The following is a 51,284-nucleotide window of genomic DNA, read 5'->3' on the forward strand; positions in this document are numbered from 1 at the left end:
AATGGATCAATAAGGTTACTCACTGGTGTGAGATTCATTCCAGAAATTAAGAGAAACCTGCTTTCCATTGGAGTCTTGTATGCTACAGGGTATTCTTGCATATTATCTGGTGGAATAATGAACATTGTCAAGAATGGCAAGGTTGTCATGATGGCTGAGAGAAGAAATAGCTTGTACTATCTAAAGGCAAGTGTAATATCTGGATCAGTGAACCTAGTGTAGACATTGAATCTGAGAACCTGGCATCTCAGGCTTGGACATCTAGAGGAGACAGGAATTAAAGAGTTGGCTAAGAAGGGCCTGATCAAGCTGGAAGATCCCAGTGACCAGCTGGGATTGTGTGAGCAGTGTGTGCTCGGGAAAAGTAAGAAATTACCCTTTGCAAGGGGCATTCACAGTTCAACAACTCCATTGGACTATGCCCACAGTGACTTGTGGGACCAGCTACACTGACCACATTAGGTGGAGGAAAATATTTCCTGTCCATTATTGATGATTTCTCTATAAAGTTATGTGTATTCATCTTGAAAGAGAAGTTAGAGACTTTTGCAAGATTTAAGGAATGGTGCAGAGAAGTTGAAGTTGAAAATGGTTGTTCACTGAAGTGCTTGAGAACTGATAATGGGTTAGAATTCCTAAGCAATGAGTTTGATTCCTTCTGCAAGGAGAAAGGGATGAGAAGGCACAAGACAGCCCCATGCAATCCCTAGCAAAATGGGGTTCCTGAGAGCATGAACAGAACCATCCTAGAGAGGGTGAGGTGTATGTTGTTTAGCTCTGGAATGTCTAAGAGATTCTGGGGTGAGGCTGTGAGTATGGCTGCAGTCCTCATTAATAGAAGTCCATCTTCAGCAATATCTTTTGATACTCCTGATCAGAGGTGGTATGGAAGAGCTTTGGACTACTCAAATATGAGAATTTTTGGTTGTATGTCTTATGCTCACATCAGGCAAAGCAAGTTAGAACCAAGAGCTTTGAGATGTGTGATGATTGGATACCAGAAGGGGGTAAAGGGCTACAGGCTGTGGTGCATAGAACCAGGAAATCAGAAGACTATTATATATAGAGATGTGCAATTTGAAGAGAGTAGAATGCCATTTCTGGAAAAAGTTCAGGACAATGAGAGGCCAGCTCACCCAAGAAAGGAGCCAGAGCATGAAAAATTAATGGAGATGGAGATTTTAGAACCTGAGGAATCAGATCAGGTGGAGGCTTCTGGAGTTGACAGAGATGCTGAGGCTGAACAACAATCATAGGCTCATAATGAGCAAGAGGAGCCAAGCACTGGTGCTATGGATCCTGGGGAGTCTCAACAAGTTCCAAGTGACTATGTCCTAGCTAGAGACAGGGTCAGAAGAGTCCCTAAGCCATCAATCAGATACAGTGATGCAGAATACTTGCTCTATGCACTTTGTATTGCAGAGAATATTGAGTATGTAGAACCTGCAAACTTCAAAGAGGCTATGAAATCAAAAGAGAGCAAGCAATGGATGGAAGCTATGATAGAAGAGATACAGTCTTTACTCAAGAACAAGACCTGGGTGCTTGTGAATAGATCATCCACGTAGAGGCCAGTGAGCTGTAAATGGATATACAAGAAAAAGGTGGAGGCTGGGAACAAGATCAGATTTAAAGCAAGACTTGTGGCTAGAGGCTTCACACAGGAGGAGGGAATAGACTATAATGAGATGTTTTCTCTAGTGGTGAAGCATGCCTCAATTAGAATTTTACTAGCCATAGTTACACAAAGAAACTGGCTTCCGGATCAACTTGATGTGAAGACAGCCTTTCTTCATGGAGATCTTGAAGAGACTATATATATGGATCAACCAGAGGGATTTGTGATACATGGCAGTGAGGATAAAGTAAGTCTACTGAAAAAGAGCCTCTACGGTTTGAAACAAACAAGCAGGCAATGGCATATCAAATTTGATGAGCATATGCAGAAAATGGGATTTGTAAATTCCAAGTATGATAGCTGTGTTTACTTTAAATCTGATTCTGAGGGGCCAGCAGTGTATCTACTGTTGTATGTAGATGACATATTACTTGCCGGACCAGATAGGCAAGAGTTGGATAGAGTGAAACGATTGCTAAAGGAGGGCTTGGGGATCAAGGACCTGGGGAGTGCTAGGAAAATACTGGGCATGAACATATTTAGAGATAGAGATAAGGAAGCTTTGTGGCTGTCTCAGGAAGATTATATCAAGAAGGTTATACGAAAGTACTAGGTTGAAAGAAGCAAGGCAACAACAGTCCCAATATCTCAGCAGATAAAGTTGTCAAAGGAGCAGTGCCTCTGAAATCAACAAGAAGAAAAAGAGATGAGCCGAATACCTTACTCTAACATAGTGGGAAGTGTGATGTACATGATGATATGCACGAGGCCTGATATTTCTCATGCAATGAGTGTAGTCAGCAGATACATGTCATGTCCAGGAAAAGAGCATTGGTTAGCTTTGAATGGAATTCTCAAGTATATCTAGGGAAGCACTTATCTGGGAATTATGTTCAAGATATAGAATGAAGATAATGGAGATGGTCTTATTGGTTTTTGCGACTCAGATTACGCATCTAATCTCGACAATAGGCGCTCACAACCCGGATACATTTTTACCTTATTTGGCTCTGCAGTGAGCTGGAAGTCCAATCTTCAATCTGTAGTAGTTTTGTCAACAACGGAGGCCGACTATATAGCATTGACTAAGGCCGTGAAGGAGAGTTTCTGGCTCAAAGGAATGATTGGTGATTTTGGAGTGAAGCAAGAAAGTGTTGCTATCAAATGCGACAGTAATAGTGCAATTTGTCTTGCGAAGCATCTAACTTTTCATGAGCGCATCAAACACATCGATGTAAGGTTATATTTCATTCGAGATGAGATTGACAAAGGTGTCGTAAGAGTTTAGAAGGTGAGCACCGAGCACAATGCAACTGATGTTCTTACAAAAGCCTTGCCAAAGTCTAAGTTTCGACATTGCTTAGATTTGGCTGGGGTGGTTCAGAATTTGTAAGTGTAAGAAGAAAGGTGGAGCTAGATGTATGGGATTCTTGGATCGCTCAAGGTGGAGGATTTGTTAGTGTATTGAGCTGATCAAGATCAAGACTCTTTTTTGGAGAAAGCACTTCCAGAAACTAGCTGTTGGACTCAAACCGGAAGTGACCGTTGGATTGGCGGTTATAACAGAATTTGGGAAGAGGCTAGCGGTTGAGCTGAATTGATCGAGCTTAACTTCATTTGAGAAGCAACGATTCTTCCATTCATTCAAGAACAACAAAATTCAAGAGAGATCGAGTAAAAAAGAGAGATTTTCAGCTGTGCATTTGTGCTCTCGCAGCAGGCTGACCTCGAGCGAGTTGAGAGTGTTTTCACTTGTAAATCTCCGAGGGAATAGAGCGTTCTTGTGAATATTTCATTGAGTGATCAATAAACACATACACTAGTTTTCTGCTCGTGGACGTAGGCCTATAGCCGAACCACGTAATCGCTGTGTTTTCTTCTCTTACTGTTTATCATTTAATCGTGCAATTGGTGTTCCACAACTACTCGGTTCATATTCACAATATTACTCATACAGACAAAGAATGAGGGAGAAATTTAGCATTTAGTTATAAAATAATGACTTTAAATTATCACTCATTGATAAAAAAAAGAGTAAAATATGAAAGGATGTATAACTATAAAAGACAAGAAACCTTAGATACTACTCCTATTACAGAAATTACAAAATAAGGAAATTATTTTCTCATGACAAAAATACATAAATTATTATGACACGCTTTAAATCTAATATTTTAGCGATTGTACAAAGCTCTTATCCCTGCAATATCATCTGCATGCAAGTTCTTGATTTGTCCGGTTCCGATCATAGAGTACATGATTGCCGCTTCTTCTAAACTATGATCAAGCCCTAAAAGGTGTCCGATTTCATGAAGCGCAACAGTTTCCAGGTGTAAAGCACCCGCAACTGCCCCAACGGACCATCTATCATCTTCGTCGTAATGGAACTTTCCAACTGGTGGTGCAAATGCATGAGCTATGGTGTTGCCCTCAAAAGGGAATCCATCTCCGTGATCACCTCTAAAGAACCCTATTTCCAAATCAGCATTTTGATTGGTTTGGACTCGTGCAAAGGTGAAGTGGGTGGAAGACCCCCACTTTTGGAAGGCACTTGCCACAGGGTTTATAGCATATGTGGGAACGTTGGACAAGAATCTATAAGTGAGATGGGTTTTAGTAGATGGCCATTTAGGTCTTCCTGGAAAGAAACTGTAGTGGGATACTGTGTGGATGTTGCTCGATCTAGACGACTTGTGTTTCTTGCCACGAGGTTGCATGTAGTTAGTGCCGTTAACGATATCGGGTACCCCACATCGTGGGGTTATCATTTTTGATATCGTTGCATCGTCTACAATACCTGAGGGTTTGATGTGGTAGTTTTCTTGATAGGTTTTGAGGGCTGATTCTAGAATATCATCGAAATCATCATCAGTGGCATGGGTTTTGTTTTGGTATTTGAGATAGCCAAATTGCTCGAGATAGGCTTTAAGCTTGTGGATCTCTTTTGTGGTGTTTCCCTTGTGACAACCTTTTAATTTCTTGAAGAAATCTAAAGAGGATGTTTTTTTGTCACTTGGGGTGCTCCTCTTGGCATGGCCAGTTGGAGCAAGTAGTATGAAAATGAGGAAAATAAAGGAGATGGGCTGAAAAATCTTGGAAGGCATGAATGAGCAATGGAAAAAAAAAGTAAAGAGTATATAATTTGTTTTGTGATACATGTTAATGGTATCTATTGTGCATATTTATAGCCAGTGCTTGGCAGAGGAAAATAATATAAATAGAAGAAGTCATGGTGTCAAAAAAAATAGAAGAAGTCAAGAATAATTTAATTTTTGGGTTTGCTTTGTCCTAATTGACTGACTTTGACTTGGAATATTGGGTGTAGAATTAATTGATAAATAAAGACCAGGTCATCAATAACAAACTATTCTAATCCTTGTAAACTATTGTTGCAGGTTTCAAATCATAAATGGATTAAACACAGGTAATATTAAATGTTGATCGAGAGAAAGATTGACTCCATACGTTGGAATAATATACAAGTCGTTCGACTGCGTAATTGCTAGGAAATTGCACTTGTCATAAACATATTCTATAAAACATATGTTTAGTAGGCATTGGCGGACACAGTAAGGGAGGGGGAAGGGCTTAAGCCCCTCCCAAGAAATATTTTTTTGTGCTTTTTTCTACTTTGAAAATTTTCAAAATTTTCAAGTACTCTTATCAGCCCTCATCAAATTAATGCCGATAAAGAATAAATCTCTAAAAGTTGAATGATAGGAAGGGTTGAACTTTTAAAATGGCTATTGTATGTGTTCATGAGGAAGGAGACGCAACTTTATGAACTTTAGTTAAATAAAAATGGCTGATATAGCTTTTGGGGGAGAAGATGACTCAATTCCTAAAGTAAATAGTAATAAATACTAGGAGTAATATTTCTAAATAGTGCTATTTTAGTTTTAGAAATAAGAACCTTGCGTGTCTCACAATTTTAAATTGGTTCATACTTCTATAATTAAGTTTAGTGATTAATTAAACTTTTTATTCTTTTTCTTTTCAATTCAATTGTGTAAATTTTATAAGAATTTTTAACATTTACTTTATTGGATGGTATAAAAATTAAAAATGAAAATTGAAAAAAATGTCATGGATTGAATGTGCAGTTTATTTCGTATAGGATTTTGTAATTAATTGAAAAATAATTGATCTTTACCTGATCTAAGTTTAAATGTCATGGTTAGAGTTTATAATTTTATAATTAGAGTTTGAGGTGTTTTAATTGAAATTTTAATATTTTGTTTAATATGTATATATTTTTCTCACATATAAATGCTATACATTACTATAAAAATATTCCCCTTCCTCCGTGATATATAACTTTAAATTTTTTTATTATATTTATGTTTGAGTATTAAGAATTGCAGAAAAATATGAGTGGAAAAAATTAAAGAAATTTGTGTAATACTCCTACTTTATATATTAATTTTACATAAAATTTGAGTGATGAAAGTTAATGAAATGTAGAGCCGAATTACCAAAAGTATAAGATGATATAGATGTAATTATTCTTCGATAACTAATATAAGAAAATGTACTACTATAAGATAATTATTCACGGACAAGAAAGTATATGCGTAGTTTACGGCGTGTCCAAGATAATATAAGTGAATGAAAAAGGGAAGAATAAACATATTTTTACTTTATCGACGAGTAAATTGTAATCACATAAATCACACATTCACCCTCCCAATTCACAAAAAAAAGAAGAGAAGGAGCGAAAGTTATAATCAAGGACAAACATTATGAATGAATCAATCTACCAAGTTCCCCTTTATATATACTCCCTTCATGCCATAAAAATATGGGCTTATGATATGACACGAGAATTAAGATAAAATTGGTAAAGTAAGAGAGAATTGAGAAAATGTAGTAAAATTAGTGTTAGTGGATAGTGAGACCCTCAATATATAAGGGGTAATAAATTGGGATAACTTTCCATAAATGGAAATGCCCATATTTTTATGGGACGAAAGAAAATAAAAAGTGCAAATATTTTTATGGGACGGATGGAGTATATATGATGGATTCATTTTCGAAAATGGTGTATTTATAAGAGTAGAAGAATTCAAAAAAAAAAAAAAAAATTACCTATTGTGCGAGGAAGAACCAAGATGAACTATAAGACCATTAAAAGGCCGTGAAAGGTGAAACTTCAACGAAGTCAAAACTGGCCAAAAACCTGCGGTTTTGAACCAGAACCGGCTAATCCCTTGCCGGACCGGTTACGTTCCATCATTTATTGAATCAGAACCGCCAGTTTTTGAACTGTGGGCATCACTACGTAGAAGCCTCACCAAATTCCAGTGCTGAAGTTTCATCATTATGTAGCAAGTAATTGTCATTATTTGCAGTATATTATGCAGTATGAGAGGTATTGTGTTTATGGGTGAATTAACTCAGTGAAGATTCAAAGTGTGCATTTGTTGATTAAAAACTTACATTATTGAAGTTTTGGGATGCATTATTTGCCAAGTATTTTGCATTATACCTATATGCATTATTTGCCCGATGTTGTGCATTATATAGCAAATAAGTGTCATTATTTGCAATATATTATGCATTACGAGAATTGTTGTTTATTAGTTTGTCAAAAAATTTACATTATTTATGTTCTGTGTTGCATTATTTGCAAGTATTGTGCATGATTTGCCTGCGTGTTGGGTGGTGTGGGAAAATTATTGAATGGAATATAAATATGTGCATTATTTGATTTATGTTGAGCATTATGTATCAAGTTGTTGTCATTATTTGCAGTATAGTATGCATTATGAAGAGTATTGTGTATATGAGTGAATTAACTCAGTGAAGCTTCAAAGTGCTCATTATTTTAATGAATAAGTGCATGTTGTCATTAGTATTATGTATTACAAAGCTCATATCATGCTTTATTCTGCTTTTAATAATAAATTTCTGATGTTTTATGTGGTGACAATGCCATGGAGGAACAACGTAGTAACAATGGAGACGGAGGTGTACGTCATGCGCCATATATATATATATATATATATATATATATATATAGAGTTGTGATCACATGATAACCCACAATTTGTGTGATAATCCTATAAACAAATCTGGACCACACATATTTTCTAATCTTGTGGCTGAGATTCAAACTTATATTTACTTCATAAAAAAGGCGCAGAGGGTAAATATGTCATTTCCCTCATTTAATTTCCGAATTTCGCTCAATTTCCGGATAGAATAATACTCTGAGTTGATAAAATGATAGTTTGTCGGATAGAATGATACTCTGAGTTGATAAAATGATAGTTTTGTCGGATAGAATGATGCTCTGAGTTGATAAAATGATAGTTTTGCCAGATAGAATGATACTCTGAGTTGATAAATGATAATTTTGCCGGATAGAATGATACTCTGAGTTGATAAAATGATAGTTTTGCCGGATAGAATGATACTCTATATAATGATACTCTGAGTTTGTAGCAGTGATATCATCATTTAGATACAGTGCATCTGGCTCTCGTGCTAGTGGTCTTCGTGCCCCTCTAAAAGATATAAAGAACAACTTCAAGAGAAGGTGAAAAGCTCTCATTCATGTCTGTCATTGATCATTGAATTTTAATTGACCTTTTATTATCTTTTTCTGATTTGTTTCAGGGCTAGTTAGAGATCTGAGATGCATGTTCATTGCTGCTGCTTCTTGCTTCCATTCATACAAATGTCAAGAAATCCAGAAGTCCATGATATTTTGTTCAATATCTATGAATTCCTACCTCAAGCATAGTGGTAACCTTAGTTAGGCGTGCCCTCATCATCATCCAGATATTGCAACTTTATTTTTGGGTTGATCGGTGGCCTTGATCGGAGCTGTGCCAGTGCGTGGCCTTGATCGGTGGCGACATGGCGGCTGAAGAGGCGGAGGCGGTGGTGGCGCTGATGGACTCGGACGGGGACGGGTTGTTTGGTTTGGAGGATTTCGTGAAGATAGTGGAGGGAGCGGGAGAGGAAGAGAGGCAGAGCGATTTGATAGGTCAAATTTTGATATATCCTAAATGACAATTTTGCCCTTAATATATCCGAAATATGATAGTTTTATTTGATAAAATGATAGTTTTGTTAGAATAAATCTAGACCACATATTTTAAAAATGTGTGGTAGAGATTTAGTTATAGGGTTATCACACAAATTGGTGTTATCATTATAATGCACCCCTATATATATATAGAGAGAGAGAGGGGGGTTGTGATCAATGTCGAACTCTTCTTAAAGACCGAACTAGAGATCAAATATTGTTCATCCATTTTCTTAACCTTGTGGTTAAGATTAATTTACCATTATTTCATTATTTTATCCCAAAAAAACATGCTGAAGGGTATTTGGGAAATCAATATATTATGAAACATAAAATACGTGTTTCTTCCCTTCTCTCAATTCTTTAATCGCCGATCTCTCATTCAATCTTCATCGATCTCCTTCTTGCAATCTCCTTCATCTTTATCGATCTCCTTCTCGTAATCTCCCTCAATCTTCATTGATCTCCATCATCGGACAATTGTGTTGCCTCAATCGGATATTGAATTACAGCAGAAATCATACTACGCTGGAAGAATATATCAGTAAATTAATACAGCTGATGTTAGCCTTTACACATAAGTATGGATCCAGGAAAAAGATCAAGCATGAAAAAAAAATGAAAAAACAGCAGCAATAATAATCAAACATCAGATTAAATCCTTCAGTCAGTTATCACCGGTGGCGGATCTAGGAGGGGGTGGTCGCCCCCTCCGTGCGACTATTTTTCCCTTATCGGGATGTAATTTTACCATGTCCGCCCCCTCCGTTTGCCTCCGGCGTCGCCCCGAATAACCAAAAAAATAGCCATGTCCGCACTAAACCAAGCTAATATTATATATTCCGCCCCCTCCATTTCCGGATCCTGGATCCGCCACTGGTTATCACTCACCGGAAACTCATCCCCAGAACCACGTGCTTGTGCTTCGACGATTCAATTCGAGAAGGGGAGAAGAAAAAAATCGAAATCAGAAATGGCATTCGCAGCAGAGGAAGAAGAAGCAGAGCGTGGAGACCAAACACACGACCTCGAAGGCGGAGACGGATTTGAAAAGAACCTCATCTATAAACCAGAGGTGCAGATTGAACCTCTTCTTCCACCACAATGCGGCGGAGCTCCTCAACTTCCACCGCCACGAACTGCCGCCGCCGCCGCCGGAGGAGGTGCTTCTCTCGCTCTCGCTCTCGCTCTCGCTCCGGCTGCTGCTGCTCCCCTTCTTGTTCAGCCTCTTGAAGAACAGCGAGAAACTGGAAGATTTCTCCATGAATCGGTGCCTCCGCTGATCTGATTGAGAACGGGAAACGGCGGTTGGTTACGATGAGTTTTGGGTTTTTGAGAATTCTGAGAAAATTGTACTGTTATTTTGTGTAAGAAAAAGTATAAAAGTCATTGTTATTTAGATTTGTATGTTTACTTCATTCAACTAGACTATTACTTCATTCACCCAGATTATTACTACTTCATTATTTAACTATCTATTTTACTTTATTTGACATGCATGATAATGTGAATTGATGGAATGCTGATTTGTATTGTGGTTTGGCAAGGGTTATTGTGTGTACGTGAGCACAAGGAACGAGGGTTGCCTTAAGTGGATATTGAATTGTTTAAGCAAACGAGGTGGGCTTTCGAACTGAGTATTTTTAAGACTTTCTCTTTAAAGTATGTTTACAGTTTTTATGAAAAGTATTTATATGTGCTTTCTAATTAAGATATGATGTTAAGTGCGAGCTTGCTATTTAATGTGAAGTATTATGATAAGTGTTATTTGCTTGGTGTTATTATATGACGTTAGGTGTTGCTTTACGAGTGCTTATGAAGTGTAGCTTTTGTTGAGTTTGAAAGTTATGTGTTCGGCTTTTGATAATAGGAAAATGAGTTTTTGTTTCAAAAATGTGTTATGAAAAAAATAAAGTTTAAAAGGTTATGTCAAGCCATATTTTGTTTTGGAACTATGCCTATCTGACTGCAACGATGAATGGAATGGATTGATGGGTGACCGTGGGAGGTAACCACTTCACCAGCACTTGAATGGAATGGATTGATGGGTGACCGTGGGAGGTAACCACTTCCCCGGCACTTGAATGGAATGGATTGATGGGAGACCGTGGGAGGTAACCACTTCCCTGGCACTTGAAAGGAATGGATTGATGGGAGACCGTGGGAGGTAACCACTTCCCCGGCACTTGAATGGAATGGATTGATGGGTGACCGTGGGAGGTAACCACTTCCCCGGCACTTGAATGGAATGGATTGATGGGTGACCGTGGGAGGTAACCACTTCCCCGGCACTTGAATGTTAAGATATGATGAATGATGAAAGGAACGATGAATGATGAATGAATTGATGAATGAACAAGAGATAGTGAAATCGGGTTTGTCAGATACGGCATATGTTCCAAGAAAATAGATCGAAAGATCGCTTTTGAAAAAGGAAAAGAAAAATGTTTAGTGTTCTCGGACTTTTCCTAAACCCCCGAGTTCACTCAAAGAGTGGCTTGACAAAATCAGTTGTTATGAAAATAGATTTCGGCACGTGTCCACTGAGTACACCAAGTACTCAGCCCTGCATATGTTTTAAAAATGTGCAGGTTGAGCAGTGATGACGGCGGTGATGTTGAGCATAGACGATGAAGATCCTTCGATAGAATAGTACTCGGATGCGACGTGTCTCCATACACGACGTTATCTACTCTTGACTCTTCCGCTGCAGTGCAAAAGTCGAGTTTGCACTCTTTGTATCGTGCACTCTGATATATACTATGTGAGTTATTTCAGTTCAAGCTTCAGTTGTGCCACAGTTTCCCCTTTCTTGCATGCTTCTTTCATCCTCCCCTAGTCGCGATCAACCGTGTTTTCTATCCTTAGAAAATGCGATCGTGACAAATATCAACGCCTAATACAAATTCTGTCACTGGGGAATGTCAACAATGTCAACACCTAAAGTTTGTATAGTTTGTATTATAAAGGATTTGTAGATTATCATGAATATATATATATATATATATATATATATCTAGAGTCCCATTATTCACAAATCCACTCTTAAAGACCGAACCACCGAACCATACCAAATTAGGGGTTTTTGATCTAGTTTTTTATGGATGAGAGGCACAAATTTATCATTTATTTTCGCCTTCATCACGAGCCTATTTTAATTCATCCGAAGGTAAATAAGTCATACAAACATGTTACAAAGATTTAACTTCATTCCAGTAGGTTTTTACTTCATTCAAGTAGGTTTTTACTTCATTCCAGTATGATTATTATTTCATTCCAGTACGTAAATGCGGTTTCGCCGTCGCGTGCCGTTCTTTCTCTCTACAATATCTATCACCACCGCCACAACGCTGATATGGTGTAATAAACACATGGAACGATGCAATAAATTATTGGAATGAAGTATGTGAAGTCCTACTGGAATGAAGTAAAAACCTTATCCAATGAAGTAATAACGTTTCTGAATGAAGTAATAAACGCACTTGAATAAATTGCATTTTTTTAATGTAAATAAAGTAAAAACTCAGGTCAATGAATTCAAATGAAACATATGTTGAATCATTTCAAAACCCACTGGAAGAAAGTAAAAACATGTTGTAGTTTCAAGGTATTACGTACGGAATGAAGTAATAAACCTATACAATGAAGTAAAATGGGCTTGTAATGAAGACCGAAAAATTTACACAGCAGCACATCTTATCAAAAAAACTAGATCTAATGGCCCAGATTTGGTCTCTAGTTCGGTCTTTAAAATTGGTTCGACATTGATCACAACCCTATATATATATATATATATATATATATATATAGGGTCTTGTTAGGTTGAGATTTTTTAGCTTAATTGAGAATTGAGATGCATTTTCAGCCACTCATTTTGAAATGTCAACTACAAGTAGATTATATCAACTAAGGGTATTATCGTCATTTCATTTCAATAGCCAGAATATCAAATGTCAACAACTCGTATTAAAATGTCAACAACTAAAAAAAAAATTATTTTTTTATTTTTTTAAAAAAATTTTAAAAAAATTTTTAAATTTTTTTTTAATTTTTTTAATTTTCACTCGATGTCAACTACGATGTGTAGCCTGCACATCAAATGTCAATAGCCCTGCACATCAAATGTCAACAGCTTATAGTTGACATTATATGTGTATAGGTGATATGAATCATATATGTAGTTGACATTATATATGTGCAGTTGACATGAATTGTATATGTAGTTGACATTATATGTGTGTAGTTGACATGAATTGTATATGTAGTTGACAAAAAAAATAAAAATAATAAAAAAATAAAAAATCAAAAATTTTTTTTAATTTTTTTAAAAAAAATAAAAAAATATTTATTAAATAAAATGTATGATGAAATTACCATTCTGCCCTTTCCCAATTAATTAATGTAAAAATATTTTCCATGTGGTAAATTCTGGACCACTCATTTAATAAAAATGAGTGGCTAATAATGCATCTCAATTCTCAATTAGGCTAAAAAATCTCAATTGATCACAACCCTCTATATATATATCCAATATCGTTAGGGTGTCCACTATAAGGCGCCCACGCCCAATAGCCCCGCCCCAATTTTTTGTTCATAGCCCCAGTTTTTTGTCCATAGCCCCAAAATTCTATTTCCGCCACTATAGTGGACACCTCCAATAGCCCCCAAATTCCAAATACAAAATACTATTTTTTCAATAGCCGCGGGCTCGCCCCGAACACGGCTATCCCGCGTCCGCCGCCCCCATCGCCCCAAAAAGTTGTCCGCCCACCTTCCCCACTATAGCCGCCCGCCCACCGCCGCCCACCCGCCCTAGACGCGGCTATAGCCGCGTCCACCCCCATAGTGGACGCTCTTATAGCATCACAATAGCATATTCCAATAATACGAAAGAACCAATATCTGGATTCTACAATATAAAAAGTGAATATTTAATGCAATAATAAATTCTCTCACCTTCAAAACTAATTACCTGGCTCAATTGTCATCATTACCCCTCGATACCAGGAAGAAATTTTCAACACTGGAAAATGGGCAACTTCTCTAGCATAAATTTATCTCCATACTCTAAAAGTCTAAAGTAACATAATTGTGCAAAATTTGCTCATTAGAGGGCTATAAAATATAGTAATTGTTTTACTTCTAAATTTCCTTTGTATTGCCTAAAACAGAAAACACCGTCTGGTTTCATTCAAGAATTCAGAATGAACATAACATAATGATCACTATTGACAAAACAAAAGGACTATTGTCGGGCTTTGCATTCAAAACACACTTGTCCAATAAAAATTACCCGAATATGGATGAAATGTCTTTTTCGAAATTAATAATATGTGGGACGGACAAATAAATAATCTTCACTCTAGTAGATGAAAGACATTTCTTTGTCCAAATCTACGATGACAAAATCGCAATCAAGATTTAACACAACTATAATGTATGAAAATAATTGACTTTATATTTTTACTTATTTATGGTCAACTTCGAGTTAAATTTTCAATACCTTGATTGCTAATAGAAATTGCCTAGAACAACAGTGAGTCTTCTTCAATACCTTTTTTATAACTTGAGAAATCAACTTTTTCAAATGGTACGTGACATGCATGATACTAAATACTTCATCGGGTAACTTCTTTGTAAATAAAAGTAGCTTCTATTTTTATAGGACGGAGTATATATATGATGTCATACAAAATTACTTTAAAATTTAAATTGGGTATAAAATCAAAATATTTTTTAATAAATTCCAACAATATTCGAGTTCTTTGATTTTTATTCTGTGCATATTAATTTCAATATCACAATTTTGTACACATCGGTATATTAATTGGAATGGAATTAAATTAGTGGGCCGATTTTTTGTTTTGAAGAAAATAAATAATCATGACGGTGGGCCTTAAATGGGCCAGATCAATATTTAAATTGTAGAAACCCACCCTATGTCTATTTCAATTTCAGATACTTTGGGCCTTAAAGTGTGTAGAATACTGTCCAACTAGAGTTTAGCTCATTCAAATATCTGAATTTTGAGCTCGATTTAAGATTCGATTGAAGGCAATACTTGTTCGACTAAATATTCATGAACAAGCTCTCAAGCCCAGAGCACCTTCAAACTCAAGGTTTCCTCGATAGAATTATCGAGCTCCAATCAAATCAAGCTCCGAACGCCTTTTTATCGAGCAGAACCTCAATAACTTGCAAGTAACTATTTTCATTATAGCCCTTATAAGAGTTTAGGGGGCGTTTGGTAGCTATGTTATAAGTTACAAGCTTTTTTCTAGCTTTAAATGTGTGTTTATAACTTATATCAACTTTAGTTATAGCCCTGTTATTTTTATGACATGTCTTGGAATCTATGTTTCACCTTGATTATTAACCCATAATGGGTTAGCTAACAGTTTTGGAAGTTGAACCAAGATAGTGGAACAAAATTATTAACTTGTCCTCTATCTTTCCAATTCTCATTTTGTGCATATATATTATTGAGGTTATTTCAGTCTACATAAAATTTAGCACAATAATGAAAAATACCAATTAAAAATATAACTAGCATAAACTATGAAACATATTGCACACTCAATGGCTCAACTTCTTCCACGAATACCTTTTTCCTTCCTATTCAAACATATTACTTTACTACCTTTTCTTCTCCATTGATTTTATTCAACAAGTTTAACTAATCAATAAATTAAAATGAATATGTGCATATATGTTGCAATTTTTCACATGATACTCCGATTTATCGTTTAAAGTTGACCATGGAATTATTTCTGAGTATGTGTATTGGATTAATGCACTTTCTCTCTTAAATTATTTCAAATATAATTTTTATATAACTCTTAATTTGATATTTTTGTGTCATTGGCTTGGTCCTCAAAAGTTCTTTTCTTTAATTTGAAAATTTGGTAATGAATCAAGAATTAGAAGTCTTGTAGGCATTGTTGATAATGAGGATTGGCAATTTGGCATTGCTGTCCCAAGATAAGTTTCCATGTTAGATTCTTCCAACTTTTTCCTATCAAGATGTGCTTGCTTTACCAAAAGTATTTTTTGAGTTATATACTTTTATACTAAAAGAAAATGCCATTTATCCAAATGTATTTTTCAGACTTGGATCGATCATTAGATGGGTTTCTTCCTTCACTTAAAGTAGTGTTTAGTGTTTTCCCTATTTCAAGGTATATTGTCCTGTGTTCAAAGTCAAACAAGTCAAATTCGTTTAACTTAAACAAAAATCTAAAAAATTAATACTACTATATGTTAATTTTTTAGTTTGTTTGAGAAAATGTGTAGGTCAATATTTCTTATAGCATAATGCTTATAGGCTATAGTTAAGGTTGCATGTTATACAAACATAAGACGTTGATGGGCTCTTTATTATTGCTCGTCAATCATGTATAGGCTATGTGCTGGATCAAGATCTAAATAATAGCATAGGCCTCTTACTTCTCACCATTATTATTATAATATCCCATTTTAATAATAGTATGCAAAAGTTATTAATCCAACAACCCTTTTTATTCGGTCAACTATTTTTTTTTTAAATAGTATCCACCGATCCCCTATTCAATATTTCATATTTCCATTTTGGGATGCAGTCTATTAAATGTCTCAATTAAATTTTTAATATTTTTGATAAATATAGATCTTACATTTTACATATTTATAAAATTAATACATAAAAAAACAGGATTAACATTTTACTTATTTTTTTCATTCATTTTTTTATATTTCTTAAAATTTATGTCTAATCAAAATGAATTCAGCAAAAATGGTTTTACCTACGCATACACAAATAAAGTAAATGGTTAATTTTGACTCATTGTACATTTGTTTGTAGTGATTATTAAAAATATTTCAGTAGACAATTTTCATTTAGTACCCTTCATTTAGCATTTGAGAATAAAATATATTAAAAGAAATTTCCGACAAATACTGGTATTTCTATATATGTATGAGGTGTAATATAAAATACATGTTCTTTAGGTAGCATCTCAGAAACATGGACTGGGTATTTTATTTATAAAAATGAAATAATAGGTACTCAATTCATCCCGCGATGGTTTAGTCGTTTTCTTTTCTCAGTTATTCCAATGTAGTTATATCATTTCAATTTTGGACAAAATTTTATTCTCTATCCTAGTTTATTCTTTCTTTTTGTTACTTACTTTATTCTATTTCTAACTTATATCTAAATTCACCCACAATTCATCACTAAAATTCATTCATTCACTGCATTGTTCATGTGTCTCACACCATTTTTTTTTACCTTATTCCTTACTTTAAAAGCAACAACCACATCTCAACATATCTTTCCTTAAAATTTTCTATTTATTTTTTATTTTTAGAAAATCTAATTATATTCATTTTTAATTTTAAGTGTGAGTAAATTATTATTCTAATTAAATTCTCATCTGCTGGTGTTGTAAATGCCATAAACACTGATCATATAACATTTCTGAGTTCACGCATCAAATAGACCATTTCGCCTATAATAATATCTCCACAAATGTACTGAAATAAAACAACCTGAATGTCAATTCACAAAGGAGACAGCATGATTGAATGTAGTACTTTCCCCTCATTATATTATGTGCAATCATAAATGGCTCATTACAGAGTATTTTGGTTTTCAGTTAGCAAGTTTTGGTGAACCATTATTGTCCCCTCCCTCCTGATTCTTTATTGTTCTTCCCACATGGTCCCTTCTGCCCTCTTAAATCTCACTTCGATCTCCATTTCTTATTACACAATTCTCCCTTCAAACCACAACACAATGAGGGCCCGAAACCTCGATCTGCTCAATCTATGGGCTCTCGCATTGGCTCTCCTTATTCGGGCCGGATCTTTCGGGCTCAACACCGACGGCGTCCTCCTTCTCTCCTTCAAATACAGCATCACCGCCGATCCATTCCTCGCTCTGCAAGGCTGGAGTGCCGATGACGAGACGCCGTGCTCGTGGAACGGCGTCTCCTGCGGCACTCCGGGCTCCGGGGAGTCCTATTTCCGGGTCACGGGCCTCTCCCTTCCGGATTCAGGCCTCCGCGGCTCCCTCCCCGCCACAATTGGCATGATCCAACACCTCCAAAATCTCAATCTCTCCAACAATTCCATCAATGGATCCATCCCTTCCACTCTCTTCTCCGCCCCCGAGCTTCAGTTCTTCGATTTGTCCAACAATCTTCTCTCCGGCTCCCTCCCGGAGCTCGTCGGGAAGCTTCAGAATCTCCGGCTTCTGAACCTTTCCGACAACGCTCTCGTAGGGAACCTGCCGTTAAATCTGACGGCGCCTCCGAATTTAACAGCTGTTTCTCTGAAGAATAACTACTTCTTCGGCCCGATTCCGGCGAAATTCGATTCAATTCAAGTGTTAGATCTGTCTTCCAACTTGATCAACGGAACTCTACCGCCAGATTTCGGCGGCAGCCATATTTCCTACTTCAACGCTTCCTACAACAGACTCTCCGGCGAAATCCCGCAGCAATTCGCCTCCCTAATTCCGGCCAATGCGACGGTGGATCTCTCTCACAACAACTTATCCGGTCCGATTCCGGCGTCTGATCTCTTCTTCCACCAAGCCACAGATTCACTCTCCGGCAACCCTAACTTATGCGGCCAGCCACTGCAAAACACGTGTCTCGCTCCGTCTACGTCTCCGCCTCCCGCCGGAGAGGGAGTTCCGCCTTCCAATTCTCCTCCGGCGATCGCAGCCATTCCGAAAACAATAGCATCCAATCCATCAACCGGAGACCCCTCTCACGAGGATCGTTCTGGTCTCACGACCAGAACGATCCTCGCGATAGTCATCGGAGACGTCGCCGGAATCGCAATCCTCGCAATAATCTTCCTCTACATCTTCAAAAGAAAAAAAATTGCCAAACACACAACCAAACCAGAAGAACAGACCGCGAATGAGTTCGACTGGGCGTCATCGGAGTCCACCTCAGCAAAACACAACTGTCTCGGAAAATGGACTTTCTCGAAAAAGCCACGTCACCACAACAATGCCGATGCCGATGACGATGACAGCGAATCAACCTCGAACTCCACAGAGTCCGGGAAGCAATTCGAGGATAACAACAACAACAACGAGGACATCGGGGCGTTGGTAACCGTAGACGGCGAGAAGGAGCTGGAGGTGGAAACGCTGCTGAAGGCGTCGGCGTACATCCTCGGCGCGTCGGGCTCAAGCATCATGTACAAGGCCGTGCTCGAGGACGGCACCACACTCGCTGTCAGGCGCGTGGGCGAAAACGGCGTCGAGCGGTTTAAAGATTTCGAGACTCAAATTCGGGTGATTGCGAAATTGGTGCACCCGAATTTGGTCCGGATCCGGGGCTTCTATTGGGGCCCCGACGAGAAGCTTGTGATCTATGATTTCCTGCCTAATGGTAGCCTCGCCAATGCCCGTTACAGTAAGTCACCCTTAATTTTACACTTGAGTAAAAATAAATCATTTTTTTTTTCTTATTATAGCATATGCATTGTCACAATCAAGATTCTATTATTTGGATTGATTCCATTTATCATCATTAGCTATAACGGTCCCGATGTGCTTGATTTGTCCCATTTCTTTCACAGTCGGATAGATTCCATCCCGTTTTTTATTTAGTGTCAATTTTAACTTTTTATGTTTTTGTATAGTTTTGTAATTTCTCAATAGGATTGATTGTTATCGAACAGGTACATTAACTTATCTTATTAGTATATCAAAATAATTTCAATTTCTATAACAAATTATTGAAATAATGGATCTGACAGTGGATCCAATAGGACTTAATAAATGTTGTAACGTAGCGTGCGAATTCATCCATTTTTCTCTTGGTGGAAAGTCAAAATCTCTGCTAACATACGCTGCTGGAAGACTGGGAGTTTAAACGGTGGAGCAGTTATAACTAGTGCAACCAACTTTTCTTCTGAAGTGAATAATTGCAATAGTGAGCAGGGTAACAATGTATGTGCATTGGGTATTAATATTAAAGTGTTGTCATGTCATCTCCAATGGAAAGTGACAAGCCCTTTTCGTTGCTAACATGCGCTTTTTGGTTGTGTGTGTGGACTTTCAGAAAAAGCTGGATGCTCGCCTTGTCCTCTACCATGGGAAATGCGGCTCAGGATAGCCAAAGGCGTGGCACGTGGGCTATCCTACATCCACGAGAAGAAGCACGTACACGGAAATCTAAAGCCCAGCAACATTCTACTGGGCCCAGACATGGAGCCCAAGATCGGAGACATGGGCCTCGAGAGGCTTCTCACGGGTGACAACGCCGGCTCGAGGGCCGGCGGGTCGGCCCGGAATTTCGGGAGCAAGAGGTCAACCGCCTCTCGCGAGAGCTTCCAAGAACTGGCTACGCCCAGCCCTACCTCGAGCGCGATAGGACTTTCGCCCTACCACGCGCCCGAGTCCCTGCGGAGCATCAAGCCGCATCCGAAGTGGGACGTGTTCTCGTTCGGCGTGGTGCTGCTAGAATTGTTGACCGGGAAAGTCATCGTATCCGATGAGACGGGACCCGGATTGGCCATCTTGTCTTCCACGTCAGCGGACAACGAGAAGGGGAAAATTTTGAGGGCGGCTGACGTGGCGATCCGGGCTGAGCTGGAGGGGAAGGAGGATGCCTTGTTGGTGTTGCTAAGATTAGGGTATAGTTGCATTTCTCCTATGCCACAAAAGAGACCTCAAATGAAAGAGGCTCTTCAAATACTTGAGAGGTTTCCAATTTGTTCATTTTCTTGATCATGACAAGTGGTGATAAATGGACCCTAATTTCTGTAGAGATTTTTGTATGAATGATTCTGACAAAACATGTTTATTTTTTGTCCCTGCATCACAAACACACAAGTTTGTCTTATAGCATTAATTAATACCCTGAACAGCTCCAAACTCCCTAGAGATAATTTGTATTTTATATTTAGTTTTTAAAGAGTTTATAAAGTAAGAGATCATGAAAAGATTGTTTCAACTGCCACGCGCTAGCTTATAATGAATTTATATAGTTTAATGTTGTCAATTATATGACTAACCAATTAATCAAATGAATTTTTCATTTACAGTGCTTCTGTGCATGCATTTTCGTCTTTAAATAAAATTTGAGGATAAACAATATTATCTCCCAAGTGGCCTAGTCCCTTCCATATCTTGTGAAGGGAAAACGTATTAGAAATATCACCCACTAAAAGAGAAAATTTATGTCGGAGAAAAGTAAAGTAGTGACAAAATACAAATTAATTATGAATATATGACTTGGATTCATATATTGCGTCTGCATTTGTTTGACCTATAGTTCTGAATTACACTGTCACACTAGTCTCTTATTGTTGATAAGGGAAATTAACAATACGTGTATTGCTTTTTATGTTATAGTGTTGGGGCATATCTGCAAGACTAAAAGGATTAGAAGGATCAATTTGTAATTTTCTAGTTTGATCAAGGCATAAGCTACGGTGGAGCTGCAGCTTGATCAAAAGGAGAAGAGACCAACTTGATCAAGGAATAAGTAGAGCTTGATCAAGGAGAAAGGAAACTAGCCATTTGATGTTAGTTCATAACGGTTGTAACCAATCAAGTAAGGGAAGCTCTTGTTCACTTGCTTAGTTTCTGATGTATAAAAATAGTTTCTCTCTCTTATTTTAATAGCATGAATAGAGAGAGAGAAGTTAGTCATTCAGTTGATTTGAGCTCTTCCATTGTTGAATAAAATCTCTGATCATTTTCTTCCTGATTCATTCTTCTAAGCTTTACTCATTATCAATCTCTTGTGTAATTTGGATTTGTAACTGATTCGATTGAATTGATTGAATCCAAGATTCGGTCGTGTTGAAAGGTATATCACAAATTGGCGCCGCCTGTGGGAAACGAGAAAGGGCGACGCGATCGACGATGTCTACGGCGAAGTTTAACGTAGAGTGGTTCACCGGCGAAAATGACTTCGGTCTTTGGTGATTGAAAATGAGAGCTGTGTTGATGCAGCAAGGAGTCTGGGACTATGTGAAATCCAGGGAGTCTCGGGAGAAAGATCCGGTGAAGTTAAAAGAAATAGAGTACACAGCTCCATCTTGTTGTGCTTGAGCGATAGAGTCTTGAGGGAAGTTCAAAAGGAGGAGGATGTCGCGGGCGTTTGGGGGAAATTAGAAAAGATCTACATGGAGAAATCAATTTCCAATCGGCTCCACCTCAAGCAAAGACTGTTCAACTTCAAAATCTCTGATTCAAGAAATCTCGCAGATCAACTGGAGGAATTTTGAAAGTGCATTGATGATCTTGAAAGCGTGGACGACGCTATCAAGGACGAGGACAAAGCCTTGATGCTCTTGAATGCCCTACCTCAAAGTTTCAAGCAATTCAAAGACTCCATACTTCTGGGTAAGGATTCGAAGGTGACATTGGAGGAAGTATACTCTGCCTTGAAGTTGAAGGTTGCACAAAAATCCTCTAGAAAAGTTCTTGATCAAGCGGCCGAGAGCCTTAACATCAAGGCAACTGGGAAGAAGCAGTAGAAGTTCAAGAAACTTGGCTTCGACAAGTGGAAAGCAAAACCTCAAAAGGACTCAGAACAAAAGGAGTCAAGGAGCTGTCACTGGTGCAAGAAACCAGGACACATTAAAAAGAACTGTTATGCCTGGAAAAGGAATCAAGCAGAGGCAGATAAAGAAGAGGTGACTGTAGCTTTGACAGAGGAGGTTGAAGAGGCAAGGGCCTTGAATGTTGTCAAGAATGGCCCCATCTTAAAATTGTGGATTATGGATTCAGGTTGTAGCTTCCACATGTCATCATGCCTTGAATGGTTTTCTGATATAAAAGAGTCAGATGGATCAGTCTTGTTGGGAGACGATCATGTCTGTGAGGTGAAGGGCGTAGGGAATATATGCCTCAAAATGGATGATGGATGCTTGAGAATGCTCACTGAAGTCAGATACATTCCATCCATCAAGAGAAATCTAATCTCACTTGGTTTGCTTGAGAAGAAGGGATATAGGCTGACTTTGTTTGGTGGTGATAAAGAATGGCCAAGTAATGAAGAAAGCCATCAGAAATAATGTACTATACTATCTCCAAGCAGAAGCCATAAATGGATCTGCAAATTCTGCACAACAATCCATCAAGCAGCTTGCCAAGATGGGTATGATTGAAGTCTCTAATGCTGAGATAAACAAAGATGTTGGATCCTGCGAGGATTGCATTTTAGGCTAGAGCAAGAAAATGCCATATGGAGTGGGTAAACATACATCAACAGAACCCCTCCAATATGTGCATAGTGACATATGGGGCCAACACCTGTCAGTAGCATTGGAGGAGGCAGGTATTTTCTATCATTTGTTGATGATTTTTCAACATAGTTGTGGATTATTGTCATGAAAGAAAAATCAGAGACATTTAGAAGATTCCAGGAATGGTGTGTAGAGGTTGAGTTAGAAACTGGAAGATCATTGAGATGCCTCAGAACTGACAACGGATTAGAGTTTCTATCCTCTGAATTTGATGAATTCTGTAAAAGTAGAGGAATCAAAAGGCATAGGACAGTTCCTCACAAACCACAACAAAATGGGGTTGCTGAGAGGGCAAATAGGACAATCCTTGAAAGAGTGAGATGTATGTTGATATCCTCTGGGATGTCATAGCCATTCTGGGCTGAGGCAGCTTCCACAACAGCTGTTCTCATAAACAAGTGCTCTTCTTCTGCCATTGACAATGAGACACCTGATAGCAGATGGTATGGTTCCAGTGGGGACTACTCAAGGCTCAGACCTTTTGGATGTAGAGCCTATGCGCATATGAAGCAAGGGAAGCTAGAGCCAAGAGCCCTCAGATGTGTGATGCCAGGGTATCAAAAGGGGGTTAAAGGATACAGACTGTGGTATTATGAAGAAGGAAATAAAAAGGTGATCATCAGTAGGGATGTGGTTTTCAGGGAATCAGAAATGTCTTTTGCTAATAAAGAGGTTCAGAAGGTTCACTTTGAGGTGGAGGGAAAATATGACTGAGGGACAGAATCGTTCAGAGGGGATCACTGATCAAGAACCTGCTGATGATGCTAACAGCACCGATCCTCCACAGAGAATGATAGCCAGAGATAGATCCAGAAGGAACATTAAGCTCCCATCCAGATTCAATGATTTTGATGTGATGCATTATGCTCTGGCTGTAGCTGAAGAAATGGAGTTTCATGGGCCATCAACTTATAAGGAATCTATCAGGAGTCCAGAGAAGGACAGGTGGCTACTGGCCATGCAAGAAGAAATAGACAGTCTGTATAAAAATCAGACATGGGTTCTAGTGCTAAGGCCAAATGATCAAAAGATAGTGGGTTGTAAGTGGATTTTCAAGAAGAAAATCGAAGCATTCAACAACAATCAGATTAGATTCAAAGCTAGATTAGTAGCTAAAGGCTACACTCAGAATGAGGGAGTGGATTATAATGAAATATTCCCCCCAATTGTAAAACACAGTTCTATCAGACTTTTACTTGCTATTGTTGCACACAGAGGCTGGGAATTGCAACAACTAGATGTCAAAACAACATTTTTTCATAGAGAGCTGGAGGAAAAGATCTACATGGAGCAGCCACCTAGATTTATCAAACCAGGGGATGAAGGGAAAGTGTTCTTGTTAAAGAGAAGCCTCTATGGTCTTAAGCAGAGTTCAAGACAGTGGTATTTGAGATTCAATGAATTCATACAGAAGATAGGATTTGAAAAATCACTCTATAATCACTGTGTCTTCATTAAAAGAAAGAATGGGATTGTTGTGGCTTATCTACTCTTATATGTAGATGACATGCTAATTTCTGCTGAGCACAAGGAAGAGGTGGAGAGTGTGAAGTCTGATTTGAGGACTGAATTTGAAATGAATGATCTGGGAGATGCAAAGAAGATCCTTGGCATGGAGATTATAAGAGATAGAGGAAAGAAAAGAATATGGCTGACACAGAAAGATTACATAAATAGTGTCCTTGAAAAGTTTCAAATGAGCTCAAGCAAGCCAATGTTTGTTCCTCTGAGTCAACAGTTCAAGCTCAGTGCCAATCAGAGTCCTCAAAATGAAGATCAGAGAGAAGAAATGGATAAGATTCCTTATGCAAATATAGTGGGAAGCATCATGTACACCATGGTGTGTACAAGGCCTTATATCAGTCATATTATAAGTGTTGCAAGTAGGTACATGGCAGACCCTGGTCTAGAACATTGGCATTCTTTGAAATTGATATTAAGATATCTAAATGGTACTCAAGGATATGAAATTCTATTTGATGGAAATGAAAAAAGGGTGGAGCAGCATCTGATGGGGTTTTGTGATTCTGACTTTGCGACTATTGTTGACACAAGGAAATCACAATCTGGATATGTGTTTTGTTTGTATGGGTCTGCAGTGAGCTGGAAGTCAAGCCTCCAGTCAGTAGTGGCACTCTCAACAACCGAAGCCGAGTATATATCCTTAACCGAAGCAGTGAATGAAAGTCTATGGTTGAGAGGAATATGCTCTGATTTTGGAGTTGCCCAGGATGCACTAACTGTGTTATGTGACTCAAACAATGCAATATGTCTGTCAAAACATCAAACCTTCCATGAAAGAAGTAAGCATGTGGATGTCAAGCTACATTTTATAAGAGATGAAGTGGATAAGGGTTTTGTGAAGATTGAAAAGGTTGCAACAGAAGAGAATGCATTTGATATGCTCACAAAAATTCTGCCTGGATCAAAGGTGAAATATTGCATGGAATTGGTGAATCTGATTCAGCTATGATGGAGGAAAGGAAACAAGGATGATCGGGAACTTGTCTAGATATGTCTCAAGGTGGAGATTTGTTATAGTGTTGGGGCATATCTGCAAGACTAAAAGGATTAGAAGGATCAATTTGTAATTTTCTAGTTTGATCAAGGCATAAGCTACGGTGGAGCTGCAGCTTGATCAAAAGGAGAAGAGACCAACTTGATCAAAGAATAAGTAGAGCTTGATCAAGGAGAAAGGAAACTAGTCGTTTGATGTTAGTTCATAACGGTTGTAACCAATCAAGAAAGGGAAGCTCTTGTTCACTTGCTTAGTTTCTGATGTATAAAAATAGTTTCTCTCCCTTATTTGAATAGCATGAATCGAGAGAGAGAAGTTAGTCATTCAGTTGATTTGAGCTCTTCCATTGTTGAATAAAATCTCTGATCATTTTCTTCCTGATTCATTCTTCTAAGTTTTACTCATTATCAACCTCTTGTGTAATTTGGATTTGTAATTGATTCAATTGAATTGATTGAATCCAAGATTCGGTCATGTTGAAAGGTATATCACATTTTATTTAATATTAAAACGATTAATGACCTCACACATTAAATACAAAGATGGAATGGATAGATTCTAGGGATCTTAGATTCTTAATTTAGGGCATGCACAACACATTCGGATTCTGGATTAACAGAGTTGTTGGACGAAAGCGAGGTGTTGTTGCATCAAATGCAGGAGCGGAAGCAGAAAATAATATTGATAGGGGTTATGCTTCGTAAATTTTGTTTTAAAGTATTTTTGGACAATTTGGATGATTGATAGAGGCTTTACATACTAATTTATGTTAAATTTGGACAAATATGACACTGCGCACACACACGGCACTACACACATGGCATCATCAGACGGTCTTTGCAGCTACATTGCTGGCCGCAAGTTTCAATTATCTGATAATTACATGCAAAATATTTATTCCGCTTATAAAAAAAATATTTTCTTTTTATTTTTGGTATGCTCATCAAAATTAATTACTACATTTCTATTTGATGCAAATATTTACACCATTTTTTCTTTTTCTCTATTATACTACACCTACACCAACACCAATTACACATACTGGATTTTCCATAAACGGGACTATGAGTAGATAGTGGGAGTATAGTATATAGATATAACTTTTAAATTATGAATCAAAATCGATCAATGACCTCATAAAGTTTCTTTCAAAAATTACATGTTTATTCACGAAATTATCTAGACTAGAACGCATTTAGACACACATCATATCTGAACAAAGGATCCTAGGCATACACCTACAATCATATGGATGCATTTTACTACTGCATATCTTCTTTTTTTAGATGAATGCTTGTTACTCTCGTCACTCCACCAGATGATTTGAACCTCGAATCTTTCAGTCTATTATCATTACTCCAGGTTTGAATACAGTGTGGACAATATTAATTCTAACAAATTCTAGAGGACATATCACAAAGAAACAGAGGGGAGCAATTTTAGAAATTCCAATATGAGAATTTCGATATCTATATAATATTTTAACTCTTATGATCTGATTATTCTTCTATATTAGTATTTATGTAGTGCTGATGGACTTGGCTGGGGATTAAAAGGAGATTTGGATAAGTCTTATCATTTATCTCTTTGGATCGATAACCATACCCATCTCACTACTACTCCATATAAATAAGCGAAACATGATTAGACCACAATCCTGAACCGAATAAAAAATTTTGAATTTTAAAACTCCCACCTTTGGAGTTTTTGGAAATGATCATTGGGATATTTTCTCTTTCAAACCTCAAGTAAGAGAATTAGTTAGAAAATCAGTTAGAAAATTTAAGGTTGCAAGCATTCATCTAGATATCTGATCTGTATGAGCATGCTTAGAATTGCTATATCAGAACAATTTGTCTGTCAATTTACATTATAATAGTATAATTTTTTCTACATTGAACTATATGAACTTTTGGAAATCATTCTATGTATTCTCCGATAAAGAATCTTCAATGCATCCCCAACAAACTAAACACGAGTTAGAGAAATGCAGCCAATTTGCCTAATAAAACCTTTAAGAGTGAATGTTTTTTACCTTTTTTATTTGAACGTTTATTTGTATACTAACATCACTAATCAAAATAACAACAATTTCACTATTATAAAGTAAATCTTAGCTCCGTCACAATATGACACGTGCATACATGGTAATAATCCCTCCTCCATAACTGCGTTTTTAACGGACTACATTTCGTTTCTAGTAAACCACAGACAACAATTCCCATCCATCAAAAACTCAAATCAATTTTCTCCCCCAAAAAAACCACCACATTCCCCCTCCCCACCGCGGCGGTGCGTGTTATGGGCGTGGCATCCTAACACAATCCGGAAATGGGGCAAGCCACCTCCACCCACGGCCACATCCTAGGCGACCCGTCGGCCCCTCAAGATCAAGACTTCTCCTCCGCCATCCCCGACGGATGCCTCGCCTTGATCTTCCAACGCCTCTCCCCCGCCGACAGAACCAACTGCCTCCTCGTCTGTCGCCGCTGGTTCGTGGTGGAGGGCCAGAACCGCCGCCGCCTCGCCCTCAACGCCTCCTCCCGCGTCACCGCCCTCCTCCCCTCCCTCCTCACCCGCTTTGACTCCCTCACCTCCCTCTCCCTCCACTGCACCCGCACCTCCACCAGCATCAACGACCACGCCCTCATCCTCGTCTCCCAGCGCTGCCTCAACCTCTCCCTCCTCAACCTCCGCCGATGCCGCGAGGTCTCCCCCGTCGGCATCCTCGCCCTCGCCCAAAACTGCAAATCTTTAAATAAATTCTCATGCACCTCGTGCACGTTCGGAGATAAGGGCATGTCCGCACTCCTCAACAACTCCTCCTCTCTCGAGGAACTCTCCGTCAAGCGATTGCGCGGAATCAAAGACGGAGAGGGCTATGAACTCAACCCCGGCGTCGCGGGCCCCCGCCTTAGATCACTCAAGCTTAAGAAGCTTTACAACGGGCAATGCTTCTCCCGCTTAGTCACCGAATCAAAGAACCTCACAAATCTAAAGATATCAAGCTGTTTGGGGAATTGGGACGGAATAATCCGCGCTGCCATGAGTAAAAACAACGTATTCAAACAGATTCACCTGGAGAAAATCCAGGTGAGCGACGTCGCGCTATTCGCAATCTCCAAATGCTCAAGTCTAGAGGAATTCAAATTAGCAAACGCTCCGGATTTCTCCAACGAGGGAATCTCCGCTATTGTAAACAAATGCAAGCTCTTACGGAAGCTCCACATCGACGGTTGCCGGAGCAACCACATCGGCGATTCATCAATGATGGCGATAGCGGAGAGCAGTGCCAACCTAGTGAAGCTTGTTCTTGTCGGCGTGTGCCTTACCTCGGAGAGCTTAACCGCCATCGCCTCGAGCTGTGAAAAGCTCGAGACGCTGGCGCTGTGCGGGAGCAGGACGGTCGGGGATCACGAGATATCGTGCGTAGCATCAAGGTGCATGGCGTTGAGGAAGCTGTGTATAAAGAGGTGTTCGGTGACGGATGCGGGGATCGAGGCGGTGGCTAACGGGTGCCCGAATTTGGTGAGGATTAAGGTGGAGAAGTGTAGAGGGGTGTCGAGGGGAGTGGTGGAGATGCTGAGGGAGAGGAGGGGATCGTTGGTTGTGGATTTGTGTGTGGATGAGGCTGAGGCTAAGATGGTTCGTGCCAAGGTTTTTTCGATCCTTTTCGCCTTCACATTTTATGCGATTCTGTTGTTGAGAAATTATCTCTTGTGAAGGGGTTATGTATTCTTCATCTTGGGGGTGGATTGACTTGCTAAATATTGATTTGTAACTTTGGATATTCTCCAACTATGCTACTATATTGTGGTCGATATCTAGAAGGAAATGAGTTTTGTGAACAAAACCTTACCATTACTCTTGTTTTATCACCATTTTAAAGTTAAGGGATGGGTAGATCGTGAATGGTATGTTTTTTGTCTTTGTTCACGAGTTACCTAATGTCATTGGATAGACTGTAAGAATGATAGACTTAGCATAATTTCTTATAGTGTATTTGATACTATTGTTTATCCAGTATGCTTTTGGGTGCAAGGAACCTTATTCATTAACTGAGATCTTATTTATTACGAGTGCATGTAACCTACAACCTATTTGTGGATTGTTGTTCGAAGCGGGCAAGAACATAAACTTTTGTTGCTCATAGATACACTGTCCTTGATTGAATCTACTTCGCTTTTCAACTTAGCACTTTTTATTTTGCTTGCTTTATGGATGTAAAACTTAACTCCTATTTAAAGGCTTTATAAGAGGGGAGGGTTATTCATTTATTTATAGAGGAGTCAGAATCACCAATTTGTGGGACTACTGGTTTCAATACGCCCCCATAATGTGTTGGCCAGAATGATTATCGGACTTCTACACTTACAACAAAGAAAAACATCTTTGATACCATGTTAGAAACGAGTCACTAACCCTTTTAAAAGGGCCTATAAGGGAGAAAGTTATCCACTCATTTATAGAGGAGTTATGATCCTCAATTTATCGAGTGGGACAAGAAGGGTTTTCAATAGGCCTCCATGGGCCGAAATGATCATCGGATTTCTACATTTGCAACAAAGACACTCTTGGGCCCGATATCATGTTATACCATATTGGAAATGGGTCACTCATATACGTGTGTTAGTTGGCCAAAATGGAAAGGTAATGCTTGAATATAATGAGTAATTGGTGCAAGGACTGAGTCGTTCATTATAGCAGAATGAATAAAACAAGAGATTAAAGGGAAGAATCAAGAATGAAGAACATAAAAGAATTAAAGAGGAGAGAGGAAAGAGTTGATTTGTATACTAAAATTCAAACATCTGTAAAAAATATTTTTAAAATATGAAGACCGCAAGTATGCAAATGAGAAAGTATTAAAACTATACTTGCAGTTGTTTCAATCGAAAAATAAAAGCTACAGAGTACTCTATTTTCTAAACATTGCATTCGTCACTATTAATTATTTTACTTTGATCCGATTCAGATTTTAGAAAATGTAAATCAAAATCAATAGAATGTGAATTATGCTTCTACATACTCTCTCTGTCCGCGAAGAGGAGTCCTATTTTTCTATTTTAATCCGCCCGCGAATAGGAGTCCCGGTTCACTTTTACCATAAATGGTAATAGAGCCACACCTTCCACTAACTCATTCCACTCACATTTCATTTAAAATAAGAGCATCCACTATGATGTCCATCCACCGTCCCTTAAACTACTATTTGAGGGTCCCACTATACTTTTTTACTCCATCCCTTAACTAAGGGACGGAACCTGCAACGCTCTGTCCCTTAACCGTCCCTTAAATTACTATTCATCCAATTTCATTTTTTATTTTTATTTCCAGCCCAATTCAATTTAAAAACACACTGCATTAAAAAACACCCACATAAAATAAAAATACAACTAAAAAGTTAATAAAATAAAAAAACACACAATTAAAATCCTAAAAAATTAAACGTTGCATAATTTAAAATATAAATTTAAAGAAAATAAAAAAACTACTCCGCCGGCGAATCATCCCTCGAAGGCGGTCGAGGTGGAGGGGGAGTCGGAAGGCCAAGTTGTGCTGCCATATGCACAATTCCGTTCCACTAGGCCGCGTATTGGGAGGGAGAGAAGCGGGAAGTGTCGGCCATTGTGGCGGTCATGTACACCGCCATAAGGGTGTCCGAGCCTCCCCCGAGCCCGATCCCGAGCGCGCTTGGCTTGATTCGCCTCAGCCCTTCCTCGCTCTAGCCGCCTTCGCCGCCTTCGTCCCTTGCGGCCGACGGCGCCCACGGCTGGATCCCCAGTCATCGTCGACCGTACCCACAAACTCCTCCGGTGCACCCTCTTGTCCGCCGCTGCCCTCATCGGTGTCACCAGACGAGTATTGGCCACTCGTCTTGTGCTTCGTGCGCTTTGAGGTTGAGTCTAAGCTGGAGCGGACACCGCCGGCCCACCTTTCCTTGACAGCCTGCCAAACATCAACATATTTGAATTGTTTGTCGGTGTCCTGGTTGTAGACGCACAAAGCCGCCCTCAGAATGTCGGCTCCCGTGGCGCCGCTTCGGTCGAGTAGATGTCGCAGAATTTTTTGACCTGTCTGTCGACTCGGTCAAAGTGAGAGCGGAGCATTTTAAATATGCGCTTGCGGGAGCCTTTCGGCTTGATCTGGTGGTAGAGCTCGCAGACCTTTTCCCAAAAACACTTCCGGAGTTGTTGCTTCCCGACGATGGGATCGTACGAGACGGTAACCCAGGCGTTGTACACCGCCAGCGTTTTGAGGTTGCTGTACGGATGCCGGCCTAGATCCTCTTCCTCCTCCTCCTTCTCCTCCTCGCCCGCCTGGGGTTCCGATCTGGAGCTTCCACCGCCTCGGCCTACTCCCGGCGTGGGATCAACGGGAAAATCCTCCTGAATCTGGGATAATCCCTACGAATAGCACGGGGCGGAGGGACAGATATATGCATCCACGTCAAAATTGGGTGGTTGGTACCCCCCGACGTCGACGAATCGGAACCACCGAGTGTGTTGATCATGGTCTCCCAATGGCCGAACGCGTTGAGATCACACCCGCCGGAGCCTCCACCGTCGGAGTTGTCGTCGCCGAACATCTTGTGATGTGTTGTTAGATGAAAATTGGAGAGCAAATTGAGATGATTTAGGAAGAATAGATGTGTAGTTGTGTGTGAAATATGGATGAATTAGGAGTATTTATAAAGTAAAAATATTAACTAGAAAAAAAAAGAAAAAACGGTAATATTACCGTTAGAAATTTTTTTATTTTTTTTAAATTCGATTTTTTTAAAAAAAGATTTATTGTGTCAGCACATGACGACGCCCACTCGCGGGCCGACGAGTGGGCGTCACGCACGACACAGTGGCGCTCCACGTCGCCAGGGCGCGTGGCGAGACACCCCGTTGCTTGTCTCGCAGGCACGGGACGCGCTGGCGACGGGCGCGGGACGGAACGGCTCCTCGCAACGAGTCGCGCGCCGGATCCGTCTCTCTGCGACGGCCGCGCGCCGCGTAGTGGATGCTCTAATATAAACAAGTGAGACTCTTATTCCACTAACTTTTTTCCACACACTTTTTTTAACATTTTTTAAAACTCGTAGCGCTAATAAATGAGACTCCTAATAGCAGACGGAATGAGTATATATTAATTTATAATAAAATAAAAATAAAGAAGTAGTGAATTGTGTGATCCATTTAGTATATTATAAAATAATAAAAATACATAAATAAAATAGGAGTAGTTATTCATCAGAAAATAAATATAAGTATTCACATGGAATAACACTTATTCAGAAGTTGATTAATCTGTTCCAGTAATATTTCGACTAATATGAATGGTGAAGAAAATTGAAAAAGAGAATTTGAAGGCTGTAGAGACGAAGTCAGTTGATTTTAGTAGACGCATACGTTTGGGGAATTTGTCAACGCCAAGTCGGCGTCGTCCCATAGACGGTTTACAACAAGTTGAATTGTTCCTCAGTTCTAAAATTCCAAGTCCAGCCGCAAATTTAGAACATTTTTCCAATATTATTTATTAAAATAGACATAAAGAAATAATAAAATTCTTCCTTTATATTTTAATTTATTTTGTTTAAGTAATAATCCGATTCCATTCATCCAGATTTTATTGATATTTTAATAGGTTTTATAAATCTTTTTAATTAAGTTAAAGATTATTTGCTTTGTTGATAGCATATTTTCATGGATAGCGCAATTACATGAAATTGGATTTTCAAATGTACCAATCGTCTTGGCCGTGGCACCGACGCGCCGCCCACCACGAAGCCCCCACAACCACGCTTTTGACGGGTCAAATATGATTTTCCCATTAATATCCTGAACTGAACCCCTCAATTTTTTAGTTGAATCAGCCACAAATAATTTCCAAATTGAATTCTCCCAAAAACCACCTCTCCACCACCTAATTCGATTCTCACCATCCGGCGGCGCGTGTCATCAACGAGCCATCGTGAAAATGGGCCAAACCACCTCCTCCTACGGCTATTCCTCCGGTGGCTCGGCCTATATTGCCGATCTCAGCCTCTCCCCTCACCATCACCGCAACTCCTCCCCGCCTCCTCCCGACGCTGATTCCTCGAATCAGGAACCGGACTACACGTCCGAGATCCCCGATGAATGCCTGGCCCTAATCTTCCAATGCCTGAGCTCCGGCGACCGGAAGAGGAGCTCTCTCGTCTGCCGCCGATGGCTCGCCGTGGACGGCCAGAGCCGCCACCGCCTCTCCCTCAACGCCTCCGCCGATTCCGCGCCATTCCTTCCCTCGATATTCACCCGCTTTGATTCAGTCACCAAACTCGCCCTCCGTTGCGACCGCAAATCCACCAGCATTAACGACGCCGCGTTGGCGTTGATCTCTCAACGATGCCATAGCCTCACACGCATCAAGCTCCGCGGATGCCGCGAAATCTCCGATCTAGGTATGTTGGCTTTGGCTCAAAATTGCAAAAATCTGCGTAAATTCTCCTGTAGCTCGTGTTCGTTCGGTGCTAAGGGTATGAACGCGCTGTTGAATAATTGCTCTTCGCTTGAAGAGCTCTCTGTTAGTCGATTACGAGGAATCGACAACGGCTTCCCCGCCGAGTCGATTGGGCCCGGGATTGCCAGTTCTAGGCTTAGGTCAATCACGCTTAAGGAGCTCTATAACGGCCAATGTTTCTCGCCTTTGGTAATTGAATCGAAGAATTTGAAAAGTTTGAAGATTATTAGGTGTTTGGGGGATTGGGATAGATTGCTTGAGGCGGTGGCAGGGAGGAAGAATTGTTTAACGGAGGTTCATTTGGAGAGGCTGCAGGTGAACGACGCCGGATTGATGGCCATCTCTAAGTGCCCTGATTTGGAGAATTTTCACCTGGTTAAGACCCCTGATTGCTCCAATGATGGGATCTCTGCCATTGCTGAGAACTGTAAGCTTTTGAGGAAGCTCCATATTGATGGTTGGAGAACTAATAGGATAGGTGATGAGGGATTGATTGCTATTGCCAAGAATAGCAAGAATCTCGTGGAGTTGGTGCTTATTGGGGTGAATCCAACGACGGCGAGTTTGACAGCAGTGGCCTCAAATTGCCTCAACTTGGAGAGATTAGCTCTTTGCGGGAGTGATACCATTGGAGATGCTGAGATTTCGTGCGTTGCTGCTAAATGCAATTCGTTGAGGAAACTCTGCATAAAGGGTTGTCGTATTACAGATTCTGGGATTGAGGCATTTGCTACTGGCTGCCCAAATCTGGTGAAGATCAAGGTCAAGAAGTGTAGAGGAGTGTCGAGTGTGATTGTGGATCAGCTCAGGGCGAGGAGGGAGTCGTTGGCTGTGAATTTAGACGTGGACGAGGTTGAGCTTCCGAGAATAGATTGGAACACAAGCAATGCAGGTCTACCGGAGGCGGAGTATAGAGGGGAGTTGGCACAAGTAACTACTTATGACCATGGACACGGATCAACGAGTAATGGAGCCCGATCATCCAATAAGTCGAGGTTCAGCCTCTTGGCTGGAAGAACTATTGCTGCCTGTGCTTTCCAGAGGTTAGTAAACGGTAATGGTAGTTCAAATGATAGCACATGATTGAGTTGTGTAGTGGTATAACATTGCAGAGTTTTGTATCTGTGTAAACCTGCTACTCTATTGTATGGTGACTTGATATCCTTTTTTCTGTAGAAATTTCCAATGAATTCAATGTCTTCTGCCTTGCTTTTAAATATACCATGTATTTTCCTGATCTTTCTCTGGTAATTGTGGGTATTCTTTGGTTAAAAATAAATTGACAGATTTTTCCTGATATTTTACAGTTCTCTAGTGCTATTTTCTTCTCTCATTTAACAAGCTGTGTCCTATACCTACGGAAACTATTTTGGGTGTGTTTGAGTATTTACTATTTAATGTATTTAGTTACAGTACGTTTTAATTATTGTGGTTTAAAATACTACTTAATACTCCCTCCGTCTCATGTTACTTGCACTATTGTTTTTCGGCTCGTCACAAACTCCTTAGGCCATCCACAACGCTGTCTCTTAAACCGTCTCTTAACTACTATTTGGGCACTATTTGAGGGCCCCACTGTCCTTTTTGCCTCCATCTCTTAACTAAGAGACGGAACCTGCAACGCTCCGTCTCTTAACCGTCTCTATACCGTCTCTTAATTACTATTCATTCAATTTAATTTATAATTTTTTTTAAAACCCAATTCAATTTAAACAAACACACTTTATTAAAATTAAAACAAAATAAAAAACACACAAAATAAAAAAACACACAAAATAAAAAAACACACAAAATAAAAAAAATTAATCGGAAGGGCTAATCATCCTCCGGAGGCGGTCGAGGTTGAGGGGGAGTCGGAAGGCCAAGTTGTGCTGCCATATGCACAATTCCGTTCCACCAGGCCGCGTATTGGGAGTGCGAGAAGCGGGAAGTGTCCGCCATTGTGGCGGTCATGTACGCCACCATAAGTGTGTCCAATGTGTTGATCATGTTCTCCCAATCGCCGAATGAGTTGAGATCCCACCCGCCGGAGCCGGAGCCGCCATAGTTTCCCTCGCCGTCGCCGGACATCTTGAGTTGGGTTATGAAAATTTCAGCGAAAATTTGAGAGAAAATTTAGATGATAGGAAGAATAGATGTGTAGTTGTGCGTAAATGAGGATGGGTTTAGGAGTATTTATAGAGTAAAAAATTTAATAAAAAACAAAAAAAATATAAAAAAAAAAAAACGGTAATAATACCGTTACAAAATTTTTTTTTATTTAAATTCGAATTTTTTTTAAAAAAAATATTTATTGCGTCAGCACGTGACGACGCCCACTCGCGGGCCGGCGAGTGGGCGTCACGCACGACGCCGGGCTGCGCCACGTCGCCTAGGCTCGTGGCAAGACAGCTCGTCTCCTGGCTCGGCGAGTCGAGACGCGCGACGAGACGCGGGACGAGACGGGACGAGATGGAGGCTGCAACGCGTCTCGCCGGGGTCTCGTCTCGCTGAGACGAGACGCGAGACGCCGGCGAGTCCCGTTGTGGATGGTCTTACACTATTTAGAGTTTAAGTTAGAATTAATGCAATTAATTAATATGTTAGATTAAGTTAAGAGTTCCTTTATTATGTGATGTCTCATTACACTTAAAATTCTAATTTAATTATACTAAAAAATCAATCACAAATTTACAGCCTAAAATGAAAAATGCAAGTAACATAGGACGGAAGGAGTAGTATATGGGTGGCTGGTGGTAGGCCGATTCCTACCGAAATAGGTTGACCGTCTTATTTAATTCTATTATTCACGCTTCTTTTAGTTAATTTATTGTCTTATAAGCATCCCATAATTTTTTCACGAAATAGGATGGGAGATTGGAAAAAATATGAAACGAAGATAAACGAAGAATTTAGAATAAGAAAGAAAAGCAAATTTAGTTCTAACATACCAGTTTAAACTTTTATTAGTAATAAGCATTAAAGCATATATGAAATCCAATTAATACTAGTATAATTATTCGATTTTATCATTATACCTGTAGACTAGACTAGTATCACACTCGTGACCAAGATATTTTTAAATATTGATGTGAGACAAATTAATTAAATGAAAGGAAAAAAAATATAATTATACAAAAATTATAAATAAAAAATGTAGATAATGTAAATACTTATTAATATTGAAATATAAAAAATATATTACAATTATTCACAAATTATAATATTTCAATATGAATGCCACAAACAATCGTACATGTGACAACCAATAATATATGTTCCTTCATTAAAAATTTTAAGGCCACTAAGAGCATCCACAATGGTGAGGAGATCGGGCAAAATCGTCCTCGGGCGTCCTCGTCCAACCATTGCAGGCGCCCGAGTGGGACGACCGAAATATCGGTGGTCTGGGTCGGTCGCCCGATGCATCGGGCGATGCATCGGGCACCCATTGCAGGGGCGTGCCCGATCTTGATGCGTTTTCAATTTTAATTTTTCTTTAATTCTTTAAAACATTATAAATACTCCATCCCCATTCACTTTTCACTCACTTTCACACAATACTCCCTACTCTACTCTCTTTCTCTTCTCTTTTCTCACTTTCACACTTTCAAGAAATGGATCCGAGTCAATTCCTAAACCCGTATAGTGTCAACGACGATATGCCGATGTTTGGAGGCGCGGCGGCAGCGCCCATTGGCCCGACCACGAAGACTATCGGGTCAAGACTCCTGGATCTGTAGGGTCCACTTTCGTTTCTGATTCTAAGTTCGATCTGTTCTTCAACACCGACACCTACCGGCTTGAGGACATGGAGTCGAGTTGTGGGAAACCTCCTGCTCCTGAGCCGCCGAGGAGGAAGAAGAAGATGGCGCGGAAGGAAAAGACGTCAGCCGTCCCAGTCCCACTCCCATCCAACTATCCCAACGACGAGTACGCCGTGGAGCGTACTGACTACACCATGAAGGAGTACATGAAGGTGGCTCAGGGTTGGGTCGATATATCGGAGGATTCGATAAACTTCAAAAACCAGACGTCTCAGGGCACCATGGAGGAGTACACCATGGAGGAGTACATGGAGGTGGCTCAGGGCAGGATGTGGGATCAGATTGAAGGCGAGTTGGGCGTACAAGCAGAGCAAGGATCAGCTCCGCAAGTGTTGGGATCAGATCAAGCTCCATGTCAACTACTTCAAGGATATTTACACGAATTTCAGGGACGAAAGGGCCAGCAGTGAGAGCATGGAGGATGTCATCCAGAAGTCGATGGCCACATACCAGTCGAAGTACGAGCAGTTCAAGTTCTACAACATTTGGCTAATCTTGAAGGACAAGTCGAAGTTCGACAGAGGGATACCGGCCGCATCCTCAGCTGCAAAGCGGACGAAGAACACCGCCACTGGCAATTACACAAGCAGCGGCCCATCGCCTGTGGATCTCAACACTGAGTCGGAAGGGAGTTCCGGCACGCCTACGTCTACTTTTAGACGTCCCATTGGCAACAAGCCTGCCAAAGCCCAGGCCAAAGGGAAGACGGCTGCGTCTGGATCAGCTCCCCCGCAGGCTGCGCCTCTTACGTCTACTCAGCTCGTGCCCTCAGTGCTCCATGAGTTCGATGGCTTTCGCGAGGTGTGCGAGTATAGGTTTATACTTGGCGCACAAAACAGCCTTCATCAGGAAACCGATATGGAAAAACGACAGAGAATTGAGAAGATAGTCAAGAATTTGAGCAAGAAGTTAGATTTAGATGACTAGTTAGGTTTTTATTAATTTAGTAATTTAGTTTAGTAATGTAGTTTTTTTATTTAAGTATGATGTAGTTTTTTTTAAAATTAAGTAATGTAGTTGTTTTTTTTATTTGTGGTGTTTAATATAATATATTTTGGTATTTTAGTAATTAAAAACAAAAATAAAAAATAATAATATTAAAAATTAAATGCAAATTGAGTTTAATTGATAGGGCGAAACCATTGCAGAAAGAAGGGGCGGACTAAAAAATGCTGATGTGGCAACCACTAGGGCTCCCACAAGGGCGCCCATTAGGACATCCATTGTGGATCCTTTAAAATCCTTTAAGTAAAAATTAAAAATAAAGAAATATATAAAGAAAAAAACAATAGCACGCACGACTACAACAAATGCACGAACGCCCCATTCTCTCCATAATTCTCTCTCCCTCCCTTCCATTGAACAGAAAAGAGATAAGAGTGTGTGTGAGTTGGTCAAGCGGTAGAGAGGTAAATAATGTCTGAGGCTAAATGTTTAAGGTTCAAATCCTCTGTGGCGTGACCTTTAAATTTATGTTCATTTAACAAAAAAAAGAGAGATAAGAGTGATAAACCACCGTGTTTCGTTATCCAAGCCCCTTGGCCTAGCGGTAAAGGGTGCTGGATACCGCGTCCATCCCGGAGGTCTCGAGTTCGAACCCTGGGTGGCGTAATTTGTCTTTCCTCCTTGTTATAGGAGTTGATTTGTAATTTCCTCCTTCATATATATGATATAAATATATGAAGTTAATTTAAAAAAAAAAAAAAAAAACTTCCGTGTTTCGTTTTGGCTTCTTCTGCTAGTCTTCCAAGGCACCATCTTCTCGGATCAAATATCCATTCTCCCCGATCTCAAGCTCTCGGAGAGTTGGTGGAAAAAGATAATGGAATTTGGATCTCACTTTTATATATTAGTTTTATAATAAATTGTGAGTGGAAGAGAATTAGTAAAATGTTAGATTTATTATTATTTATGGAATATTCTAACTGAAACTTTTATATGGGACATATTAAAATGGACAATTGGGAATGTTAAAAGTGTGAAGAAGGAAATAGGTCATTAAAGTATATTTTTGACAAATAAGATCAAAATCTTCCCATATTAAAATGGACAATTGGGAATGTTAAAAGTGTGAAGAAGGAAATAGGTCATTAAAGTATATTTTTGACAAATAAGATCAAAATCTGGTGTAGTGAATTGCTAATAGTCTAATGTATAATGATTTTTGGTTTCTTTTTTTTTTTTCTTAATGCTATACGTTTTCATTTTTTGTTCTCATTCATGCTACACTTCTGGAATTAAAAAAAAAAAAGGTTTCCATTTAGGACCCTATTAGCCAAACTATGTCGATAAGCAAATTTTTGTATTCAAAATTATTGTACTTACGAATTTACTAATCTGTTTTCGTATTCAAAATATAAAAAGTAAACGGTTTATTTATTCCCAATTTGATGTGTACTAGACCAAACCAGACCAATTAAAAACACTAGACAATGGAACCCATCGCCGACGGTTCATCCACCACCGCGGCCTCATCCGCCATCTCGCAGTGGAAATTCGCGGTTTCGCAGCGGTTCCAGCACTTCCTAGATAAGTCAACACCGTACTTGCTCTACCGTTGGATCGCGTTCCTCTGCATCGCATTGATCTATGGAGTCCGGGTGTACCTAGTCCAGGGATTCTACGTTGTTTCCTACGCCCTCGGCATCTACCTCCTCAATTTGTTCATCGGATTCCTCTCGCCGCAGGACGACCCCGAATTCGACGCCACGCTCCCTATTCGGAACTCCGAAGAGTTCCGCCCCTTCGTCCGCCGCCTCCCCGAATTCAAATTCTGGTTTGTCGCTTTTCTTTCTGTTCTTCAATTACATCAGAAATCGGCGTTTTTGTACTGCTAGTTGAAGATTTTATTTTATTTTATAGTAAGTAATTAATTTCGTATTGCTAATGTGATCGTTTGAGGTTGCTTACCGACACTTTATGCCCTAATTTTTATTCAATTAAGTAAAGAGGATCTGCGAGTGCTAAATGGTTGTAGCTGTGGTTTTGTGTTTGAAATTTAATGCAAATTGTTATACTGTCAAGATTTTTTCTGTTGCTTTAAACTCTTAACTCTAATTTTCAACTTAGGAGTAATAATTATTGGGGAAGGATGGTGCAAAAGTTAATATTGTGGATTTTGAAGTTAGCTAATTTACCTGAATCTGAATGTTGTGATAATGTTGTAGTTAGCATGGCAGGCTAGAGAAAATTGGTAATTGAATAATTTGTAAACGAATGTTGATCGACTGCCACTGTATGAAACAAGCTAATTCTGAGTATGTGGTGCCAATCAACTTGTTTGAGTCATTTTTTTATGTTAAACTTAAATCCATGGCACGATCAGGAACAATCGATGGTTGTAAATGGATCACAAGGTTAGCCATTAGGTTTTACGAAAGAATAAACTTTGGGGATGAATACTTCGGTGAGGCTGAGCTTGTTGTGTTTTAAATATGTTCTTGCTTGTTTCTGGCTCCTTCAAGGCCTGATTTAAAGCCTAATCTGTTCACTTTTAGTCTTCATTGTGAGATTATATGGTAGCCTTTTGTTTTATTTCTAGGTATTCAATCACCAAGGCATTCTGCATTGCTTTCGTGCTAACATTCTTCAGCGTGTTTGATGTACCTGTGTTTTGGCCAATACTTCTCTTCTACTGGGTTATGCTGTGCGCACTAATGCTAAGGAGACAGATACTTCATATGATGAAGTATAAATATGTTCCATTTTCTACCGGGAAGCAGGTAATTCTGTGATTTTCCTTGCAGTTCAAATGTCGTTGTTGCTTGAGATGCCTTTTATCCTCAGAATAAGATTTATCCATTGTTACTTTCAGAAATATGGCGGAAAGAGGGACTCCTCTCCCGAGAGAGAAAGCTTGAATACTTAGTTGGAAATTCACGGGTAAGTATGATAATATCCTGCAAAATTTTTGTTAAATATTCGCTGTTATAATTTCGGGCGCTTCCACCGGCCAATTGAAGTGTTCTTTGCTATGCTGCAGAGGAGAATTCGTATGCCGCCGGAATGCAGATGCATGATCTGACTATGAAAGTTGAAATGATATAACCAGCAACGAGCTTGTTTTGTTATTTATTTTTATTTATAAATTTTATATGTTGTGTAGACTAGTGAAGAAAATTTTAACTCATAGTGTTGGAGCTATGCATAACTTCACTTCTTATACGTAGTACTGTATATCCAGCTACTTGAGATGAACCATAACACCATCGCTTTAAAATGCTGTGGGATTCATTTAGTATTATCATGCATTTTTCTTAGTATTTTACATTTTGAATTAGTTCAATGCTTGCAGAAGAATTGAGTGGAGAAATATCCATGCTTCAAAAGCATTATTTTGATTTCACTTCGATTTCAGACAGCAAGATCTTGTGTTTGTACCACCATTTCTTGATGTAAGATTCAGAAGAGAAAGAACAAAGAGAGTTTGATTTAGAAAAGCTACTTTGGAAGTAGAAAACAGGGCAACACATGAAACTGAAAACACATATCTACAGATAAATCTCTCCAACAAAGAAAAGGGAATAGTGAAATCCCAGATAACAACATCCAACAATTGAAAAGCAGAAACTAATAAAAGAGTGCTCCTGATGATTTTGGAAAGGGCCAAACCCAATCACTGAGAGGCATAGCCATTGCTTGTCTTGGTTGGATAAGAAGCAATCATAGCTATCCCACACTTCCCAGATGCATCACCCACATTGCGTTCGAGCCTGAAGTAGCCATCTTCCCCCCAATTCGTCCCCCACGAATTTCTCACGATCCAATAGTCCACCCCCCTCTCCCTTCCGTACCCCACCACCACCACGCCGTGATCCAGCTCCGTCCCACAGCCCCCAGTGAAAACACCCTGCAAACACAACTCACTTATGTCAAACCATCCAATGCCTCAAAATCCATAATAATACGAAGTTGTAACTTACCGAGGAATAGAGTTGGAGGGCCCTTCCAGAGGCCTCAATGCCCACGCTAACGGGTTGATGAGCCACGGCCTTCTGCAGGGCCTTCTCGTCCTGGGGCACGTCCTCATACCCGTCTATGGTCACAACCTTAGCGTTCCTCTACAAAGATTTGTAAGAAATGACTATGTAAACAACTTATGTATGTGAAGGGAGTGGAACTTTTTTTAAAATGGGAATGCTTATATCAGTTCGTTGATACAGTAATATCAGTTGGCATCACAAAACATATAAGTTGCTCTGAATATTGAGTCAGGAACTGATATTCATGAATCAGCAAACTCATATCTATATCTGATATATTAAGAAGAGTTCTGAAATGAACCATCTCGTGTAAGTGAATATGTGAAGTGGGAATGAACCAACCCTGTTGAGATCGCATTGGCCATCGGCACCTCTGTAAGGATAATCCTCTTCAGTGTCCATGCCGCCGTTGGATAGGATGAACTGGAAGGCGTAGTCCATGAGGCCCCCGTTGCAGCCGGAGTTTTGTGTTCTGTCGCAGTCCACCAGCTCCTGCTCGGACAGAGTTATCATCTCCCCTGTCACAATCTTGTTTATAGCTTCCACCGCAGCCACAGTCGAGAAAGCCCAACAGCTCCCTGTTCCACAACACAAACCCCCAAATCAAGATAACAATCAACATAGTTATTAAAGAGAAGGAAAACACTTACCACAAGTGCCCTGATTTTTTATGGGAGCAACAGCGCCTGTCTTTCTCCAGTCAACAGACTCCGGGAGGCGATCGCCTGCGCGGGAGAGGTAGCGTGGGGAGGCGTTCTTGGACCTGGCGAAGCGGCGGTGAGCGTCGATCTTGGTGCCGAGGTACATGGACTTGTACTCGTCGTGAGAGAGATCGGCAAACTGGTTGAGTCCCACCTTGTAGCTTCGGTTCAAGGCATTGTGTTCGTTGATGTAGTTGTAGTTGTCCATGAAGATGTCGAACCTTTTTTCCTTCTCTCCGATGGCGTTGTAGGCTTTACCATGCCGCGCTAGCCACTCCTCGTAGAGGCCTTTCAGCTGTTGGTCGTTGGGTGTTGCGGTGGCGGCCACGCTGAAGATGAGAAGGGCGGCGATGAGCATCGGCATGGCTGAGAAAGGGAGAGAGCTCTCAAGGTATGTTTGTTGTTGTTGTTGCTTAGGTTTGAAGAAGGATGGATATGCGCTGTGGTTTTTATAGGCATAAAACTTGATAATAGTAAAATTTTGCTTTGGTCTTTTGCAAGGAATCGGACTAGATTCATTTTGTTACTTAGTTCCACGGCAAGCTTGCTTTTTTCTTTCACACACACTTAGAGTTGCATGGACTAATCCGTCATTTGACTCGAATGCACGAAGTACTCCCTCTATCCCACTAGAAATGAAACGTTTTCCTTTCTAATTTGTCTCATTATAAATGAAACGTTTCTAAAAATAGAAACAATACTCTTTCTACTTTTTCTTCTTTCTTACTTTACTCTTTCTTCATTAACTCACAAAACAACACTACATAAAACCTCATGTCAAAAAGCAAATGTTGCATATTTAATGGAACGGATGGAGTATTAGTTTAATAGTAATGCGTCATTTGATTCGAACGCTCAACGTATTAGTCTAGTAGTAATGCGTCATTTGATTCGAACATTTGACGTATTAATTTAATAGTATGATTTTACTAATAGTGATATGGATTTTATTTTTTGTTATATGGTAAATAAATTTTGTTACTCTTTTTATTAATACATTCCATTCTATTTCTCTATTTACTTTGTGTTAAGCAATAGCTTTTAAAATCTCGTGTTACCCAATACTCCCTCCGTCCCACAAAAATTGTCTCACTTTGACCGGGTACGGGTTTTAAGAAATGTAATGATAATTTAGTTGAAAAAGTTAGTGGAATGTGGGTCCTACTTTTTATATATTAGTTTTATAATAAAATGCGAATAGGAATGAATTAGTAGAATATGGGGTCCACTACCAAAAATAGTAAAAAATAAAATAGGATAAATTTTATGGGACGGATCGAAATAGAAAAATTGGACAATCTTTGTGAGACGGTGGAAGTAATTGTAACTGGATTGAAATGAGTTAAATATAGTCCAACTAGGAGTACAAGATAATATACTTATCATGTGATGCTCGGAAATTGCTATATACTGTACTTGTTTAAAATAATAAATATCAATTAAAATTAAAATACGTATTACACATGATTAACTAATTGTGAATGATTCACTCGTAAATCATAAAGTTTAATTAATTAGATCATTTTATCTTAATTAGTCCAGCAATACACGTTTGCGGAGATATCGTACGGTTTTACACGTTTTGTTACAGCAATCTATTTTTTTATCATTATTTACCCATACATGGATTCACAATATGATATGATATCACATCACATGTACTAATATACTCTCTTTGTCTTCTGTCTTCAAAGAATATGAACAATGGATTCAGCACAAATTTTAACAAATAAGGGAAAAAGTAAGTAATAAGAGTGAACTACATAAATGGTACATGATCTTTTACTTTTACACATAAATGATACCAGATCTTTATTTTATATCGTTTTTGATACCCCGTAACAAAAATAACCATAGGTACGAAACATGTGATTTTTTTGGTAGGGGATATTTTTGAAATTTTGAATCAAATGGTACTTGAATCAAATGGTACCAAACATGTTACTTTTTTTTCTTCCTTTCTTATTTCTTTTTTTCTTCTTTATTTTCTTCTTCTTTCTTTTTTCTTCATTATCTTCTTTCTTTTTAGTATTTTATCTTCCTTTCTTCTTTCTTTTTCTTCATATTCTTCTTTCTTTTTAGTGTTTTATACATACATTTAATTGCATTTTAATATAAACCAAGAACAAACACCTAATTAAATTAATTATTTAAAGTAATTAAATCAATTGAATATTTTTTATTAAGTTATATAATACTCATTTTAGGGTTGAAACATATAACTAAAAATATTTAACATTTTATATCATTATGAATAAAATTTAAAATTTTACATTTTTATTAAGACTATATTCATTAGTTATTAATTTAATATAAGTAATAATAATAATAGCAATAATAATTATTATTATTATCTAATATTATATTATTCTTAATTTAAATAATTATACAATAATTATTTATTGATTACTACTCATTTTCAGTATTACAATAATAATATTATTATAATAATTAAATATAATTATAAATATAATTAAATATATTGAATGATATTAAAAAATAAATTAATTATTACGAGTAATTTATAACTTCGGAATAATAATATAAATATTGATTATTAATAATAGTATAAAGGGTGAGGAGAATGAGATAAGATATTATAATACTCCCTCCGTCCCTGATTAATTGTCGCTTTTTTCCATTTCGGCCCGTCCTTCAATAATTGTCACACTTCATTTTTACCATAAATGATAAGTAGGTCTCACATTCCAGTAACTCACTTCACTCACATTTTATTATAAAAACCAATATAAAAAAGTGAATCTCACATTCCACTAGCTTTTTCAACCAATTTTTCTTTACATTTCTTAAAACTCGTGCCCGGTCAAAGAGTGACAATTAATCGGGGACGGAGGGAGTATCACTTTTGGTACTAGTTTTGTGTATGCCCAAAATATCCTTTATGAAACAAATGACAAAATGTATTTGTTTAGAGGGCATTTTGGGGTGAAATTCTCATCCGGTACCAAAAATGTGATTTATAGGTACCAAAAACGATATAAAATAAAGATCAGATACCATTTATGTGCGAAAGTGAAAGATCATGTACCATTTATGTAGTTCACTAAAGTAATAAAGAGAGAGAGAATGAGTAGTGCATATAATGTTAGTGGAGAGTGAGTTCCACATTATTGTAATGGTATAAGTAGTTAGTGGTAATCGTATAAGTTGTAAATAAAATGATGTGGTTAGGCCATCCACAACGCTGTTCCTATACCGTTCCTAACCGTTCCTTAAACCACTATTTGAGGGCCCCACTGTACTTTTTTACTCCATTCCTTAACTAAGGAACGGAACCTGCAACCCTCGTTCCTTAACCGTTCCTTAACCGTTCCTTAAATTACTATTCATTCAATTTCATTTTTTTTTTAATTTCAACTCAATTCAATTAAAAAAACAAACACATTTTATTAAAAAACACACAACATTAAAACAAAGTTACAACTTAAACTTAAAAAAATAAAAAGCACACAATTAAAATCATAAAAAAATAAAAGTACACAATTTTAATAATTTCATCCGCCAAAGTTTGCCCAAATGTGCTCAATTAGATCATGTTGGAGTTGGGTGTGGGCGCTAGAGTCGCGTGTCCTTGCACGAATAGATAACCGTTCTTGTATAGACGGATGCGCTCCACTTCGAGGCGGACTACTTGCGGTTGAGCTTCCGGGGGATTCGGGGTCGAACCAATTTCCCGCCTCGGGTCCTTCGTCTTGGACAATCATGTTGTGCAAGATTATGCACGTATACATGATGTCGACCATGTTCTCCATGAACCACGTACGAGCCGGGGCTTTGATGATGTTGAAGCGCGCTTGGAGAACCCCGAACGCCCTCTCCACATCCTTGCGAGCAGCCTCCTGCTTCTGCGCAAAAAGAGTCTGCTTTGGGTTCGCAGACCCACTGCACGTCTTCACGAAGGTAGGCCACTTCGGGTAGATGCCATCGGCGAGATAGTACCCCATTTTATAAAGCCGATTGTTGGCGACGAAGTTGATGGCCGGCGGTTTACCATCCAAAACTTCGGTCAAGAGGTCGGACTGGTTGAGCACGTTTACGTCGTTGTTCGACCCGGGGACCCCGAAGTACGCGTGCCAGATCCAAAGGCGGTAGTCGGCAACAGCCTCGAGTATAACGGTTGGGTGGGTACCTTTGTGGCCGCTCGTGTAGGACCCCTTCCACGCCACCGGGCAATTCTTCCATTGCCAGTGCATGCAATCGACGCTGCCGAGCATCCCTGGGAATCCGTGCACTGTTTCGTGAAGGTCGAGAAGGAACTGACAATCGGCCGTGCTTGGCCTCCGGAGAAATTCGTCGGTGAAGGCTGCCCGGACGCCTTTGCAGAATTTGAGCAAGCACATTCGCCCAGTGCTATCTCCGATGTGGAGGTATTCGTCGAACATGTCGGCCGTTTGTCCAGTCGCAAGCTGGCGGATTGCTGCAGTACATTTCTGCAGCGTCGTGTGGCTGGGACGTCCGACCGCGTCGAACCCTTCCTGGAAGAACTCTTCCCGGGCTGCCAAAGTATTCGCGATGTGGAGAAATAACGGTTTCCCCATGCGGAAACGGCGACGGAAGTACGTATCTCCCCAAACCGGGTTATCGCAGAAGTAGTCGCGTACTAACCTTGCGGCGGCTTCCTCCCGGTTACGATGGATGTACGTACGGGAGCGACGTTGGGGCGGAGCGGCTTCTTCCGCCTCCCGTCGTCGATCTTCTTCAAGTGATTGTTCCAATATTTGACGCATTTGTTCATAAGGATCCATTAATTTGATTAAATTTGGGAGAAGGAAAATAGAGTTGATTTGAGATGAAAATTGGGGTGGAAATAGAGAGAAATAGATGTGTGTTTGTGATTGAAATGAGTATGAAATAGGAGTATTTATAGAGTAAATAAATAAATAAATAAATAAAACAAACGGCTATAAAATTAACGGTCTCATTACCGTTAATAAAAAAAAATTTATTTTTTTTTTATTAAATTCGAATTTTTTTTTAAAAAAATGAATTATTGCGTCATCGGGACGAAGCCCACTCGCGGGGCAGCGAGTGGGCTTCACGCGTCGAATGGGAGTCCGCCACGTCGCCTCGGCGCGTGGCGGAACGTTTCGTTCCGCGTTCCGGAGGAACGAAACGCGGCACGGCATGGGAACGGTGGCGGCACGGAATGGCGACGGAACGCACGCTGCAACGCGTGCCGCCGCGAAACCGTTCCTCCGGAACGGCATAGGAACGGCGACGGCACCGCGTTGCGGATGCTCTTAGGTAACATGTTGTTTGAAATTTTCAAAATTAAACAGTTTATACTTTTTAGGAACGGATGAAAAAAGAAATAGTTTATACTATCTGAGGACAGAGGGAGTATATATTTACATGATAGTAATCTATTTAGATGATTGAAAGCGTTGAATGCATCATATATAAGTATATATGAGGTTGAGGCCAATTAAGCTCATAAGATTTTTACAAAATGAATTAGGAGTACTAATTATTAATAAAATTTGAGTACTCTAATTAAATAATCGAATTAAGATAGATGCACTATATACGGAGTAGTGCTAAATGGCCATAATGTGGCTGGCCATAAAAATAAAATATTGTTACCTTTAATGCTTATTTACTTGAATTTAGTTCATCTTAAAAGTAACAATTATCTAAGACTAATTTACCCTTTGTCCGAAATAATACACATAAAAGATTAAGTCGTCAAATCATCTTAGAACTTTGAATATGTAGCTCATTTTCGTTTCTTATGTTAGATATCCACTCAGTTTTTTTAAACTTTAATTTATTATTTTATATTTTATAATTTAATTGTTTAATATCTATAACTACTTTTAAATCAGAATATATGAATATCTTTATGATTTTATTAATTTATTAATTGTTTGGTATGTATATTGATCAAAATATCCTATTATGGCCAGCCATAATGTGGCCACGTAGCATTTCCCTTCTAATTAAGTCTAATTTTTGTCTACTTGAGATAGCTAATCTGTACCAACTTCACTCTGTAAGCACTGAAATCTAGAGTTAAAATCAATCTTATCAGCCATTTCTGTAAACTGAAATACTAACAACATATCAACCATACAATTGGCTAGATTTCATTACTCATCAATAGTCATTTCCCAATTGGCTCTGACTGACAAATCTAAAAATAGAAAGTTATGGGAACCGGTAAAACCATTCAATATTGAATCTGGACCCATTTTCAGACCATATTGGGAAATCAACCAAATCTGGCGGCTCGGATTCTCAAACTGGTAAACCGCTATATTCAATTCTTACCGGTAGTATTTTGCCTACAATCTAGGATGCAAGATTTGTGGAGCCCCATTTTATCAAATCTCAATCCGCCACGTTGGATTATTGCTCCAACATTTGAACATTTTTCATTTTTTTATATCTTCAGTATTTCATTGAACCAAGTGCCACCGCTTGAATCACCAACGGATTAGACCACCGAAACTCTTACCCAATAAGATTTTGGTAAATCGTTTAAAAGGAAAAAAAAATCTAGAATTTTCCATATGTTAATGTCATACAATGATAGTAACGTGGCCTGACTATGCAGTTCAAACAGAGGTTGTTGATTTTTTTTTCTTCAAAAAAACTACCTCTCCTTCTCTCTCAACTTAAAAAAAAAAAGATGCAACTATAAGAAGATTCCTAATCATAACCAAGATGGAGTCTAAGCATAATAATCTAAAGTTAATTAAATTTGAAAAAAATTTAGTAGTATGTGATGGAGTACGTACTAAACAAGCCCAACAGCGGTAAAGCCCATCAGCCTAAAGCCCAAGAAAGAGTATCAGTTCGGCATGACTAAAGAGTATCAGTCCGGCATGACTAAAGAGTTCAGTTCGGCACAACCAAAGAGTTCGGCCCCAGCCTACAGCTCGGTAAAAGCCAACCAATCAAACTCTGCTCTCAGGTCGGCATCAAGCTCTACTCTCAGATCGGCAAAAGCTGTTCGGCTATAATTCAGCAGTTCGGTCTCAGTATTCGACCGAACTAGGAGATAAAGGACTCATGCAGGATTTCCACCTCCACTACACCCACGATCTATTTAGTGGTGTCAAGCAGTCATTAACTCATGCAGGATAGTGGACCCATGCAAGATCGCCACGATCTCCACGACATCCACTACCTAGTAAATGGCTGCATGCCACGATCTTGGTTCAATGTATAAATAGAACCTAGATCAGATAGATAGGGTTAGGTTCTGAGACTCTCTCGCTTTCTAGAGATCAAATACAAAATAGCAAGTCTGTATTGTAAGCTGTAGAAAACAGATCAAGCAATACAACTCTGCCCTCTTTTCTTCCCGTGGACGTAGATTTACCTCAGTAAATCGAACCACGTAAATTCTCTGTGTCGTGATCTGCATTTTCCTGCATTCACTAACATCAAATTTTCGCGGATCCATCACTGGCGCCGTCTGTGGGAAACAGAGAACCAAATTTGTGATAAAGCGAATTTTTGACCCTTTTTCCACCCCAAAAAAATGCATACCAGATCACACACTACCCGTAATACCGCTCGTGATAACCGTGAGGAAGCTAGTCCAGCTCGCAGGTCTGAAAAACGGCCTCGGGAGACATCTACCTCCGGTTCTCACGAAGAAGGAACAAGCCACTCCAGGAGTCATCGCACCGAGTCTTCCCAGCAGCCCGATTTAAATGAAGCTGTCAAGCTGTTCTTGGCCGAGAAGCAGGAGGAGTTCTTAACCTTCCTGCAGAAGAGCCAACAGCCGGAGAAGACAACGGCGGATCCTCCCTCCTCATCCAGACATGAAAGTCACTACCGCAGTAGTGACGTGTCTTCCAGGAGAAAGAATCCTCAACCCCGACATGTTCCTGTTC

General features: G+C 39.2%; 6 protein-coding genes across 6 annotated transcripts; 4 read left to right on the forward strand and 2 right to left on the reverse strand.

The window, feature by feature from the left end:
- Positions 1-3,617: 3,617 nt before the first annotated feature.
- On the reverse strand, positions 3,618-4,764 carry LOC121783854 (metalloendoproteinase 3-MMP-like). The gene has a single exon (XM_042182029.1). It carries the CDS (start codon positions 4,720-4,722, stop codon positions 3,793-3,795), a length of 930 nt encoding a protein of 309 aa, XP_042037963.1. The 5' UTR covers positions 4,723-4,764; the 3' UTR covers positions 3,618-3,792.
- Positions 4,765-17,245: 12,481 nt separating this feature from the next.
- LOC121783829 (probable LRR receptor-like serine/threonine-protein kinase At4g37250) lies at positions 17,246-20,469 on the forward strand. The gene is made up of 2 exons (XM_042182005.1): positions 17,246-19,069; positions 19,721-20,469. Exons 1-2 carry the CDS (start codon positions 17,353-17,355, stop codon positions 20,386-20,388), a joined length of 2,385 nt encoding a protein of 794 aa, XP_042037939.1. The 5' UTR covers positions 17,246-17,352; the 3' UTR covers positions 20,389-20,469.
- A 7,209-nt stretch (positions 20,470-27,678) lies between these two features.
- Positions 27,679-29,324, forward strand: LOC121784048 (F-box protein At1g47056-like). The gene has a single exon (XM_042182232.1). It carries the CDS (start codon positions 27,769-27,771, stop codon positions 29,158-29,160), a length of 1,392 nt encoding a protein of 463 aa, XP_042038166.1. The 5' UTR covers positions 27,679-27,768; the 3' UTR covers positions 29,161-29,324.
- A 3,955-nt stretch (positions 29,325-33,279) lies between these two features.
- Positions 33,280-35,241, forward strand: LOC121785240 (F-box protein SKIP2-like). The gene has a single exon (XM_042183623.1). It carries the CDS (start codon positions 33,406-33,408, stop codon positions 35,008-35,010), a length of 1,605 nt encoding a protein of 534 aa, XP_042039557.1. The 5' UTR covers positions 33,280-33,405; the 3' UTR covers positions 35,011-35,241.
- A 4,875-nt stretch (positions 35,242-40,116) lies between these two features.
- LOC121783353 (protein RER1A-like) lies at positions 40,117-41,976 on the forward strand. Its single transcript, XM_042181398.1, has 4 exons — positions 40,117-40,509; positions 41,275-41,455; positions 41,548-41,615; positions 41,716-41,976. The coding sequence occupies exons 1-3, from the start codon at positions 40,166-40,168 to the stop codon at positions 41,599-41,601; spliced, it is 579 nt and encodes a 192-aa protein (XP_042037332.1). The 5' UTR covers positions 40,117-40,165; the 3' UTR covers positions 41,602-41,615; positions 41,716-41,976.
- Positions 41,977-42,141: 165 nt separating this feature from the next.
- Positions 42,142-43,850, reverse strand: LOC121783424 (zingipain-2-like). The gene is made up of 4 exons (XM_042181491.1): positions 43,366-43,850; positions 43,058-43,293; positions 42,656-42,793; positions 42,142-42,582 (listed from the first exon to the last, which is right to left on the reverse strand). Exons 1-4 carry the CDS (start codon positions 43,778-43,780, stop codon positions 42,349-42,351), a joined length of 1,023 nt encoding a protein of 340 aa, XP_042037425.1. The 5' UTR covers positions 43,781-43,850; the 3' UTR covers positions 42,142-42,348.
- Between the last annotated feature and the right edge of the window lie 7,434 nt (positions 43,851-51,284).

The sequence above is a fragment of the Salvia splendens genome, chromosome 21 (assembly GCF_004379255.2).
Source record: "Salvia splendens isolate huo1 chromosome 21, SspV2, whole genome shotgun sequence".
In the NCBI taxonomy this organism is placed as follows: domain Eukaryota; kingdom Viridiplantae; phylum Streptophyta; class Magnoliopsida; order Lamiales; family Lamiaceae; genus Salvia; species Salvia splendens.

What these genes read in the sequence shown, in the direction of transcription:
- LOC121783854 (XM_042182029.1), bottom strand. Translation starts at nt 4,722, where the DNA reads ATGCCTTCCAAGATTTTTCAGCCCATCTCCTTTATTTTCCTCATTTTC.
- LOC121783829 (XM_042182005.1), top strand. Translation starts at nt 17,353, where the DNA reads ATGGTCCCTTCTGCCCTCTTAAATCTCACTTCGATCTCCATTTCTTAT. An exon ending in CCTCGCCAATGCCCGTTACA is followed by an intron (nt 19,070 to 19,720) that starts GTAAGTCACCCT and finishes GTGGACTTTCAG; the next exon opens with AAAAAGCTGGATGCTCGCCT.
- LOC121784048 (XM_042182232.1), top strand. Translation starts at nt 27,769, where the DNA reads ATGGGGCAAGCCACCTCCACCCACGGCCACATCCTAGGCGACCCGTCG.
- LOC121785240 (XM_042183623.1), top strand. Translation starts at nt 33,406, where the DNA reads ATGGGCCAAACCACCTCCTCCTACGGCTATTCCTCCGGTGGCTCGGCC.
- LOC121783353 (XM_042181398.1), top strand. Translation starts at nt 40,166, where the DNA reads ATGGAACCCATCGCCGACGGTTCATCCACCACCGCGGCCTCATCCGCC. An exon ending in CTCCCCGAATTCAAATTCTG is followed by an intron (nt 40,510 to 41,274) that starts GTTTGTCGCTTT and finishes TTTTATTTCTAG; the next exon opens with GTATTCAATCACCAAGGCAT. An exon ending in CATTTTCTACCGGGAAGCAG is followed by an intron (nt 41,456 to 41,547) that starts GTAATTCTGTGA and finishes TGTTACTTTCAG; the next exon opens with AAATATGGCGGAAAGAGGGA.
- LOC121783424 (XM_042181491.1), bottom strand. Translation starts at nt 43,780, where the DNA reads ATGCCGATGCTCATCGCCGCCCTTCTCATCTTCAGCGTGGCCGCCACC. An exon ending in AAAAAATCAGGGCACTTGTG is followed by an intron (nt 43,294 to 43,365) that starts GTAAGTGTTTTC and finishes GTTGTGGAACAG; the next exon opens with GGAGCTGTTGGGCTTTCTCG. An exon ending in CCCTCCAACTCTATTCCTCG is followed by an intron (nt 42,583 to 42,655) that starts GTAAGTTACAAC and finishes TTGTGTTTGCAG; the next exon opens with GGTGTTTTCACTGGGGGCTG.